Source organism: Miscanthus floridulus, chromosome 7, assembly GCF_019320115.1.
Source record: "Miscanthus floridulus cultivar M001 chromosome 7, ASM1932011v1, whole genome shotgun sequence".
NCBI classification, from domain to species: Eukaryota; Viridiplantae; Streptophyta; class Magnoliopsida; order Poales; family Poaceae; genus Miscanthus; species Miscanthus floridulus.
In genome coordinates, this window is record NC_089586.1 from 95,479,078 (window position 1) to 95,546,936 (window position 67,859).

General features: G+C 46.1%; 2 protein-coding genes and 2 pseudogenes across 2 annotated transcripts; 2 read left to right on the plus strand and 2 right to left on the minus strand.

Moving 5' to 3' along the window:
* The first annotated feature begins 27,145 nt into the window (after positions 1-27,145).
* On the plus strand, positions 27,146-35,872 carry LOC136465891 (uncharacterized; annotated as a pseudogene).
* Positions 35,873-42,593: 6,721 nt separating this feature from the next.
* Positions 42,594-44,122, minus strand: LOC136465892 (protein CANDIDATE G-PROTEIN COUPLED RECEPTOR 7-like; annotated as a pseudogene).
* A 323-nt stretch (positions 44,123-44,445) lies between these two features.
* On the minus strand, positions 44,446-45,271 carry LOC136465893 (early nodulin-like protein 7). Its single transcript, XM_066464454.1, has 3 exons — positions 44,965-45,271; positions 44,555-44,886; positions 44,446-44,460 (listed from the first exon to the last, which is right to left on the minus strand). Exons 1-3 carry the CDS (start codon positions 45,179-45,181, stop codon positions 44,446-44,448), a joined length of 564 nt encoding a protein of 187 aa, XP_066320551.1. The 5' UTR covers positions 45,182-45,271.
* A 10,004-nt stretch (positions 45,272-55,275) lies between these two features.
* On the plus strand, positions 55,276-56,940 carry LOC136463871 (transcription repressor MYB6-like). Its single transcript, XM_066462843.1, has 3 exons — positions 55,276-55,549; positions 55,828-55,957; positions 56,057-56,940. The coding sequence occupies exons 1-3, from the start codon at positions 55,411-55,413 to the stop codon at positions 56,622-56,624; spliced, it is 837 nt and encodes a 278-aa protein (XP_066318940.1). The 5' UTR covers positions 55,276-55,410; the 3' UTR covers positions 56,625-56,940.
* The last annotated feature ends 10,919 nt before the right edge of the window (positions 56,941-67,859 follow it).

Here is a 67,859-nt window from a genome sequence, read left to right on the forward strand (position 1 = left end):
TATTAAAGTGGCTTGAGCACAACTTCTCGTAAAGGATGTGATCATAAACGGGTAAACGTCCTTTGAGGGTATGAGAAGCTAGTTAACCAATATCCAAACTAGTTGTAGCGGTGCAATCACTTAGATGTCAACTGATGGAAAGCTACATAATGTTCCATGTGCGCAGTGCTCTTTCTTTGATAACAATATTGTATGGTCTGAGTCTGCCGAGTGAGTGGTAAACGTAATAGCTGACTCTGTCGGCTCAACGTTCTCGATGATCATTTCTTAGGGAGCCTTGGGATCCAAGTTGCAACAGTGATCTAGGTGAAATCTGATGCAACCTCTTGGGTAAAAACACATATAAGGTACCAAAGGCATGTCAGCATTGGAGAACCATTGATGTAGAAGGATGTTAGCGAGGCTTGGAGGACAAAACAAGTTGCAAGTAATCACAAAACTAGGGACTAGTTCACTACCAAGCAGGTTGAGCACAATTTGCCTTCGTGGTGCAGTTGCACAGCAAGTTGGGTTGACTTGCATCGTAGCAAAACTAGCTTTCTTACTACATTTGTCGTCGAACCTTCCATTCTAAGGCCAATCAATATCTCAAAAACCACAGTCCGAAAATCCACGGTTTGACACCTTTCCAATTACTTTCGAATTGCAAGGGCACAATTTGACTTCTAGAACACTTTGACTGCTTACGCATTGCTGATCTAAGAGGGCAAAAGCAAGGCACATAGGGGTGCAATTAGTCTTCTCAAGGGTATATAAAGGATTATCTAATGGCAAGACAATGATCGTGTTGCCAATCTTGGCATCAATTGTAAACACAACTTTCTCAGGTGAAGGATGATCGCAGTCGCCGCGAAATTGCAGATTCTGTACCCTATTGTTTTCTATTCATATCTCACAAACTACTGCTCCAATATGCACAAATTTTGGTGGGCATGTAGATCCATGGGTCTTCTAACTACTCACCAAAATTCAACTCAAACGGACACCGTTTGTCCATCCAAACAATTCATCTACCAAAACTGTTGTGTTCTGAAATGGCAGCAAACCGAGCCGACAAGATATCTCTCAAATCCGATGTTTTACTCAACCAATACTCAAACCAACTTAAGACATTGAAGGGTCCTAAGCGAGGAATGAGATCACCAAGTTTGGGGTCAATCCAACTTCGTTTGAGTCACTAATCGCCGGCTTGAAGATAACCGGTTTAGTACCATAAAATCTGGACATATTTCGTGTTCCCCCTTTTCTTTGCTTTCACACATTGAGGTGTGTGTTTTGCACTCTCTAACCTTTCTCATAGCAGCAGCAGCCTTTCCCTAGCTAAGGATGGAGGCTAGAGTTTTCCTCACATGCTTCTCTGGTAATACTTCAACCATCGTTCTAGACACCAACTAGACTATGCACAAGCATTGGACTTGTGGGCTGTTTTCGCAGGGCACAAAGCATTAGTCCACCTGTAGGGCATTCCTTCATAGACAAGGAACCATTTCTGAATATTCTCTGGCACTTGGTCCAATAGAACCCGGACACATGTGTTAGTGGCACCTTGGGGCACAAAGATGCTGACTAAAACTAGGGACGTGCTTTCGCTAGCTCCTACCTAGCCGATACAGCGTCTTGTACTATATACGTAATTGTCCAAGATGGAATTGACTTGATATCACATTTGGAGAAGAAGTAACACTTGCATTACGGGGCCAGGTTTGCTGTTTCCTTGATCAACATTGTTCTATGAAATCTGGCCTTCATAGTTACCAAATAGTCGTTACCTAACTGAAGACTAACTTTCCTACTGGTAACAAATCAGTTGTCCCTCAACACTTAAAAAGGTTCCAAATCTTCACTCTTGATAATAAAAATTTTGGTCGAAGCCTACAGATGGTCGCCATTGAAGTCCGCAGAAAGGGGTCACACCCAAGAAGGTCAGTTTGTCTACGTCATCCTTATGCACCTAAAGATTGAGAACTTGGACAGGAATCTCATATATACCAGGTGACCTATTACAGCACATAATCTCCTGGTCCATTTATCATCCGACTGATAACTTGTTCAACCTTAAGTGTGGTGCACCTTTCTGATCCAATGAAAATGACATAAGTTGCTCACTAGATGATCGACGTCATTACAGGGACAGTCACGTCGAGTAGAGTCACTTGTCTACCCTCTTGCAGTCTGTTTATGTTCATGTTAGTGACCTGTTCTTCAAAGGTTAACCGTTGGATTACTCCAGCAAGGGAGTCCTATTGCATCTAGTTCGACATATAGATCGCTTGACATGATAAGGAGGGATAACCAAGGAAGAGCTCACGTGAAAATAACATGTCAGTGTAGTTCTATAATGGATCATGACTAGAAACCTCGATACCAGCGCGTGCCGAGCAGCACAGCCTTGTGTGTGCACCCACAGGAGGCTCTCGGTTTCGTCGCGGCACCATAGATCGCTAATCGTGGCACAATTACTGAACATATAACCTACAAGAAATCTCACATGGCACAAATTGGGTTGCATAGGAGCAAGCACTACGCAAAGGAGGGACAGCAAACAAAGGTAGTCATAAGGTTAGGAGTCAACAAGGAGGCGATCCGAAAATCAAAACACAACGCAAGAGAGCATAGCTTAATTGCCAAGGACAACTGAGCAGGGGACTTCTTGCTAAATTTCCATATACGTCTCGTGTCCACCAAGTGATTACCAAAACTTGGACGTGGTTCTAGGATAGCGCTCTTCAACACTCGTATGCTTACCGATGACAAAAGGGGTGATAACTATGGCACTAATTAGATAACAAGCATACATACCCACCACTTGGCTAAACTAGAGGACATTATAGGTTAAGCATGTAACCACAATTATTTCTAGCAAGGCTAAGCACACACTTTTCTCAAGCACTTCCTATTCAAGCAACATGGAACAAGGCATTCTGGTTTAACTCCACACAAGGAAGATAGTGCAATACATCAATCATAAGTTACTTAGTACTTAGAACAAAGGAAGGGAAGCATATTTATGCACAAGCACAATCATGATGCATGCTCGTCCTATTCGTCCTCACGAAATTGCCAGCCTAAGGTGGCAATCACGTTCTATGTCGGTGGCATAACACGTACTCTCTTGATATATAGCTAGTCGTCAGCTACATTCAATCTATGCATTCGTGGTTAGCGTACCTGCAGGCAAATTCATTGCAGCCCATCCCCACAAAGAGATAAATAAGCACATAATGAAAGCAGTAAACTAAGATACTTTTCATATATACATCCCCAGATATATATACTTCGGTATCCATAGCTACCCGGTAGATATACCCACAATTAAGTACCTTCATATATACATGTGTGTAACATGTAAATATTCCAGTAACCACAGCTAACTCTCCCCTAGACCGACAGTTGGACGGTCATACTCTCACAACTCACACTTACCTGGGCGTAGAGGCAATTGATCCATACAGTACCATTCAAGCGAATGGCATCCATACAATAGCACGCCGTATGGACGACGAAAGAAAAATTGCAATAAAGTACATCCCTTAAAGTTAGTACTTAGATAGCCACCTAATAGTCCTTAACTGGGCATAAAGGAAGATGTCGCTAGCATAGTTTTACAAATAAGTTTTGACAAATTTACCTGTAGCTAAAGTTTTAGTTAAAATAGACTTTTTAAAACCAAAACTTGGCTTTTAAAACTATGTACCTGATAGTATTATGCTTAATCTCGCTCTGATACCAGCTGTGACAGAACCGCCCAATTTATACAAGATCAAGTACGGTTGTCCCCGCTAACACGTTGACACACCCATACTTTCACTCATATAAACCCGGTAGTCCGCCGAGTGTCCCGAAAGACCTCGGTAAATCAACATTACAACCAAGATCGCGTGATTAAGCAAATACACATCACATACATCGGGTTGCAGCGGAAATAATATTACAAAGGAGTTAACAAATAGTAGTACAAGTTTGGGGTTTCAAAACCGATTAGTGAAAACAACATAGCTTTCAAATGATTACATTAATATAAGTTCCAAATATATTGCTAGCATAGTGACATCATCCGACAAAAGTATATAGATGAGAAGTAAGTATAGAATCACCGAGCCCACCGGTGGTTAGCCACCATCATCAATAGGTCGAGAACATCACCTGCAACAAGGTGGGATAAACCCTGAGTACTCGAATGTACTCGGCCAGACTTACCCGTCTTAAACCAAAATAAAGCGACAACAAGGATTATGCAAGGCTTTCTTTAGTGGGCTAGCTGACTTGTTTGCGAAAAGCATAAGCTATCATGAAGAAACCATTTTAAGTACTTTGCATCATCTTTATTATGACCTATCCATCTAGGTAAGCACCTGTACTATAGCAATCACTTGATTAACCAATAACATCCAGTTACCAATTTATATTTAGCATATCCCGTACCATCCAGATAACCATCATTGTTCCATAATAATTACTACGATGCAGTAACTCGAGTCAAGTGCTCACTATCCAGGAGCGATGGTGATTCGAATCGATTCCTAACCAGCTGGTGATTTATTCCTTACACAAACCTCACTCACCCGCTAAAGTGAGATATTGATCACCGAGTCAACTTTCCAGGTATCTCGAGTTTGCTAGGAACCACATGTACCCGGGGGCCGACCGACTGCACTTTGGCCTTATCATCCCGCCCCCGTGTCCTACCACACCTGCTCCGGCACAGTGCGTTGCGGGCAATCTACTCGGCCCGAAAAATCTCCCAGCTTCGCGGTCGGAAGGTACTTTATCCGGCCAGCTAAATGTAAGGCATGCGTTCAACATGACTCGAGGCCCAACAACGGTCGGTCCTTAATCGACACAGACGGAAACTAACAGCACCCCAGAACCCTGTCTGGTTGCCTCCAACTTTTTCCGTCCGGTCTCCAATTATCCATCACACATGGTTAATTCCAGGATATCATTCTTTCCATAGCTAAATTCTTCCAGTAACCACCTATAATGTAGGTGACCAGATATCACCGATCGCTACTGGTCTAAGCAAGGCTAAGCAGTTATTCGATCCTGACCTAACAGGGTAAAAAGGTAATAAGGTAGGCAAGGATAGTAATAAATGCATCAACGGTTTCAATCAACTCCTACAACTTAATGCAATAATATATAACTCATATATAGAAAGAATTGCTTGTATAAAGTAGGAGACTTAGAATGCTCCGGGGCTTGCCTGGGATCCGCCACAAGTCAGTTCAGTTAGCTTGCACCGTCCTGGTGACATCACAGGTCCTAACACTTGCTTAGTCCTTCCATCTTCGGGATAGATCCATCAAACACCGTCTTCGGGTTTGGCTCCAACATCACGTCCTTCACGTGGTGCATCTAGCGTACCTAGATGAGATGCAATATGCAAGTGCATAAATATGAAGAATAGTACCATGAGACGCATCACAAAATAGCAAGCAAGACAAGCATAGTTTACACTAACACACTTAACAATATACAAGCAAACACTATAATTGGAATCTGCCAATTTCTGGACATGCAAACAGCAGCTACAAGATTTAGCTATAACTGGAGTTATACAAATCCAAATGACTTGCAAGAAGACATTATGGAAAGCTTATGAAATTTTCTACAATTCATCTTTAATCATCTTAGCATGATTCTCAACTTAACTAAGACAAATATATTCATTTACAGAAACTGGTCTACAATTGACAGAAAGCAGCCATTTCTGAAACCCAACTTTAAACAGCTATAACTCTTAAAGTACTTGGCCAAATGACTCCAAATTTTAGTAGAAGCTAGATACATGAATTATCTACAACTTTTGTATAAACAAGTTTCACAACAAAGCACATTATCATGAAGAACTTTGCAAAGTTCCCAGATCTGTCCATAAACCACATCGGCAAGAAAATAATTATTAACTCACGTTGCAAACACATAATTGGGCAAGACCAATTTTACCAACATTTCACACATGACTAAAGAACACCAGAAAACCTAGTGTCCATGACCAAATAAATTCTTTTAATGCATTTCTTAATTTATTTTAGATAACAAGGTGACTTAATGAACATATACCAAAAGTGCACAATAACTTCTACAAAAATTACAGTGGCTCACATATCCTCTCAATAGTCTACTGTACAAATTTCACTTCATTTGGATATGTACAGCAACCTCTATGAAAAAGACAAGTTGCTAAAGCAAGAATTCATGTGAGAGCAAGATAAACCAATAACTCACTCATACTTCATCCAATACTCATGAAATTTTTACCACACATCAACTATCACATGAGTAGCATGCCACAAAAATTTCACTTCATTTGGAGCCCTAGATCTACAGTTATGAAAAATAACAAATTCAACTAGCATTACAACCTTACTGCACAAATCTATTTTTACCGCAAAATATTTAAACTAAAACATGCCATATTATAGATCCACTGCATAGACAATTTCACAAGGATTCCAAAAAGTCCTCATTTACTATTTTACGAAGTTCCTATGAATTACTATGAATTTCCAAAGTTCTTGCAAAATAATTACAAACCAGTCCTCATGGTACTATTCACATGAGTCACTGACTTCGCAGTTAGGACCCTGAACTTCGTCAAATTCTAGTAGGAGGTCCCTGACGGGATTTTGAGCAGGGGAGGCCGTCGGAGCTCGCTGCTCCGGCCGTAGGAGGCCATGCCGTCGGCGGCTGAGGGGCGGGGGAGCACCAGGGGTCCCGCGCGCGCCCGTTGGTGGTCACGGATGGCCGAGAGGTGGCCCGAGGTGGACCGGCCATGTGCACCGGCGGTCAGAGGCGACGGCGGTCGGCGACTGCAGTGCTCCCAACGTGGTTTTGGACGACGAGCACGAGCACGAGATGCAGGAGGTGAAGGCGAAGCTACTGGTAGTCCTCAGGAGGAGTGGAGAGGCGCGGAGTAGCGGGAACGCAGTGACCGCGGAGCTCGGCGGCGGCGTCCATGGCAACCGCAGCCATGGCGAGAGCAGAGGAAGTGAGGGCGAGTGGGAGGGCGAGCAAGTGAGAGCAGGGAGGAGTGGGGAGCGTCTGGCGCGCGTTATGGAGGAGCAGAGCACAAGGAGGCGCGCGGCACACGGCGGAGAGCAGGGGCGTAGCTCGGGCATGGCTGCCACGCACGGCCACGCGTCGTTCACAGAGGCATATTCCCGAACAGGTGGCGGGCAGCAACGTGGGCACGGTGGGCGCTGTTATTGGGCCATCTCTGGGCTGATTAAGACCTTGGGCCCAAAACGAAGTTTGAAGCCCGCGAACTGCTCTACATTTTTCATTTAGAGACCAAGGTCATTAGAGCTCTTCAACAGCGGGTAATTAAGCCACAAACTGCTTGTGTCAGCGCCTTGATAACGGTCACGGAAATTCACTTTCGGAGGTCAAAACTCGGTCAAACTCAGTGCAACTTTTTGCATGCTCTTCTCCATAGTATAACCTTCAACTTCTCTTTTTGGACCAACTCAAGTTGCTTAATGAATTTCGGAGAACGCGGAATGCCAACGTCGTTGCTTAGCGAAACTGACTTAGAATAATTCTAAGTGTTGAAATCAGCAGCAGGTTCCAACTTCGAGCCTCTGTTTGACTTATTTCCAAGTTGATCTAGCTCTTGGTCCAAAAACAAAGTTTGTTCTACATGATATGTACTACAACTTTTATTTAAGGTCCAACCTCAAAAATGGTATAGAACCTACTGTTCTACTTTGACCAAAGTAGGATCACGATGATACTTAAATTATCCTTTTTGATCCATTGGAGCATTTTCTTGGTATTTGCTCAACATGAACCCTTCATGACTTTTGTTGTAGAGTTCATCTAGAGTCATTTGGGCAAGGTTGCAAGGTTTGGTGAACAATCTAGAATTCCATTCACTTTATAAAACGATCCAAGCAAGGACATAACTTGTCATTTCATGTGACTTCTTGATTCCAAACTTCACGAAACTTTTCCATGGATCAATATAGATGGTTATTGATGTGAGACACATGAAGATATTCCAATAACACCACCCAAGCATATATCTTGAAAAGGGGTCTATAGGCGAGCAAAGGTGCAATCTCCAAGTTTAGGTTGGGGCTCGTTTCTATAGGTTCGACCTTGACATCTTCATCATCACTTAATATACCATGTTTTAGCTCAAATCCATTGCTTAACTGGTGGCAAACACCTGGGGTGTTACACTTGGTTTGACTTATGAACGTGCCATCCTTGAGTTGCTTGATTTGGAATCCAAGAAAGAACTTTAACTCTCCCATCATGGATATCTCAAACCTATTTGTCATAATCCTATTAAATTCCTCACAAAAAGCCACATTAGTACTACCAAATATTATGTCATTGACATTTATTTAGCAAACAAAGATATCGTTATTGACTTTACGACTAAATAAAGTAGCATCGGCCTTTCCTATCTCAAACCCTTGTTTGAGTACAAAATCCTTCAAGCAATCATACCAAGCTCTAGGGGCTTGTTTGAGCCCATAGAGCATCTTGTCGAGCTTGTAGACATGGTTGGGATACTTACGGTCTTTAAAGCCTGGTGGTTGCTCTACATACACCAACTCGGATAGGGGGGCATTGAGAAATGCACTCTTCATGTCCATTTGATATAGCTTGAAATCATGATAAGCGGCACATGCAAGTAGAATATGAATCAATTCTAGCCAAGCCATCGGTGCATAGGTTTCTCTAAAATCTAAGCCTTCAATTTGAGTGAATCCTTGAGCCACCAACCTTGCCTTGTTCCTTGTCACCACGCCATTCTCATCTTACTTGTTGCGGAAGACCCACTTGGTTCCAATCACATTTTGCTTGGGCCTTTCCACTAAGGACCAGACTTCATTCCAAGTGAAGTTGTTCAACTCCTATTGCATGGCTATCATCCAATCTGAATCATCAAGTGTCTCTTCCACCCTACGAGGTTCCAAAGGAGAAACAAATGAGTAATGTTCACAAAAACTTGCTAAACGAGAATGTGTTGTTACCCCTCATCGGATGCTCCCTAATATGTTGTCAATGGGATGATCCCGTTGAATGGATTGATGCACTCTAGGATATGGCACTTGAGTTGATCTTTGGATGGGGCCATCTTCTTCATCATCATGGTCATGATCGATTGGAGGGTTGTCTTCACTTCTTTCTTTATTGTTGAGTTGAGGTTGAGCTCGCTTATTGTTGGCACCATCTTCATAAGAATGACCTTGTGTTTCATTTGATCTCCCATCATTTCTTGTTGCGGAAGCTTCACCATGTTCATTGGATGAAACATGATGAGTGGTTGGATCAAGATCAACATGCCCAATATTGTCATCATCTTCATCTTTGATGGGCTTTACTTCACCAATTGCAAGCTTCTTGATGGCTTTATGTGGAGCATCTTCATTAACTACAATCTCAACATTGACTTGCTCCTTTTGAGAGCCGTCGATTTCATCAAAAGTCATGTCTACCACGATTTCAATCAAACCGATGGTTTTATTGAAAACACGATATCCATATTCATTAGTACCATAACCAAGCATGAAACCTTCATCAACCTTTGGTGCAAACTTTGAGATTTTGAATTTCTTATTAAGTATGAAACACTTGGATCCAAAAACTCTAAAGTAGTGCACCTTAGGTTTTTTACCGGTTAGAAGTTCATGGGTGGTCTTGTCCCTTTTCTTGTGAAGATATAAGAGGTTGATAGCATGACATGCCATGCTAACCGCTTCTGCCCAATAGTTGGTTGGAGTCTTGTATTCATCCAACTTTGCTCTTGTGGCTTCAATGAGCGTCCGGTTCTTCCTCTCCACAACATCATTTTATTGTGGAGTGTATGGAACCAAGAACTCATGCTTGATTCCTTCTTTATCAAGGAACTCTTCAATGTTGGTTTTCTTGAACTCCATCCCATTGTCACTTCTAACTCTCTTGATCATGACATCAAACTCAGTTTGGGCTCTTTTTGCAAACTTCTTGAAGATGCCATGTACTTCACTCTTGTCATGTAAAAGGAATACCCAAGTGAAACGAGAATAACCATCAACAATTACGAAACCATATTTGTTACCGCCAAGGCTTATATAAGCGATGGGTCAAAATATGTCCATGTGAAGCAATTCCAATGGCCTTTCGGTTGTCACAACATTCTTGATGGGATGCTTAGCTCCAACTTGCTTTCTCGCATGGCATGCGCTACAAATCCTATCTTTCTCAAAAGAAATATTTGTTAGTCCAAGGATGTGTTCACATTTTTGAAGTTTGGCCAAGTTCCTCATCCCAACATGGGCAAGTCGGTGATGCCATAACCAACCCATGCTAGATTTTGCCACTAAATAAGTCTTGGAATTTACTCTATTTGATGTGAAATCAACTAGATAGAGTTTCCCTTTTGAATGACCCGTAAATATAATAGAGGAATTGTAACACCCTAGGTGTTTGTCACCAGTTAAGCAATAGGTTTAAACTCAACCATGGCATGTTAAGTGGTGATGGAGATGTTAGGTCAAACATATGAAAATGAGCCACCACTTAAACTTGGACCATGCACCATTGCTTACATGTTGCCCTTTCTAAAAAGTATGCTTGAGTAATGCTGGATGTACTTGTCTTATGTGTCTCGCATCAATATCCATCTATATTGATCCATGGAAAAGTTTCGTGAAGTTTGGAATCAAGAAGTCACATGAAATGACAAGTTATGTCCTTGCCTAAATTATTTTATAAAGTGAATGGAATTCTAGATCGTCGATGTGGGAGCACCAGAGAGCTCGCAGAGCTCCTCTCCCACTCGCCCTCACTTCCTCTGCCCTCCCTCGGCGCTCTCTCGCTCTTGGTGCCATGCACATGCACACGCTAGAGCATGGCTGCCATGGCCGCTGCCACCGAACTCCCTTGCCGCCACTGCTCCCTCTCCTATAGCCCCTCTAGCGCCGCCACCGTGTATGCCTATGACTCCACGACTGCCTCCCCAAGCCATAGGCAGAGCCAAGACCTACTGCCTACGGCCGCATCCACCACGGACGGCCAGCAGAGCTCGCTACCACCGCCGCGTCCCTGCCACTCCGAGCTCCCTCGCATCCTACCGTGTGTGCCACCACCTTCCCCGTTGTGCGCCGCCCCTCCTGCGCCCTTTTTCCGGTCACCTCTACCGCCGTAGTGCCACCGCCACTGGAGCTATGCCTCTGCGCGCCATGCACGTGTGTGGCCAGGCCACCTTGGGTCGTCTCTGGCCAAGCTAGGCATCTCTGTGGTTGCGCGCGGGCCCCTGGTCCTTCCCCACCACTCCATCGCCGTCGGTGACGACCATGGCCATCGGAGCCGCGAGCCGGCCAGGCTCCCTACTCTGTCGTCGTGAGGTAGGAGATGAAGGACCGTGGGTTTGAATAAGTTAGAAGGGAGGGGGTTAAGTGAAGGACATGTGACTCGTTTGAATAGTGCTAAAAAGGACCAGTCCGCAAGTGTTTAATTTGTGTTTTCCGCAGGGACCCCGATGCAAGATTTACATTCCTTTCTTTTGATTTTTGCAGATTTGGATGATCAAGTTTAAAAATTTGTAGTAGTTAGTAAACAAATCATAAAATGGTAAATGAGGACTTTTGAAATCCTCATGAAATTATATATGCAGTAGATCTATAAATATGGCATGTTTTATTTTAAATATTTTGCTGTAAAAATAGATTTATGCAGGTTAGGGTTTGAATGCTAGTCTTACTTGTCTTTTTCATAACTGCAGTAGTAGTGCTCAATTAAATGTAAAAGTTTTATGGCACCTTACTTATGTGATGGTTGATGTCTGGTAAAAATTTTAGGAGTTTAGGTTTGATGGTTTAAGAGTTATAAAAATAACAAATGTCCTGTGTTGCCTTGCCCCTATTCTGAATAGGTCTGCATGATTGAATTAATTGGCTTAGTTAAGTTATGAATCATGACTTGATGAAAATACATGAGTTGTAGTACTTTTATTAATCTTTTCAAAAAGCTAAATATAATGATTTTTGGTTAAGTAGATCTTGAGTTATACTTGCTTAAATCTCTGTGGCTGTTTCTGCCCAAACCCAGAGAGGGTTTCCTTGTTCTTATTGTGGGGCCTTCTTAATAGTAGAATTAGCTTTAGGTGTTTACAACAAAGTTGCTTAGAATTTGCTAATATTTCTAAAAAGTCTAGAACCACATTTATTGGACATGTATAACTCCATTTATAGCTGTTTAAAGCGACATGTTAGTTTCTATACATGTTTTAGATAGAGATGCATTTATTGGATTAATTGGCCTTGTTATCTGTAGAATCATCTTAAGATGATAATAAGAAAGTTGTAGATACTCACTTAACCATCTTGTGTTACATTTTCATAGCATTTGTCTAAATATTTTATGAGTTATGACTGTTCTAAGTTGGTCATCAGAAATTGTAGTTCTCTGGAATTTCTGGACCAGATTTGATAAATATGACTGTTTGACCCTTTTAACTTGGGAATCATGCTTGGATAATTAAATATTAATTGTAGAAAATTTCATAAGATTTCCAAATTATCTTGTTTCATGTCATTTGGATTTGTAAATATCCAGTTATGGTCAGTTTACTATGCCGCTGTATAGTCCCAGTTTGGCTAAAATATGAATGCTTGTGTGAATGCTTTATAGCATTGTTCTTGTTGATTGTTTAGGTGATAGGTCCTTAACTAAAGATGAGCAATTGTATATTAGGTTGTCTAAACTTGGTAAGTTAAAGTGATTTGAATAGAACTTAAGTAAACTAATATGCCATGCTTGATGTACTTGCTATCTCTATGTTGGACTTGATGTGAATAGCTTGCTCTCTAAGTACTCATGTCATGTGGGTAACCTTGTGCTTGTCTTGAATGTTTTTATGTGATGCATCTTTTATTACCATTCCCCGCATTCATGTACTTGCATCTTGGATCTCATCTAGGTACGCTAGATGAACCACGTGAAGGATGGGATGTTGGAGCCAAACCCGAGGAAGGTGCATGGTGAACCTATCCCAAAGATGGAAGGACTTAGCGAGTGTCATCTAACAAACACTGACCTAGTGTTGGATCACAGGCAAGCCCCGAAGCATTCTAAGTCTCCCATGTTTTTTACAAATATCTTGAGTATCTTTTATTATTGATGATGCATTAAGTATAGGAATTGGTTGGAACCAATTGTTGCATTATATCCTTACCTTGTCCAGATAAAATCCTATGAATCCTAATTAAGTGTAGGACTGAATGATGCTTAGCTATGCTTAGACCATTAGAAGTTGGGTGATTTCCTATCACCTACAAGTTGTAGGATGAGCTCTGGTCATGGTTGGCTATATTTGTTATCGTGGAAAAGAACCATGTGTTAATAATGAAAAGAGATCGAATGGGATGATGGTAGTGCAGCAACAAGGCATGGAGGTCTTGGGTGTGAATCTATCCTCGTCTGTGTCATTTAAGGACTGATACGCTGTACGTCCTCATGTCATGTTGAACGTAGCCTAACATTTAGCTAGACAGATAACTTGTTCTGACCATAAAGCCTAGTAGCTCGATTCAGGCCAGGATGACAAGCAGTGGGTCGCAATTTGGATGGCAGTAAGGATGTGCATAGAGCCATTAGCGTAAGCCCAAGGGCGGGTTAAGTCACCGAGCACTCATGGTAGAGTGGTTCTCTGATTTTGCGGCACTAATCATACCCGTGACTTATGAATTGTACCAAAGGTGACTTGTTACGACCCTAACGTGGGAAGCAAGGTTTGTATTTAGGAATACCCCTCCAGCTGGATAGGAATCGATTTGAATCGCCGTCTCTCCCGGATAGTGAGAACTTGACTGAGCAGTGGCAACGTAGATTCACTAAATTTAAAGATATGGTTAAATGATGATGATGATGATGATGATGATTATAATGATAATGAGCCATGAAATACCTGATATGGTTATTATTGTTTACAACTTAATCAAGTGAATGATTAGTACATGTGCTAATATATATGGTAGGAAATGGCTAAAAGTCACTACTAGTATAGGTTAATAATGCTAATGATTACTCAAGCTTTTATGCAAAGAGGTTGTCCAGCAAGATCCACTGATAAAGCCTTGCATAATCCTTGGTGTCACTTTATTTCTAGTGTATGACGGATAAGTCTAGCTAAGTACATTCGAGTACTCAGGGTTTATCCCACCATGTTGCAGGTGGAGTTCTCGGCCTATTGAAGATGGTGGCTAACCACCGGTGGGCTCAGTGATTCTATATTTAATTCTCATCTATATGCTTTTGTCTGAGGATGTCACTTATGCTAGCAATATATTTGGAACTTATATTAATATAATCATTTGAAAGCTATGTTGTTTTCAATAATCGGTTTTGAAACCCAAACTTTTACTATTATTTGTGAACCCATTTGTAATATTATTTTCACTGCAACTCTACGTATGTGATGTGTATTTGCTTAATCACGCAATCTTGGTTGTGATGTTGATTTACTAAGGTCCTTCGTGACACTCGGTGGACTACCGGGTTTATATGAGTGAAAGTATGTGTGTGTGTCAATGTGTTAGCGGGGACAGCCATACTTGATCTTGTATAAATTGGGTGGTTCTATTATAGGAATCCTCCCTTCTATAGACTTCCACACCCTTATCCATAAAGAGACAATTGTAGCCCATCTCATAAAGTTGCGAAACGGACAACAAATTGTATCTCAACAAATTCACAAGTAAAACATTGGAAATGGAATTATCATTTGAGATAGCAATTTTACCCAAACCGAGAACTTCTCCTTTTCCATTGTCACCAAACACAATGTTCCCACTTTGGTCATGACTAGGTTGGAATGATGTGAACATGTCCTTCTCTCTAGTCATATGATTGGTGCAACCACTATCCACCACCCAACTTATTCCACCAGAGGAATATTCCTACAAAGACAAGTCAAGCTCTTGTTTTAGGTACCCAAACAGATTTGGGACTAGGGGTTAGTCACATAAAACTTGGGCACCCAAACACTCCTCATAATCTCCTTCCTCTATTGGGAACCAACATACTTGATTACAATCTTGCCATCCTTGCCCCAACAACACATAGAGTCACTAGCATAGCACCGTGGAAGTGGTGCTTGTGGCTTGGGGGCCTCGGATTGCTTCGCCTTGATTGTCTTATCACTTGTAGGTTGGATCTTAGGAATGTAGACCTTGTTGTTGGCCTTGCATATAAGCTCATCAAGAGCAACACCCTTGTTAAACTTCACACAAGGCACACCATTGATCATGTTCCTTCCATTGGCCTTTTCATCTTACCTATTGTAGCCAATGCCTTCCTTGATTGATGGGTGCCTTGATGACTTTTATATAGTCTTGTTGGATTGCTCTTAACACTTGCACCCATTCTTCAAGATCATCTTCAACCTATGAATCTCCTTGTCTTTCTTCTCTAGCTCAAAAAGGTTAGTTGCATATGCATTTACATCAATTTTATAGCATCTTTTACAACCATTGCTAGTGGAGACATTAGAGTCTTTGGTTGCCTTAGGAGAAGTTGAAGTGCTAGGCCAAAGAGTATTATAGTTTAGCTCAAGATTTTGGTATTTTTTTCTAAGCTTGTGAGGCTTTCTTGAGCTATACTCTTCTCATTCTTGAGGCTAGCCACTAGATCATTAACCGAGGAATGTTCCTTAGTCAAATTTCCCAATTGAGTCATTGGCTAAAGAAAATTCAACGGTTAACTTTTCAACCTTTATCTTTTCCTCAGCGATAGATGCTTCAAGTGCAAGGTTCTTGTCTCTCTCTTGAGTGATTATGTCTCCTTAAATCTCCAAGCATCTATCCCTCTTCTCTAATTTCTTCATTAGCATTTTTATTTTAGTGTAGGCCTTTTTACCAAATTTCTTTATCATGGTTTGTCGACAGAATATCGTCAGCAGTCCTCCAAGGGGTATCCCACGAAGGTAGATTGATCGGTAGAGGAGCGCGAGATCAAGAACAAGAAAACAACAGAGACACACGAGTTAGAAAGGTTCAGGCCGTCAGTATGACGTAATACCCTACTCCTGTGGTCTGTTGGTTTGTATTAGCTATCATATGATATGCCGTGATTTTGGAGGGGGTCCCTGCCTGCCTTATATAGTCTGGGGGGCAGGGTTACAAATCAGTTAGATCTGAGAGATAACCGGAAAGTAATAACAGATTACAAGAATCATGGGATCGTACATATCCTAACAGATCTCGTAATATCTTCAGGATATCTTCCTTATGTCTTACGAGAGGCGCTGAGCAGAATCGTGCCCCGCAAGGCTTCGTCTTATGGGCTGGGCCACCCCTAGGAGCATAGCCCATGTGGTCTGCCGTGGGTATCTGAGGTTGTACCCCCCATAGCTAGTCCCCAAGCACCTTGTACCCATTGTGCAACGTCGTCTTGAGCTTGTTCGAGCAGGTGCGAACCAAAGCTGAGTAGACCAACTCATGGTCCGACCACCATAATGAGTTGCCAAGCAGTTGTGAGCAGTCACCGAGCAACGTGCACCACCACCGAGCAGCGCGAACTATAGTCGAGCAATGTATCCCAAGTACGGCTTGCCATAAGGGTGTAAGGAGCTCAAGTCCAGAATTGAAAATTTCTTTGCAGCGGACCAAGTGTGCCCACTTAGAGTCCGAACTCGAGAAAAGGAGATAAACTTCTTCGGCTTCAAGATGCATGGAGTCTTCCAGAAAAAACAAACACATTCACCGCAAGGTGAAGTGTGCCCACTTAGTCCCCGAGCCCGACAGTAGATGACATAGTCATGTGGTGCCAGGGTCAAAAGGTAGAAAACTAGCCGAGTAGGTAGCCAGTCCCTAGGCGAAGCCTCAAGATGAGAAAAGCACACATTCACCGTAAGGTGAAGTGTGCCCACTTAGTCCCCAAGCCTGACAGTAGATGACGTGGTCATGTGGTTCCAGGGTCAGAACCAGAGGAATAATGAAAGACCAGCTAAGCAAGCAGCCAGTCCCCGAGCTACAAGCGGAGATACCGGAGCAATCAAACCATGGCAAAAAAATTGGAGTAACGGCTGTACAGTAACGGTTACTGAGCCTCAATAAATGTCAGAGAAATCGGCGATTATTCGGCGAGTAGCAACAAAGGCGGCGATAAATGAGCAACATGGGCTGCGGTGGCACAAAAGCCCAGTTAATAGCCCATGTACCGCGTCGGAGAATTCAGAGCAGCGCAGATCGTGGGAATGGTTTCCCAAAAACCCTTGAATGCAGGAAGGTGGGGAAAGTGCCTTATAATTGTGCCACCACATACCCGGTTCCCACCTTTGCCACTTCATCTTCCTCCCTCATACCTCGCATCCCTGAATCCACAACCCCATTCGCCTCCACCGCCAAACCCTAACCAGATCTAGGAGATGGCGCCGAAGAGAGGAGCCACAAAATAGAAGAAGGCTAGTCCCAAGAAGGCGAGCACCGTAACCCAGCATGATGAAGAGTGGGTGCCATCATGAATAGGAGAGGCAGAGCTGAACAGATTGGTGGAAGTCGGTGTTCTTCCTGACCGTGCCACCGCCGAATGGTGGCCGGCCCTCGGTGAGTCCTTCCCGACACCTCATACTGACGAGGCAGTGGTATTCGAGGATTATTACTGGCGTGGGTTGGGATTTCCCGTTCATCCATTTTTGAGGGATCTATTGGAACTCTAGGTTGTTAGTCTGTGCAACCTCCACCCCAATACCATTTTGCACATCTCCATCTTCATCCATTTCTATGACGCATACCTTGGAATCCTCCCCCACTACAATCTCTTCTGTTGCCTATTCTAGTTGAAGAAAAGAAGCAGCACTGGTTCCAAGGTGGTCGGCGGTGTATACCTTCAACTGCGCGACGAAATGGCGAGCGAGTATCTTACTATGCCGCTGAACACATCGGTGGAAGGGTGGAATGCTAGGTGGTTCTACATGAAACAGAGCCACCCGACAGTCCGTTGTGACGCCGACCACATCCCAGAAAACCAGAAGAGTTGGTCGGAGCTTCCAAGCAACGACGACATGGAGCAAGTAAAGGAGCTCCTTAGCTTAATAAAAGGCGTGAAGACCAATGGAGGGTTAGTAGCGGCGAGTTTCATAGTGCGCCGCGTTTAGCCCTATAAGGAGAGGGCGCACCCAGGCTTTGAATTCAAAGGGGAGACAGATGGCACCCGAGAGAAGCCAGAGATACTGTCCAGAAATGATGTTGAAGAGCGGACCGCTGAGCTGTTTGCTCCATTTTCCTCATTCAGACTGTCAGGGTACACAAAGCCCTTTAACTATAAGAATCTGCCTCCTCAGGTGACTATCCCCGCTGTGTATTTTCCAAGCAGCTTTTTTTTTGTTATTACCGAGCAGTAGGCTGATTCACTTATGTGAAGATTCACTCATAGGACAGAGCCATGTATTTCTCGAGCATGCCGAGAGGTGATTGGCCACCGGCGGTGGATGCCTGACCACCAGCTCAGCTTGAAGGAAGTTCCATCGGCGTTTCTTCAGAATCCAGAAGTATGGATGTTGGTCGGACGGAGAGTCCTCCCTCGGTATCGGAGAAAATCTGGGGGAAGAGGCTGGCGAAAGATGAGCTAGCCCAGAAGAAGAGGAAAGTAGGGGCTACTACTCCCCACAAACTAGGCGGCATATCTCTTGACGACGATCAGACCAATCGACCACGAAGGACCGCGGTGTTCGATTGGTCTGATGACGACAAAGTTCTGATGGCTCCTCCATTGAGCATGACGGAGCCTCCGTGAAGCGTGCACATGAGGGATCAATCAAGGGGAGGCGAAGAAAGCCATGAGCTGCCGATGAGTGGAGTCCCCAAGCAGTGGGTGGAGGAAATTCCTGTATAGCGGACGACTGAAGTCCCTTCGGAGCGAACAACAGCAGTCCCCGAGCAACCAACGGAGGCAGATCCAGGGCCACAAGCACAATAGAGGCCGACCAAGGAGGAACCAAAAGTTCCCCCATAGAACATGAGAGTCAACCCCATGGCTACACCTAGAGGCTCAGGTAGGCATCGGCAGTTCAAGAAATTGAATAGTCAAACCAAACCATGAGTGTCTTTGTGTTGAGGGTACATTACTGTAGTCTATTTACTTCTATGATTACTGACGAACTGGTTTGACACAGTGCCAAGCAAATGACGCTTCTAGCCCTGCCTACCTAGAATAAGAAGCAGCCGGTAGTTGGGCCCAGGGTGGAGGAGATGCCAATGGACTCAAACCTAGAGTCCTCGAGTGCTCGGCAACACGAGGGAGAACCAAACGCTACCCCTGGCGGACTTGGCAGCGGCGATCGATTGACGGAGAACAAGTCGGTGGTAGCGCCTTCGAAGACGTTGGGACTTGGGGTGGAGAAACTTACAATGCCGAGAGAGCAGATGGCGCTCCCTGATGCTTTAGAAAGTGTGGTCAAACCCACCATCCGGCCACCAAGCCCCCGGCTAGTGCCTCCATCCACAGTAGAGGAGGACGAGGTGGAGGAGATCGAGCATGACAAACCTCAGACCCAATCAGTTTGGATCCTCCAAAAGCGCGGCAACGATGTAGTAATTGTCAAAGAGGAGGACACCACCAAGGAATTCAGGAGACTAGAGACCTCCATTTCCGGGGTGATGAAATAGATCAAGGTTAGTACTGTTTCTGAAGGGTCCTGGTTGATTTTTGCAATTGGGTGATGTCATTATCTTTGTGCATTTGCAGGAGATAACTCTGGTTGCCGAGCAGCGCCGCTAGATAATAAAGCAAATGGAGCCCCTTGCTGAAGAGAATGAAAAACTCAAAGAGGCGAAAAAACTCTTGGAGAAAAATATCCTGAGGGCCCGACGCGAAAGAGACCATGCAGAATCCAACACGCGGGACCTGGAATACCAGAAGGGGGTCCTGACCGAAAAACTGGCTGCTGTGTCAGAGCAAGTGCGGGGCTAGTCTAAGCAACTGGCCATTATCTCTAGCCAACTAAAGAATGCTTCCGAGTAGAAAGCAGGTGCAGTATATCGGTGAATGCACCTCTTAATTGCTGAACAGCAACATCTTTAGTGATAACTGTTGCATTTGCAGAGCAAGACTTGGAGCTCGTCCAACTACGCTAGGCCGTCGAACAACTCCGCCAAGACAAATTGAAGGAGTTAGAGCGAGCAGACAAGATGGCTGAAGAGCTGAAAGGTGAATACCACCTGGTCAGAAAGGTTGTTGAGATAGCTTCCTTGTATGATGGAACATTGTAATGCTTGCAGGCTATCGTCATAAAGCCAAGGCATAGTGGGACGTGCTGGCGCAGGAGGCCAAGGTCCAAAAGGAGAACTTCGATGCTGTAGTCATCGCAATTAAACCGGTGCTTGACTGTGTTGACCTAGAAATGGCTACTCAGACTGATGGCAGGTAGCCACGCTCAGACACCATCATCTAGAGGTGCAAGGCGGCATGGGAGAACTTCAAGATCTTCAACCATGATGCCAATATGACCATTGCTACTTATGTCCTTGTGGTTGTTCGGTCCCACTACCCAACCATCGATGTTCAGTCAATAGGGGGTGGATTTGTCGAAGGACTGAGCGATGCGGAGACCCAGAAGCTGGAGGATGAGGTGGAGGACGCAACGAAGAAACTGACCGGCGACATAGATCTGTTCGGAGAGATGGATGGCAGTGGCGTAGCCCAATGATCTGCTTGGCTGATATCATCTGTAATTTCTGCGCAATGCAATTAGAACACGCGAAAGCGCAAGAACACTTATGTATATGATAAATGTTATAAAGTGCATGTGTATGCAGTTAGATTGTATTTCGGTGAAAAAATCTTTGTAGTTATCACCATAAGATATTTATACAGAGTATAGGTAAAGTCCGAGCAGTTGGTTTGCTACTGACCCCCATGGCCTCAGCTAGCCCATAGTCCATGACGTCGAGCGTGGAGCCCGAGCACGTGTAGGGGGAACAGGCGCGACCAAGGAACCACAGCTGACCACCCATAACGCAGAGTGCGGAGCCCATAGCACGTGTAGGGAGAGATTAGAAACTGGGTTTTCTCCATAGAGAAAAGAATGAAACGTATGCTGCTCGGTAGTTATCGAAATGACTGTAGATGGCATAAGCGGTGACCGAGCAATAAATTCTGCTCTGAGCTCTCGGCCTCGGACAGCCCATAATCCATAACATCGAGCGCAGAGCCCGTGCACGCGTAGGAAAAACAGGCATGACCAAGGAACCATAGCCGACCACCCATAACACAGAGCGGGGCCCATGGCACGTGTAGGGAGACATCGGAGACTGGGTCTTCTCCAAAGAGAACAGAAAAGAAAGTAGGATGCTCGCTGATCGGTGAAATATCTTTAAAGGTTTACAGAGAATTGTTCAGCAGTTTGAAGAAAAACATGTGGCGAGACACATTGGCGATTTGGAGGAGACGTGTTTAGAGAAAAAATTATTCGGCGTTTTTTGGCGAAAATGTGTCGGCATTTTGGAGAAAACGTTCGGCGTTTTTTGTAGAGAACCGTTCGGACATTTTGGAGATTTGGAGAACTTTATTCGGTGAAATCGTGGTCGGTGATTTGGAGAAATCGTTCGGCGATTTTGGAGAAAACCGTTCGGTGATTTTGGAAAAAAAATTGTTCGACGATTTTGGAGATCGTTATAGAGTATCGTAATGCTCGGCGATTATACATGGAGATCGAAAGTTAATGGAGAAAAAATGGAGACAAATTATGGAGACCAAAACTTTATTCATCATAAAATGGAGAGTACATATCTAGAGCGTTTCAAGGGTAGAAACGTATAAGGTGCTCGATGTGCCATGAGTTTGGAACATCAATCCCATCTAAGTCACATAGGCGATAAGATCTTGGTCGGGTGACCTCTTTGACAACGTAGGGCCCTTCCCAAGGGGAAGGAAGCTTGTGAAACCCTTCAGTCTTTTGTTTTCTACGGAGAACGAGGTCACCGATGGTGAATGAACGACCTTTTACGTTGTGGTTATAGTACCTTCGCAGACCTTCTAGATACTTGGCTGTGCAGACGCAGGTGATCAGGCGTTCTTCCTCGGCTCGGTCAATGTCCTTTGTCTGAACAGCTGCAACTTGCTCTTCATCATAATTTTCCACCCTGGGTGCTCGGAACGCAACATCTACTGGTAGTATGGTCTCTGAGCCGTAGACCAAAAAATATGGAGACACACCGGTACTACGACTAGCTTGAGTGCGCAGTCCCCAGACCATAGCTGGTAGCTCTTTAAGCCATCTGCCCGAATGCTTTTCTTCTTTCTAATATAGCCTCTTTTTGAGGGCATCAAGGATCATACCATTAGCCTGCTCAACCTGGCCATTAGCTCTAGGATGAGCAACAGAAACGTATTTAACAGAGATGCACCGATCTTCACAGAAGTCCCAAAAATGATGGCCGGTAAACGTGGTTCCAAGGTCGGTGATAATGCTGTTCGGAAGACCGAACCTGTGTATGATATCTTCAAAGAGGTCGACTGCTTTCTTTGCAGTAGCTAAAACGAGCGGTTTGTACTCGATCCACTTGGAGAACTTATCAATGGCGACGTATACATACCGGAAACCTCCTGGCATGGGCTTGAAAGGCCCAATCATGTCTAGTCCCCAGCATGCGAAAGGCCAAGAAGCTAGGGTGGTCTATAGTTCCTATGTTGGTACGTGTATTTGCTTGGCAAAAACTGACATCCTTCACAGTGTCGGACGAGGTCTTCTGCGTCGGAGATGGCCGTGGGCCAGTAGAAGCCGGCTCGGAAAGTTTTGCCAACCAGGTTTCTCGAGGCCACGTGATTGCCATAGGAACTAGAATGAATTTTGTGAAGCAACTTCACTCCTTCATCTTAAGGGTACTTCAGAGTTGGTGAGGTACTTGATGAACTGCTCCCTCCAATCGGCGACCAGCGAAGGCACCGCAAGTACCAACTGCTCGGCAGGGGGAACCTCCTCAACTTTATTTTCTTCTTTAATGGATGGCACTAGGAGATCTTGCATGAAGATCCCCAGCGGAATTGTGGTGCGAGATGAACCTATTTTTGAGAGCTGGTTGGCAGGTTGATTTTGATCTCGTACCACATGGTGGCACTTGATACCGTAGAACTTCCCTTCAAGCTTCCTGATTTCGGCGCAGTATGCGTCCATCTTCTCACTGGAACAAGACCAGTCTTTGTTGAGCTGGTTGATAACTAGCGCGGAGTCCCCATACACCATAAGTCGTTTGACGCCGAGCTCGACAGCTATTCATAGACCATGGAGACATGCTTTGTATTCTGTGGTGTTATTGGAGGCCGGAAAGTGTAACCGGAGGACATAGCGAAGCTTATCTTTGGTCGGCATAATGAATAGAATGCCCACGCCGGCACCACTGATGTTAAGGGCACCATCAAAATACATCACCCAGTGCTCGGGGCAAGTGGTGGCAATGGGTTCTTGGATCTCGGTCCACTCAGCGACGAAATCAGCAAGCGCCTGTGACTTAATGGTAGGTCTGCTTCTGAATTCAATGGAGTAAGTGCCGAGCTCAATAGCCCACTTAATGATGTGGCTGTTAGCCTCTTTGTTGTGGAGAATGTCCCCCAGAGGGAACTTAGTAACCACGGCGATCTTGTAATACTTGAAGTAGTGTCGGAGCTTTCACGACGTAATCAGAATTGCGTATAACAGCTTTTGTACCTAAGGATAATGAGTTTTAGGCTCATTAAGCACCTCGCTGATGAAGTATACTGGACATTGCACCTTGTAGGCATGCCCGGACTCCTCGCGTTCGACGACAATAGCCGTGCTGACGACACGAGAAGTGGCGGCGATGTAGATCAACAGAGTTTCATCTGGCCGTGGCGCTGTCATGATCGGAGGTTTTGTTAAGAACAACTTGAGCTGCTCGAAAGCTGTGTCTGCCTCCTCCGACCAGGAAAAACGCTTGAAGGCCTTAAGGAGCTTGAAGAAAGGTAGCTCTTTTTCGTCGAGGCGCGAGATGAAGCGACTTAACGCAGCCATGCATCCTGTAAGCTTCTGTATATCCTTGATGCATGTCGGTCGTTTCATGTTGGTGATGGCGGAGACCTTGTCAGGGTTTGGTTCGATGCCTCGAGTGCTGACGATGTAGCCCAGCAGTATACCAGATGGAACTCCAAAGATGCACTTTGAAGGGTTCAGCTTCCTTCGGTATTTGTTCAAGTTGGAGAAAGTTTCTTCAAGGTTGGTGATAAGATTATCGGCGATTTTGGTCTTGATGACCATGTCATCGATGTAGGCTTCGATGTTGTGGCCAATCTGTTGGTCGAGGCACATCTAGATAGCCCTTTGATAGGTCGCCCCAGTGTTTTTGAGTCTGAAGGACATAGTGGTGTAGCAGTATGCACCAAAAGGCATGATGAATGACATCTTGATCTGGTCTTCTTCCTTGAGGGAGATCTAGTGATAGCCAGAGTAACAGTCAAGAAAGGAGAGTAGTTTGCAGCCAGTGGTGGAGTCTACAACCTTGTCTATCTGAGGTAGGCCGAAGGGGTCTTTAGGGCAGTGTTTGTTAAGATTAGTATAATCAACACACATTCTCCATTCTTTATTCTTTTTTCGAACGAGAATAGGATTAGCTAACCAATATGGATGATACACTTCTTTTATAAATCTGACAGCTAGGAGCCGTTTTATTTCTACCCTAATAGCCTCCTTCTTATCTGGCATGAATCGGTGGAGTTTCTGCTTGATTGGTTTGGCGGTCGGCGAGACATTCAAGGAGTGCTCGATCTTCTCCCTCAGTACCCTCGGCATGTCTGTAGGTTTCCAAGCAAACACGTTGGCGTTGGTATGTAGGAAGGAGATGAGCGCGCTTTCCTATTTGGGGTCAAGGTGAGTCCCGATCTTCACAGTCTTGGAGGGGTCATCGAGGCCGAGGCTGACCTCCTTGACTTCCTTGGACTTGGCGAAAGAACGAGGAAGCTCCAGCTCTAGGATCTCCATGTCATCGGTAGGCACCATCTTGGCTTCAGCGACTACGCTAGCCATCTGGATGGAGAGGTCGGTGGCTTCGGTGAGGGCGAGACTCTCTGTCTCGCAAGCATAGGCAACGGAGAGGTTGGTGCATAGAGATAGGACTCCTATAGGCGAAGGCATCATTAACACCAGATACGCATAGTGCGGTATGGCCATGAACTAGGCCAGAGTCGACCGACCAAGTATGGTGTGGTAGGTGGTGTCAAAGTCAGCGACGTAGAAGTTGATATGCTCAACGTGGAAGTTGTTTGCCGTGCCGAACTGTACTGGTAGGGTAATCTCTCCAAGTGGTCTGGATGCCCTGCCAGGTACCATGCCCCAGAAGGAGGAATCTGAGAGCATGAGATCTGTTGTCCCGAGACCCAACTCCCTTAGGGACCCGGTGAAGAGTAGGTTCAAAGCGCTCCAACCATCGACGAGGACTTTTCTAAAGAGTACCTTCTGGATAGTCACGTCGAGGACGAGGGGAAAATGCCCTGTGTAGGGTATGTCCACCCACTAGTTGGCCCTACTTAAGGTGATGGGGACCTCAGACCATGGGCGGTAGCTAGGGTTGGCAGTGGTTTCTTCTAAAGCGACAGTGAGCACTCGTTGGGCGGCGAGCTTTCGTTCTCTTCTGCTCTCATTGGAGGCAAGGCCTCCAAAGATGGCGGTGACCACCTTGTCATGATCCTAGAAGGCATTGTTATTGCCCCCAGGTGGTCGGCGGCCTCTGTTTCCGTTGGCGTCGTCATCTAGCTTCTTGTCTTGGAACTCCTTGGCCAAGCCAAGGCAGTCTTTCATCTTATGTTTTGCGTTCTTGTGGAGAGGGCAAGGACCATCGAGGATCCTCTTATATTGCTCATCATAGTTCCACTTGGCGTGAGGCTCATTGACAGTACCAACGAAGTGTTCTGATCGGCGGCGATGATTTTGACCGGGCTTGAACCCTTCTAGCCAATCATGGCTGCTATCCTAGTTGAAACCACGGTCGTCGTAGCAGCGGTCGTTGTGGCATCGGTTATTAGGGCGGTCATCGTAGTGGTGAGGTGGGCGATTTGTGCCCATATCTTCATTGAAACGCACCTCTGCTTCCTCGGCGTCAGTGTACTGGTTGGCGGTCATGATCATCTCGCTGATGCCTGTAGGTGGCTTACGGTTGAACTTGGACCGAAGCTCGTGGTGGTGAAGTCCTCGGACAAAGGCGGTGATGACCTCAGCTTCTGTGATGTTGGGAATAGAATTCCTCATCTTAGAGAAGCGTCTGATATAGCTGTGGAGGAGCTCAGATAGCTTTTGGGTGATGCGGTTGAGATCATGCTTGGTGCCTGGACACGTACATGTAGCCATGTAGTTGTCGGTGAAAACTTTCTTTAGCTCTTCCCAAGATGCGATGGAGTCTGGGGCGAGGATTGTGAACCAATTCATGGCGGCTAGCATGAGCATGATAGGGAGGTAATTTGCCATGACGTTGGTGTTGCCTCCGGCGGCGTGAACGGCCGTGGCGTAAGCCTACAGCCACTGGGTTGGGTTCATCCTTCCTTCATAGGGCTCGACACTAGTGATTTTAAAACCACATGGCCACTAGAGTGTTTGGAGCGCCCTAGTGAATGCTAGAGGTCCTTCGGGATTGCCGGCTCCATCATCTGCAACGTTGCCAGTGGCGATCGGCTCTAGAGCTGAGTCCGGGTTACCGTACTCTCACTCATACTCCTAGCGGTGGCGTACTTCATCTTCATGGCGACCGTCATGCATCCTAGAGATTGCTGAGGTGCACTCGAGCGTCCTGTTCGACCTCCTGGTTGTGCTGGTGATGGTGCTCGGCGTGGTGGCCCCAACTCTACCATGGAGGGTTAGTGACTAGTTGGTGTAACAGCTTTGGTTGGGGCAGCGATTAGATCTTGGCATAGCTAATCGATGAATCATGCTTGTCGAGCATGAAGGTCTTTGGGCCTGGCAGATCTCATTGACCTGACAGTGAGCTGCTTTTAGCATGGCAGCGACCTTGGCGACCTCAGAAGTTTGTGGGAGTCGAGCGAGCTCATTGGCGGCTATGGCCAAGTTAGCGCTTGGAGTTTTGTAGACATCATGACCATCGACACAGAGAAAATCTTCATCAAGGTTGTGATGGAGTGACCTCCCTTGCGAGTTGAATTGGTTGTCACAAGCGGCCTCAGCCATCGCGAGGGCGCGCTTGTTTTCACGATGCTGTGCGCGATTGATGTTCTTGTTTTCACGAGCAGTGCATTCCTCATCGGTTTTGCTGTTCCAAGGGGGGCTGTCGATGCTGATGTTGAAGATGGCACCACCCCGAAAAGGTGGGAGAGGAGGTTACTCGGTGAAGGTTTCGGCGAGGGTCTCCATGGAGCCCAGAGATTCAGAGTTCAGACTTTCCTCCAAGATGGTTTGGAGGGATGCTCCGGGGCATCGGCTGGCATGCAGCATGTTGACCGTCGGCGGGAGCTAGTCGGCGATCTGGTCGGCAAGAGGACGAACATCCCCCACTTGGTTAGTGAATCTGGCCCTCAAGGCGTCATGGTACGTGGCGGCGGTGTTGGCGAGCCCAAAGGGTAGGGCCGTAACCCCTGGAGTTTGCCAAGCAGCTTCTGATAGATCTGGATTGGAGAGTGGTCAGCGCCGAACAAAAGTGTTCAGAGCTGATTCGGCGATGAAGAGGCAATCGGTGAGCTTTAGGCTGACCCGATCGATGGATTCGATCAGATCGTCATTGTTGATGTGCCTCCTCTGGTAATGAGGAAGCGAATGGTGAGTCGTTGATGAAGGCGACCTTAGAAGTGGATCCAAGATCGGATCTGTAGTTGCAGGTGCAAGGGTGGTCGGCACAGAGGAGATCTGCACCGGCTCGAGGAGCTCTCCGACTCCGTCGGTGTTGATGACCCACGAGATGGATCCGACCATGAAGATTTGGCCGAGCTATGGGAGGGATGAAAAGCCTACGGAAAAAGCCATCTTGTTCGATGAGGAAACATCACGCTAGCCCCTACCTGGCGCGCCAACTATCGACAGAATATCATCGGCAATCCTCCGAGGGGTATCCCACGAAGGTAGATTGATTGGTAGAGGAGCGCGAGATCAAGAACAAGAAAGCAATAGAGACACATGAGTTAGACAGGTTCAGGCCATCAGTATGACGTAATACCCTACTCCTGTGGCCTGTTGGTTTGTATTAGCTATCGTATGATATGCCGTGATTTTGGAGGGGGTCCCTGCCCACCTTATATAGTCTAGGGGGCAGGGTTACAAATCGATTAGATCTGAGAGATAACCGGAAAGTAATAACAGATTACAAAAATCATGGGATCATACATATCCTAACAGATCTCGTAATATCTTCAGGATATCTTCCTTATGTCTTGCGAGAGGCACCGAGTAGAATCGTGCCCCACAAGGCTTCGTCTTGTGGGCTGGGCTGCCCCTGGGAGCGCAGCCCATGTGGTCTGCCGTGGGTGTCTGGGGTCATACCCCCCACATGATTGCTTCAAGTTCTTCTATGTTCTCATCACAACTATCATACTCATCACTAGAGGGATCGGATGAGACATGTACCTTCTCTCCCTTAGCCATGAGGCAAGTTGGAGTGTAGTAGTCATCGATGAGGTTGGAGAAGAGCCTTGGTGATGAAGATAAGTTGGGGAAGAGTTTTGGTGATGAAGTCAAGTCGGGGAAGATCATGGTGGGTGACGAAGAGTGGTGGAGGGCGATGTTTGTGGCTCCCTTCATCTTCTTCTCATCATCACTTGAGTCACTATCATTTGACTCCCACTCTTAACCAAGATGAGCTTCACCTCTCTTCTTGCCTTTGTTCTTTTTGTCTTCATCCTTGTCGTGCTTGTGCTTCTTCTTCTCATTAGGACAATCGGCTATAAAATGATCGGTTTGGCCACAACCATAGCAAAACCTCTTCTTGTTCCTTCTCTTCCCATCATCATAAGACTTCTGGTCACTCTTCTTCTTTATAAACTTTCTAAAGTTTCTAATGATGAGTGCAACTTCTTCATCAGACTCTTCTTCTTCACTTGAGGAATCATCCTTCACTTTCTTCTTCTTCTCTTGACTAGAAGATTTGCCTTCATGAGCTTGAGTTGCCTTTAGGGCTGCATTTTTGTTGTATCCCATTGCATTAGGATTTGATTATGAGCATTGATTGCATCTTCATCTAGACACTCGTGATGCTTGAGCTTTGAAAGAACTTCTTAGGGTGTCATCTCATCATAACTGGGCCTTTCCATAATCACGAACGCTAGCATATTGTTCTTGGTTCTATAGGTTCTCAACATCTTTCTAGCAACCTTATTGTCATCCTATTCGGTGCTTCCAAGACCTCTTATGCGGTTGACCAATGCCATAAGCCTATCAAACATGGATTGTGTTGTTTCATTTTGCAAGAACACAAATCTTTTCAATTCACCATGAAGTAACTCAATGTTGCCTTTTCTCACACTTTTATCTCCTTCAAATGACACTTTCAAAGTATCCCAAATTTGCTTTGCACTTTTCATTCCATTTACCTTTCTAAACTCATTCGGACTTAGACTTGACACAAGCAATGCTACGGCTTGTGCATTTTGATGGAGATTGTGCACTTCTTCTAGAGTTATCTCTCTATCTTCATTGGTAGGAATCATCACACCAATATCCATAACTTTCCAAAGTCTTATGGCAATAAGATACATCTCATCTTGTATGACCAATCGGTGTATCTTGTTCCATCAAAGTGAGGTGGCTTGCCAATGTTGATAGAAGGGGTATGTAGAGGTGAACCTTCGATGAGTTGCCCATAGTCAAAGTTCATGTTTGAATATGTTCCCTTTCCATGAGCATGCTCACCGGCTCCAATATCACTAGCGGCATCTTTGTTTGCTTTATTCTTGCCACTTGTTGCATCATTCTTGCCACTTATTGTCTCATCAACCTTCTTGCTCAATTCTTCCTTCATCTTGTTCATCTCATCTTGCATCTTTTTCATTTCATCTTGGAAGAACTTGACTTGAGCAGCCATCAACTCTTTAGCTATCTTCTTGGCCATCTTGGTGGCATCGATTTACATCTTGTCGGTCTCTGATATTGTTTCTTCTCACGCGGTGAAGCGCTAAAAGAAGACCTTGCTCTGATACAAATTGAAAGGATCTAAACAATGCCTAGAGAGGGGTGAATAGGTGTATCTAAAAATTTCTACGTAATCTCAAAGTCAAATGTCAATGATAGTCAGAAGTCCCGACAGTTTGGGCTAGAACCTTCGGCACCCAGAAGTTTTGACGCAAACAGCCAGGAGTTCCAGCACCTATGAGAATTGCACTACAAGTGCTAAAACAAACTTTGAGTGAAAGATATCTTACAACCCCACTCCCTAGTGGTAAGGTGAAGTGTTGGGGTTGCTTCTTTGACTTCAGAGGGTCACCACTTCTTAGATCGAGTCCAAACCCTAAGAGGAGAGTTGGGGAGGAAGACAAACCAACTAGAAAAAATATGATAGCACAAATCACAACAACAACAAGCACATGGGACACAAGAATTTATACCAAGGTTCGGCAACCACACAAAGGAGCTCCTATGTCCTCGTTGTAGAGGTGACCACAAAGGTCGGAGTCTCTTCCACCTCCTTGCCTCTCTCAAAGCAACCACAAAGGTCACTCGAGCTTTCCACTAAGAAATCAAGGGTAATACAAACTTCCCAAGGCTCTTCTATAAGATGGAAGTTCTTGGGCGATGCCTAGCCAGTTAGGGTTCTAAGAACCCAAGAGTAATAGATGCAAATCCAACTAGGTTGACGAAGAAATCAAGTGCTCAAGCTTTCCAAAGTGATTCTCTCACTCAATTCACTCTCCTTTCACTCAAGACCCTAGGGAAATCAAAGATTGGACAAAAGGGAAGAGGAGAGGGGTGTCTTGAATGCTTGGGAGCTGTTTTGGAGTAAGATTGGTGAGCAATGAATGAGTGGTTCTCGGTTAGAAGAGAGGAGAGGGCTATTTATACTCAAAGGCAAATCTAATCGTTCAGATCTAAGTCGGAAGTTTTGACACAGATCGCCAGAACTTCTAGCTCAACGCAAAAAAACACTATTCACATAGACAGTCCACTGGGCTTGCACGCATATCGTTGGAACTCCCAGTGGTCGTCGGGACTTTCGGCAGTCAGGACTTCTAGCTTCCATCAGGACTCTCGACAGACATGACAAGCCAGGCGACTAAGTCCCAAGGCATCAGGACTTCCGATGGGAGCTAGAACTTTCAGCACTCGAAACTCCCGACTTCCATTGGGACTTTCGATAGGTGAAGATGCATAGACGGCTAAGTCATGAAGTGTTGGGACTTCTAGAGGGAACCAGAACTTTCGTTACCCAAAACTCCCGACTCCCATTGGGACTTTCGACGGACGAAGATGCGCAGGTGGGCTTCGGCTAAGTCAGCAAGCATCGGGACTTCTGACACCAAACATTGGGACTTTCGACTACCAAAAGTCCATAAACTATGTCCAAGTGTTCATGAGGTAATTTTGTGTCTCTCTTTTGATTTTATTTTTATGCTTCAGCACTCTATCTTCCTTAGACCACCTAAACTTGCTTCCCTCTTTATAGTATGACATACCTAAACCCAAATCAAAATAAAAAAGCTTTGGAGAGCGCTTTGGGTTCGTCCGCTTTTTGTACTTAAAGAATTGAGGGATACCATTTCATCTTAGATCAACTCTTTTAAAGCTTTCAAGGGACTAAACCTGCAATATATCTCATTAAGATCTCATTAGTCCCTAATTTGGATGTCATCAATATACCAAAGCCCACATAGGGGGCAAATACACCTTCACTATTGCCGGTAGGTGAGCGTGCAATGGTCTGCTCTAACATAGGGGGTGTAGAGGAGATCACTCCCGTCGAAGCCACAACTTGGTCGAGGAAGGATCAATCCCAGTACTTGGTCAATTTGTCGACCCTGAGCTTGAGGTCGTCGACCATGCCCTATGACTCATGGCGCTAGGCTTCGAGTGCTTCAGCTGACTTGGTGACATCGGCGATGAGCACAGACTAGCGAAGCTTGGAGTCAGTGATGCGCCGCTCCCAGTTCAGATCAGAGTCGGTGAGGCATTTGGTGATGGTGTTGTCGAACTCGACGATGCGGTTGGTGATGCTGTCGTCAATCTCGGTGAAGCGGATGTTGAGCTTGCGGCTGTTGTCGGTGAACCGCTCATTGATCTACGTCTTCTGCTCCTTGAAGAGGCGATGCATCTCATCCAGGAGCAACTTCGAATCAGGATTCATCGCGCCCCTGCTATGAGCAAAACGTGTGTAATGAGGGTGCGACAGCGGTGACAGTGGGGATTGGTGAGCCATGATCGAATCGGACCACTCACATGCTAGGGAATTACGTGAATCCAAATTGAATTGCCTTCAACCGGACTACAGCAACCCGAAGCGATTGCAAGAGATCAACAAAATCGGCAGAGATTAAGGAAGCAGGAGGAGGAATCAACAGATATCTGATACCAAATGTAAGCAGGATCTAGAGTAGAGCAGGGATCGGGTAGCAAGCAAGAGAGATAGGATAGTTCGGATGAATCTCACTTAGAACAGGATGTGCTTAGAAGCAAGTTTACAATTCTGTTCATTCATGAATCTCCTCTCCCCTCCGAACAGCACAAATACTACTCGGACACGCCACTCCTGGCCATAGTGGTGGAGGGAGGGGGCATGAGGGGGCCTGGCACCCCCTGACCCTCTACGGCATCTACAGTGGCCCCTGGTGGCCTAGGCCTCTGTGGCTCTGCCTGGCACCCCCTGGCGGCCTTGGCGCCTGTCATCCTACCCCTGGTGGCCTAGCCCAATAAAAAATTAAGAAGCCTCTGAGGCTCTGAAGTCTGAACTCTGGCCCTGGAATCATTACGTAGCATGGATGCACGGTAGCAGTCGCCAGTCGCCCCTTCGTTCATGTCACTTCGTATTCCGCCATCGTGAGTCAAAAAGGACAAGGATGATGCCATGATGGAGCCATACGCAGCAGCATCTCTGTGGACTATGGTTCGTTTAGTGATTATGTGTTATTCTCTAGCTTGTTTTCTCTTATCTTCATTTTTCTAGGCTATAGATCTTGGGAATTTTTTGTTTATGTGTTTCATGATGCATGTACATATGATTTTCTTTCTAATCCAATTGAATGTCTCAAAAGCGAATGGATTCTTGCTCCAAACTTATCTATCGCTGCTGAGTTCTGTTCCTTTCTTTCTCTAGTGATATTCTCTTATCTAATTAATAGTCACTAGTGATTCTAAATTTTCCTTTCTAATTTTAGACAACATGAAGAAGAGAAAGACCATCAATAGCTTTTTAAGCCGATTGGTTCAAGTGCTAATTGTATTGAAGCCATTGCAAGCCGAGGCGGTCAGAGTAACGTGCAAGTGGAAGCTCCTAATATGGAAGGGGAAACTCATAATGATCATGTATAAAATCTTAATAATCAGAGTAATGTTACTGCTACTGCTGAACCAATCAAAGCCGATGTTTCCGAGCATCCACTAGTTGTTGCTACTAGATTTGAGAGAGACCCTAGTAAACGTGTTCAAATATTGGAACTGCCAGCTGATCAACAAGATGAAGCTCGGAGATTTTATATTTTGGCAGAGTACCCACTCAGTGAATTAGCTCATCATCGTCGATTTCAGAGCAACTGGTTCAAGCAATTTACTTGGCTAGAATATTCACCTCATACAAATCGTGCTTACTGTCTGCCATGTTTTTTATTTTCCAAGAAGCCAATTGGGAAAGTTGGATCATATACATTCATAGTAAAGGGATTTTAGAACTGGATAATTGCGGAAATGAATGTTCTTTTCTAAAACACATGGGAGATGCCACCTCAACCCACAGTTATTCTGTTCGGTGTTTTAATAATCTTAAGAACACAATGGCTCAAATTGACAATGTGATTGTTAAGCAAAAAGAGACAATGGTTGCAAAAGGAAGACGAAGGCGTGCAACTACGATTGATTGTATTAGGTAATAAGATCAATTTCTCATGTCTTTCTGTAGTATTTAAATTTAACTTGCTTTCTTTATGTACTTATAGGTGGTTGACATTCTAAGGTTGTCCCTTTAGAGGCCATGATGAATCTCCAGATTCCTTAAACAGGGGTAATTTTCTTGAAATGGTCAAGCTTTTGGCTTCCTATAACACGGAGGTTAATGAGGTTGTGTTGGAAAATGCTCCCAAAAATGCAAAATACACTTCACCTGATGTCCAAAAGGAAATTCTAAGCATACTTGCTCGAAAAGTGCAGAAATCAATTAGAGAAAAAATTGGCAATAGCAAATTTTGCATAATGGTTGTTGAAACTCGAGATGAGTCCAAAAAAGAGCAAATGGAGATAGTCCTCCAATTTGTCAACAAGGAAGACCTTATAAAGGAGTGTTTCCTTGATCTGATCCATGTTAGTGATACTACAGCTTTGACACTTAAATAGTCAATTTGTGTTGTCCTCTCAGCTAATGGCCTAAGCACACAAGATATAAGAGGTCAAGGTTACGATGGGGCCAGTAACATGAGAGGAGAGTGGAACGGATTAGAAGCTCTAGTTCTCAATGAGTGCCCATATGCATATTATATTCATTGCATGGCTCATCAGCTTCAGTTGTTAGTGCTCATCAAGGGAGGTACATGAGGTACACAATTTTTTTCAGCATTCAAATTTCATCATAAATGTTGTTAGTGCTTCTCCTAAGCGCAATGATGAGTTGCTAGCAAAACAAGTAGAGGAAATTGCTCATGAAATTGAATTAGGAGAGCTTGACACAGGGCGAGGGGCAAATCATAATTTCCTCCCTACAAAGGTCAAGGGACACTAGATGGAGTTCCCACTATAGGTCTATTCTAAGCTTAAAGAAGATGTTTGGTGTCACAATTTCAGTCCTACGCAGCATTGCTAATGATCGTTCAGTTTCGAAGTATTCTCGGGAAGATGCTAGTGGTGCCTTACGAATCATTGTCACATTTGATTTTGTGTTTATTCTACTCCTAATGGAAAAGATTATGAAGATCACTGATGTGTTGTGCCAGACACTCCAAAAGAAGAGCATTGATATCTTAAATGCGGTGGATTCTGTTTCTACCACAAAAGTGTTGCTTGGTGAGTTGCGAAAATAATGGCTGGGAACCTCTTCTTGAGGAGGTCAAATTGTTTTGTGGAAAGCACGAGATTAATATTCCGGATCTGAGTAAGAAGTATGTTTTTCTCTAAATTATTTATTCTTTTGTAAAATTATATGTGTTCATCAATCAATCCATATCTTCCCATTTGTAGGTATGTTAATGTGACTAAATCTCGAAACAAGAATGACAACACCACAGCCCTTCACTATTACAAAGTAGATGTGTTTAATGTTGCAATTGATCAACAACTAGTAGAGTTAGAAGATCTATTCAGTTCTCAAGCGACAGAGCTTTTGTCCCTTTGTGCTTCTTTGGATCCTAGGCTGGACACATTCAACATAGACAATATCTGCACTCTAGTGGAAAAATATTATCATGCTGATTTCTGAAGTCAAGAAAGAGCTCAATTGGGATGTCAGCTGCCACATTTTTAAATTGATGTATGCAACAGTATAGAACTAAAGGAATTATCAACACTTGCTGCTCTAACAAGTGGACTATTTAAAATAGGAAAATATTCATCTTATTCTATGGTGGACAGGTTATTAAGATTAGTATTAACTCTTCCGGTATCAATTGCAACCACCGAAAGATGCTTTTCAGCTATGAAACTTGCGAAGAACGCATCAGATGTACAATGGGAGATGGATTTGTGCGAGATTGTTTGGTAATTTATATTGAGAAGGAATTGGCTGCATCAATCAGTACTGATGATATTATTACAGTGTACGATCTTGCTGCTAGTCGAAGAGCTAAATTTAAGTTGATAGATATGTAATTTTATTTTGGTTAAGACTTGTGAAACATGTTAGTATTATATGTGACTAAAACCAGCTTACGTGGCTATCATTTCTATGTTGCTTTGTCCCCCCCCCCCCCCCCCCCCCCCCCCCGCCCCTGCATACGCTGGGCCGCCGTTCACGTGCACCTCGTCTTACCCTAAGAGCGGTGTTGTCGGCGTCTACTTCCTCTCCGTCTGAAGGCAATGGCAATCAGCCTGTTCGGCTAGTGTTGATACGATTGTGGATTATTACTGCTGGCCGGTTTAGTGTGAGAGAAAAATACTGACTGGAAATTTACGATCGTTTACGACCGAACGTGTTGCTGACGGGGCTCTTTGTTGCATACAAAGTCTGGTACGTACGTGACAGCAAGCTAGTCCTCTAGCAATACACGCGCGCATGCAGTCCACGGACTATATATAACAAGCCCACACGCGGCCATGTCCATCATCCCCTTCGAATCGAAGAAGAATAAGCCATAGAGACAAATCGTCTATCGAAAGTCAAAAACCCAGGACAAAACAGAGTTAACCATGGGCGCGTCCAGTGAATCCGGCGGCAGCAAGAGCAAGAGATGCCAGGACTTCTTCATCTGCGTCGGCATCGCCGCCGCGGTGGCCGGTATCCTGGTGGGATTTACCTACATGTTCGACTCCTTCAAGACGCCGATCTACACCGCCACGATCACCGCCGTCTCGGGCCTTGACCCGGAGACGGACCTGCGGCAGCAGAGCCGGGGGCCGGCGGGCACGCTCATCAGCCCGGTGTTCAACCTCACCGTCGGTGTCGCCTCGCACAGCCGGATGGAGGGCGCGCGCATCGGCCCCGGCACCTCCGTCAAGGTGTCCTACTCGCACCTACGTCTCCCCATGGCCAGCGGCCACGTGCCGGACGTGCGCGTGGGGCCCCGGGAGTCGAGGGAGCTGCCGTCCGTCGTCGCGAGCGGCCGCGACGTCGCCGTGCCGGGGTTCCTGATGGACAGCCTCGCCGAGGAGATGAGGAGCGGGCAGGCCATGTTCGAGGTCGAGCTCATCGAGAGCGATGAGTACGGAAGGCGGGACGTGGCCAAGGGCTGGGGGATGGTGGGGGACACCATTAGATTGACATGAGGAGGAACTCAGTTTCAATTTTTTTCTCAAGTAATTTAGGATTGCTTGAGATGATAAGTACTCGTGCTTTTAAACTTTTGTTTCTCAGAATTTTATTAAGAGGCAGTTCGTAAAACTAATATATAGTTTGGGACCCGTTCGGCTTACCTTAAATCCGGCTTGTTTGACTTCTTTTTTTCAGTCGGAACACTATTTTTCTCTCACAACATTTCAGCCAGAACGGTGTTTTTCAGCCAATTTTAGCCAAGTTTCAGCAAGCTGAATAGGGCCTTATTTGAATGATTCTCGTACAAGGAACAACCGCTTCGTCCTTTACATGGGAGTATGGGATGCAATTTTTCCGAAAGAATGTCGGAGCAAATGATTTTCGCATATCTTTCGTAACAAGAAGATTTTCTCACATAAAAAAAGAAAGAGAAAAGACCAATTCACCTCCTCAACTATCGTGTTCAATTTTCCTTCCTCAACTAAAAAAATAGTTTTTTACCATCCTCAACGTTTGTTTTTATGGCTTGGGTGGTTTTGACGGTGGTTTTGTCGCATTAGAAGAGAGCAAGTCGGATGAAACTGAAAATTCAAAATCAGAAAAAATAAATTCTCAAAAAGTTATCCAAATATTTTTCTCATGAAAAATAATGCAGTTAAAAAACTTAAAATCTGATTTAATCTTTGAAAATTTGTTTTACATTGAAAAATCAAGAAACTAGTTTTAGATTTTTTTTTTCTAAAATCATGCTCTACTTATGGTGCCTAGCTTCAAATTGTTTAAATTTTGATGCACTCATTTTAGTGCTTATTATTTGCTAGTAGAAGGTCTCGTTGATCGTTCAACTATGTAGAAGCATCAATGGAGTATCATCAGGACTATGTATGTGTGGTAGGGTGCATGCAACCACGCAGGCTAACACAACTACTTTGAAAATTTATCGAGGGCAGAGGACCAACGCCCACCCTATCTTATATGCTGATTTACCTCCCTAAAATTTTAGTTTGGTCTGATTTACCCCCTTTGATGTGGCACCACATCAGCAAAACTACCCAAGGTGCAAAAACCAACGGTTGTAAAAGTTGAGAATGATAAAAAAAAAAACTGGTTTTGTAGTTTAAGGAGGAAAATCGAACGACCACAATAGTTGAGGAAGATAAATTGGATTTTTTCCTTAAAAAAGCTAGGGCTCGTAATATGTTCTCAGGGCCTCCTTAGGACAAGTACATTGCTATAGGTCAGTTGTCTCATACTCTGTCTCATACCACTACATAGGATTTCGCTGATGTGGACAAAAGAGAGAAAGAGTCGTTTCGCGAAACAACCCTCTTATAAGCTAAAATATAGGACTATAAGACAACTATTTCTTTTTAAAATGAATTATTAAGACAACTTTTGTACTATTGTATGAGTTGTTGTTATGCAGCTCATAACTTTAATTTTATTCTATATGTATAAGACAATATTTATATATTGTCTATTATGTCATCTTAAAATTACAAAGTATTAATCTGAAATAAATAAATTACGTGATATTGTACGAGACTGTCTACGAGATACGAGACAACAACTAATGTACTCACTCTTGTGTGTAGGAGGGCCTTGCCAAATCCGAGAATGGCGGTGTATGTGTTCCTACTGAGATCAACTTGATTATGTCTGTTGTTTTGTTTGTTCTCGAAACATTCTCGTAAACGTTCAGTTATTAACCGTAACTGAATGCGACACGTCCAAAGTTTTGCCTTCTATCTCCATGTAACGGAATGTTGCTCCAATCTTCCAAGGAGTTTAAAATCCAGAATAATGACAACAGCTTACCCCGAATCCTAAAAACCTAGTATAAAATCTGCATCCACTAGAGAATCGTAAAACCCCCAGCACCCGGCCCTCCTTCCGCACCGAACACGTACGATGACTGCGTGCGATTCCGCCGCCGGAGCTTCCTACTCACTCAGTGCGCGTGCGATTCCGCCGCCGGAGCTTCCTACTCACTCAGTGCCGTGTTTGATGCATATGTATTTATCGCAATTCACATATGTTAAAAGTAAATTGGAGTAAAATTAAATTAAATTCTATTCCATTCCACTCCAACACATATGGATTGAGGTGGATACATATGCATCTAAACAAGACCTCAAACCATGTTGGTTTATCTCGAGATGGGAGGGATTGAAGTGGCTAGACTGAGATTTTGATTTGTAGGGGATTGAATCCCTCTCAATCTCCTTGGATTTAGGGTCAAACGAACATGCCCACGGTGGTGCCTCCGGCCAACAACGGCAACGAGTATGTAAAACCCCAGACGACGTCCGTTACCTCGTAGGGGGGCGCCGTCCTCACTGGATTGGGCGGTCTTGTGTATGCTATCTAGAGCGCCGCGGACGAGGCAAAGCAGCCGCGTCACCACGTCGCGGTCGACAGCGTCGCCGGCCTCGACCCGTCGGCGGTGCTGAGCGAGCGGCGGCCCACGCTCGACCCGGAGTTCAACCTAACGGTCGGCGTCGCCTCGCGGAGCTTCACCAGGGGCTGCTGCTTCCATGACGGGTCGGCGGTGCGCGCGGGTACACTACGACGGCGTCCAGCTCACCGGCGAGGCATCGTTGCCTAGCCTCTGCGTGGGCCCGCGGCGGTCCACGGAGCGACGAGCGTCCATGGTCGCCTGGGGCAGCGGTGTGCGCGCGCAGCGGCCCGTGAGGGCCGCGCTCGCCCAGGACCTGCGGCGCGGCATGGCCGAGTTCGAGGTCGCGCTCACTGTCATGAAGCAGCCCAGTGAGGTCGGGTGGGAGGTGGTGACATGCAAGGTCAAGGTGGGCCATGCCGCCGCAGCGTCGCGGGCTCCCTGCGCCGTGTCTGTAGTGGATGCCTGCAGTGGCGGAACCAGCAACTGTGATTAGGGTGGCGGACAAATATAATGACACATTGTATGTGTGATAAATATGTACATAAGTGTATATTTCAACATATTTTTTCTATGCTTCTATATATATGTAGTTAATGTTTATAAAAAAATCACAACATTATAATAAAATGTGAGTTAAAATGAGCTTTGTATTGTATTATTAATAAGGGTATTAATGCCTGGTTCCGCCTCTGGATGCCCTGCCGCCGCTGACGCACGCCAGAGAACGGCGGAGCGGATTGATCACAACTTTTAATTGGCTGGAACAAGGTGATCATGGTCGCTCCGGCCCGCGTGTGCATATATATACGTCTATGAGACATCGATGGAGAAATTTATTTGTTTGATTTGGTGAACTTCTGCTCGTGTCAAACTGTCAATAATATTCTACTTGTGTTTTGTTTTGCATAAACTTGATGCCTGTTTCTTGAAAATCACGGTATTGAAAGAGGAGGACTTTACAAGGTTGTTATGTTTCAAAAATTAACAAAAACGTCCTGACAATCTAGCTGAGAGAAAGCATTGCAAGACATCCAGCCGCACACCAAAATTTGACTCCCTCTTTGATCTTTAAATCAACTGATGAAGCATGGAGTGTTTGCGCCCAAAGGTGCACACATTTCTTTTTCTTTTCCATAGCACTTCAAGTGTAAATGATCATCGTTTGTGTTTTTATATTGCGTAGTAATCATATATCTTACGTATTTAATTAAGTTTTAGCAGCATTATTGCATAATTTCATATCACTCTGTGCAACTATATGTCCATCGAATTAACAAAGACATGATATGTTTTGTTTTGTTTGCAAGTGTGTATGCAGATGTAACGACTCGTCCTCTGCTGTCAAGCCACCAAAAGCCAAGTACGGTCACGCTCCCCCTTTGTCATGCTATCGTGCTGGCACCCCACCACAAAACAAAGTATTGCCTCCGTTTCAAATTATATTTTGCTTTACTTTTGTTGTAAACCAAAATTCTCTAAATTTAACCAAGTTATAAAAAATACATCAACGTCCTTGACAAATTAGTTTTATTAAAGTTTTCGTAAAATATATTCTGATAGTACATTTATTTGAACTTCTAGATAATAGTAGATTTCTGAAAACTTGCTTAAAGTTCATGAGATTAGACTTAGGGCAAGACCAGATTATTGATCTCTTGTACTTGTTAGTATATATATCTTTTGCATGCACAATCAACTAAGTTCTAAAGAATAATATGTACCTTATGCATGCACAATCAACTAAGTTCGAATAATTTTAGTTGTTGTTAGTTGTTCTTGTTTTGATTTTTGAGCAAGGTGCATAGTAAAAGAAAATCAATAGGGTCTACTTGTTGAACCAGAAAACCCCTAAAATTGTCGACAAGTTTATATAAACTAACCCGATATGAACCAACAAGACACAAAATCACTAAGGGCTTGTTCGGTTGATTCGGAATAGGGCTCTGGAATAATTCCTAGGAGAAATAATTCAATAATTTGTACTAATCTTAAGAAGCTGGAATTGTTCCCGGTGCAATCTTAGGAAACCGAACGGGCCCTAAGGGGTGTGGAGGGGAATCAAACTTTGGTCTACTATAGTTTGGACATTGGAGTTGTATCTGGTGATCATCTCACTTGATTTGTTGCTTTTCGGCCTGTTCGGTTGGCTGGTTCGTATCGTTGCTGGTTCGTGAAAAAGTACTGCTGGCTGGTTTGTGTGAGAGAAAAATACTGTTCCGGCTAGAAATTTACGATCATTTACGACAAGCCACAGCCAAACGAACAAGCTGTTATCGACAATGGCAATTGGTAAACCCAGTTCAACAGATTGAACCACGTGACAACCACCAAATAGGGAACCAATAGGATACGAACGGTTCAATAACCAGTCTAGCCTTTTGTTCATTGTAATTAGGCCTTCCACAATGTCGAGTGAAGCTAGAAAAAATGAAGGTCCACATGTGAGAATCCAGTATCACTCCTGCTAGGCCAGAACTTCGGTATCACTCCTGCTTACGCGAATTCAATCCTAGCTGGGGGTGTTGGGTTTCTGGACTAAATTTTAGTGCATGTCATATCGGACGTTCGGATGCTATTTAGGAGAACTAAATATGAGTTAATTATAAAACTAATTACATAGATGGAGGCTAATTTACGAGACGAATTTATTAAGCCTAATTAATCCGCCATTAGCACATATTTACTGTAGCACAACATTGTCAAATCATGGCCTAATTAGGCTTAAAAAATTCGTCTCGCAAATTAGCCACAATCTGTGCAATTAGTTATTTTTTCATCTATATTTAATACTTCATGCATGTGTCCAAACATCCGATGGGACAGGGACTAAAATTTTTCTGTAGAAACCAAACGTTTCATGGACTAAATTTTAGTCCATGTCATATCGGACGTTCGGATGCTATTTAGGAGAACTAAATATGAGTTAATTATAAAACTAATTACATAGATGGAGACTAATTTACGAGACGAATTTATTAAGCCTAATTAATCCGCCATTAGCACATATTTACTGTAGCACTACATTATCAAATCATAGACTAATTAGGCTTAAAAAATTCATCTCGCAAATTAGCCACAATCTATGCAATTAGTTATTTTTTTCGTCTATATTTAATACTTTATGTGTCCAAACATCCGATGGGACAGGGACTAAAATTTTCCTGTAGGAACCAAACACTCCCTTAGTAACACGTACGGAGTACATCATACGTACAAGACTTTTAGGCAGGAGACGGCTCTGCATCCCATGAATCAGAGCCCAGAAAGCCCCATCGTCCGTCTCGATGTTCCCACCTTCGACCTCCTCCTCCTCCTCGTCGCCGATGTACAAGTACGGGTTCTTCTCCTCCGGCTTGAAGGTGTAGAAGACGAACAGGTAGAAGGCGAAGCTCGCGGCCTCGACTGCGACATCGACTCCCCACCGGCACCTGTAGTTGAGCAGCGCGAGGAACGCTGACACGATGATCCGGGTGAAGTAGAGGTAGCCGACGACGACCAGGTAGAAGCGCTTGAAGAGCGTGAGCTTCTTGAGGTTGCGCGCCGCCTTGCCGTCGGTCCTGGAGGCCTCGAGCAGGCCCCGGATGGACTAGAGGATGGGGAAGATGACGGCGCAGCAGCAGATCACGACGACGAGCAGGAAGACCCGGGTCCACGCGATCCAGCCCCGCCGCGTCGGGCCCGTCTCGCCGATCACCACCAGCAACAGGTTCTCCATCACTTGCAGCGGGATCACGATCATCAGCACGCTCTTTTCGCGCTCCTGGAGGTAGGGTGTGAGGAAGGACCAGCCGGTGCCGATGAGGACGATGACGGTGAAGAGCAGGACGCCCTTGAAGAAGCCGAAAACGTAGAACGCGACGTCCCAGCTGTGCGACGTGCCGGTGCGCTCGATGAACCACGTGTCCTCGGCCGCGCACGCCGACTTGAGCGCCTTGAACAGCAGCAGCGCGCCCATCACGGCGTGGATCCGCTCCGTCGTGGCGTGCTGCTGGACGCACGTCCACACCCACCCGGCCAGGAACGCCAGGTACACCGCCGCCACGCCCGCGTAGATGCCCGGCAGCGGCTGCAGCCCGACGGGGAGGTAGTCCCTGATGACCCCGCCGCTGGAGGCGTCGCGGCGCACGTTGTACATCTCGGTGCGCACGTCCATGGTGACCTCCACGCCGCCCTGGCAGTTGCTGAAGACGACGGCGTACGCGTCGGGGTAGTCGATGGTCACGGTGGTGGTCACCCCGCCTGGCGAGACGTCGCTGAGCCGGAGCATCGGGAGCGCGTAGTCGCTCGTCAGCAAGCAGAACCTGCCGCCTCCTTCCGGATAGGCGGCGTAGTACTGTGTCTGGTTGTTGATCCCCGGGAACTGGGCGCCGGCGATGAGCACGAACCACATGAGGCTGGAGTCAACGCTGGTGAGGCGTGACGACCCCGGACGGAGCTGCCACGTCGCGCGGCGTATGGAGACCGCCGCCCTACCGCCGCTCGCGAAGCCGAACCCTCGAAGAAGATGATCGGCCTGGCGTCGGACACGATGGGCGTTATCTTGATGTCGGCATGGGCAACCCGCACAAGGAGAGCGGCGGCGGCGACAGCCACCGCGACGGCGACGGCGGTGGTGTCCATGGAGTTTGCCCGCGAATGTAAGTGCATATCGTCATGCAACTCTAGCTGTAGATCGATCGTCGTGCATGCATCAATATCTCAGACTGTTCGTTCGAGAACAGGAACCATTCACCATTGTGGCACGTGCATGGCACTCGCTCGGGGAACAGCGGCAATGGCCAATGGAGATGGACAAGCGGCTCATCGATGAGCATGGCGCGTTTTAGGGAGGGCCACGGAGGAAAGGCATACTCGCCGTAGGCGAATGTCGTCGTTCAGAAATTAATTAGCGACTATAAGTAGGAGAATGTCGTACCCTCCGGTCACAAAATGAAAAGGAGGCAAAATACATTACATGTCGTATAGTACAAGAGCAGAAGACAACGAACAACATTACATATATAGGTACTATAAACAGCACATGATTACTCAGTAAAACAAATTGTCTGACACGACATTACCAGTACCAATACTTCATGAGTCATTAACCTAAAACAATATGGAAACCGAAAACTAGGCAAGGGATATAGTACTACTATTATCTAACAAGGGAGTACGTAGTAGTATGTGAGTTTGCACACACATCAAGCAAACTGATCACTGGAGCATCAAGACGAGACCAACAACCGTAGCCATTGCCGCCGCGATGGCGACGCCGGCGGCGGCGGAGACGGCTGTGCCAACACCGGAGGAGGCGTCGGAGCACGAGCACCCCGACGGCCTGGGTCGCCCGCCGCCGCCTCTGGCCTTCCTCGCAGTGCCCCGCCTCGCCGCTGATGAAGCAGAAGAAGCCCGGGCGGTCGAGGCGGAACTTGGTGGCGCCGTCGGCGAACGCGGCGAGCAGCTCGCTGGCGTTGCACGCGTCGAAGGCCAGGCGGTCCACCACCAGCACCGAGTCGTTGGCGTACTGGAAATCTGCAAGAGGATCGGATCAACCATATATACGCAGCCGTTATCACACACTTGCATCGCATCAATGCAAGAGGATCGGACCAACGTGGAAGCGGTTGTTCATGGCCCACCAGTCGTAGCTGGTGTTGGCGTCCGGGACGCGCCACCCGCGCGGCCCGCCCACGCGGAACTCCAGCCCCGCGGGCGGCGCGGCTGCTGCCCCCGCAGCAACGCTGCCGGGAGCAACGAGGAGGAAGAAGACTCCGGTGAGGATCATCAGCGCGGGGAGAACGCGGGAGCTTCCGGCGGCCGCCGCCATGGATCTAGCTTGCACTTGCAGCAGCGGTATGCTGTCACGGTGAGAGCGACGAGGTCGAGAAGCATTGAGCCTCTGGTTCGGGGGAGTGGCTTGGTGCTCTCGCGCGCTTGGTGTTGCGTGGGGTGGAAGTGGAATGGAATGGAAATGCAGGTGCGGCCGCGTTTTAGAGGGCTTGCAGGCTCTGTGGCGAGGGGGAGCGCGGAACCGAGGACGTGGGCAACGAGCCAGGGGCGGCGGCAGTTAACGCTCTTCGTGGCACCATCGCTGGCTTGCCAACCTCGATGATCCACGCGCGCAATCGTGCAATGCATGGCGCCATGGCGGTGAGTGGTGTCCTCCGAGCTGGAAAGGCCTGTCCATGGGAAAGTTATTTTTGCCCAGACTATTTCCGACAACAATGACATCTAAAATACAAGACTCATTCGATATTTAGTTAGCGCTACAGACAAATAGTTCAATACTTATTTTTTACGTTCTCCAACAACAGAATCCAAAAGAGAACTCTTTCTACAAAATGGGTTTCCAGGAGAGATGATGCTCATATTTTGGTTAGGCCTCTCCTGCTACCAAAAAATAGGTTTCCCGTATAGATACTCTGTTAGAGACAAATATAGTACCACTGAAGACCCATTTTGGGTTTAGGCGCTCTTATAGATACGCCCCATGGGATTCTCTCTCGTGTTGCACACACATCCCAATATACATCTAACGATGATGCACATGAGAGCATATGCCCTTAAGGGCAAGTTTTCTGGGTTCATCTGTCTATAGGGAGCTACAGGGTATCTAGCACTATATTTAAATCATGTGTTCATAAGTAATTATCTAACGTCGAGAGAACATAACATAACTTCTCCTAAATTTATACAGTAGTCTCCTAAATTTATAAATGTCGCCGTGAATCAACAGGTGTCGATAGCTACTTTATAAATAAGGATTGGACATTGTTCCCACTAAATTTCTTTTCCACATCTCACAACTTTGAGCGTCCGACGGTGCTTAGCATCGAATCCGAGATACGACGAATGCATAGGGGGTCCTCCTAGGTGCAGTGATAGGTGAGCAATATTTTAACTCTAGATAGTTTTTTACGAATTATATAGTACACACACAGGCATTCACACGCACGTATATTCACTCGTATAAACACACGAACGCAATGGGAAGAAGACTGATATGATATTATACATCTCAAGGTTGACGAAGTTGTTATAACCACCTTGCTGTCGACAGACATGCCTCTATGATTATCGTAAAATAAATAGTAGTGCTATTAGTGACATGAGACATTGTTGGATGAAAAAAGGATTCTAATATAGATTAAATGATCTTTTTATTAATGTTTGACCGAGAAATAAAAAAACAAAATTTGATTTTTTTAAGTCAGCGCATATATTGACAATTGAAGACTATAGATGTGTAGAATTTGTTGAATGTATTCTATTTAATTACTTAAGTTTGGATAAAGAAAAGTTATGCTTGCCGCGATGGGGAGAAATGAAATCTCTACACTAACTCGGGCTACTGTAGCCGACTAATTTGTGACACTAACTTTTTCTCCGATGAGCCTAATAGATAGTGTGTTTCGTGGGCCCAAATTACGTTTCCTAGGGCAACTAATTTAGTGACGCAAGGTTACATGTCACTTCTGTGTTATATCACCAAGGAAATCAGATCTGTGTGGTTCGTGCGCCCAAAGTTAACGTTTCCACTCACAAAGGGCCATGGCCTCATGGATCTAATGGACTGGGCTAGGCAGATTTGGGCTTCATCAGAACATTAAAAAATATGTACCTTGTTTATTTGCCGTTCAACCTAGATCAGGAATATATATGGACTTTTGCTATTTATCTGTTGACAGGTTTTTTTTACTAAATTTCTCAGATTTCTATACGTTTAATTGTGCTTTAGAATTTGTGCTACAATTGTCTATTGGGTCGCATGTATAAAGAATCTGACAAATTTGATCACAAAAAATTTGTGGACAGATAACTATATATATATATATATATATATATATATATATATATATATATATATATATATATATATATATATATATATATATATATATATATAACCATACGTGGTAGATGCTCCTGGCGGCCCTACACAATTTGTTTCGAGCATTTAGTACGTATATAGTAACATTTATTTAATCACGAAGTTGTTCATCACCTACACTTACAGGGTCCCTTTCTAAGTCGCTATCGTTAATTGGCACCTAGAGCATTATCATTGTTATTCTTTGTTAACAAAATCTTCTCTGTACCCAAGACGGGGCACACGATCTGTGTCTGCGTCCGGATTCTAGCTTCTAATTTTAAGCAAAACAAGATCTACGGATTCTTGGATGGAGACTACTCTATGAAATTCCTTTTTTTTAATGCTTTCATACGCTCCTAGCTGGAATCCCTTGTTTGTGCTGTTTCCCACTGCATTCCAACGTAAGTTGATCGGAATATTTGTTATGTGTATATAGGTCTCTGATATGCCTGATTAGGCTGCTAACAGTTTGCTATAGGTGTCAAGATTCGTTCATCCTGAAGGCTCTCGGAGATGTGTATATAGACCATTTTTCCAAATCGATATGAGCTCTGTTGACGAGAATTTTGCGTCTCTTCACTTCAGCAACCAGAATGTCAACCCTCGGAGCTCTACTCCTCCTCAGCTTCAGATTCCTTGAAAACGTCTTGTCCGCCGATTCTCGGCTGCCATGCATCAAAGGTCCTAGGAAAGAGCTTTACTGTTTACGTTTGTGTTCCATGGGGCCTGCCAATTGTTCAGGGCATACATGTTTCCAGAGCAGCTCGCTTTGCAGCTGCGCCCCTGATTTGCTAAAGAAAAGGCGGTACTGCTTCTGATGATTCACTGATACAGTTCCATAACGGTGCGTGTATGTACCCGGTGTTGGACTTGGAGGCTGCAGAGAGAGATGCGAGCCTGCGTCGTCGTCCCGGCCTCTCGCCGTTTCGTGCATGGAATTTCGCTTGCAGGTGCAGCACGGACGACAAAATCATTCGTAAACGCTTTCTCAGTGATAAGTAAGATCAGATGCTTCTAGCCTAGTACTCCTAGATAGCAAAGCTTATTATACTCTGCACGAATGCTTGCTGGAGTAGCAACACATTTATCAAACGGACAGCGCGGCGCATTCGACCTTCCCCTTGATCCGGTGCGGATCGGATCTATCGGAGGCCGGCCGGCTTTTGTGCGCCTCGCCATTTAACAATCCCCCGTTGCCGGACACCTGTCGCCGACTGTCCGGCCGCGCGCGTAAGCCCCCCGGTCCGTTGCCCGAAACGGCAGCCACGACCACGAACGCGCTGCGCTAGTTTATACTCCGCTTTGCTTTGCTTTGCTAGCGCGCACCGCTGAGCGGCCGGCCGAGATCCCAATCCCAAGTGAGCGAGCGAGCGAGTAAAAGCGACGGCAGCGGCGGCGTGTGGTGGGATGGATAGGTGTGCTCCTCCGGCCTCCGGCGCCGTCGTACGGCCGTGTGTGGCGGGGGGGGCCGCCGGCAGGTGGGCGCGCGCACGGGGGAGCACAGCGCATCGCGGCGCCGGTCGCCGGGACAAAACAATATCATTCGACGTACGTTGCTCGGAACGTACGTGACACTTAGTGCGGTTTCGCTATTAGCCTATAAGCAGCAACACGTGGTCGCTATAGCAGGAGGCGATCTGCAATGTCATGGAGGGATGATCGATCCGTCGGCAGAAGACTCCACGCACGGCAAGACCGTGCCGTGTACCGAAGTCACCCTCCTCCGTTAATAAAAGCGAAGTCTAGACTCCAGATAGTAAAAAATAACAAACTCTATCGAGTCGATCTGTTCTCCCACGATGATCTAGTGGTGGTCCACCAGTCTGCGACGACCTGCCAACATAAGATCCCATCGGACATACCACGTTCCGGTCCACCATGTACTTTAGCAAATATTACTACTCTCTCCTATAATATAGTGTATTCTAAAAATAATTTTAGGATAAATTAAAAGACACATGTGCCCTCACTTTATTTCCTAATAAAATGCTAGCATCAACATGATTAGTGGTGATTGGTAGATAAATATAATGCATTTAATACAAAATTAGTTTCTGTCTTTTAGAATGTATTATATTTGAGGACAAATTTTGAATCCTTGAATGCAGTATATTATAGGACGGCGAGGGAGCATGTAGCAATCAGATTTCACACGTCTGCTAACAAATCAACTACCATGCCAAATATTCCATTGTCTTGAAAAATATCTTGTCACCCGATCAATGCGCGCAACGACACACGTGTTATATATTACCAACAACTGCACTAATAATGTACTATAGTCGTTGTTGGTCCTTCCACTCCCAAGTCGACGCCCGGCGGCGGTCCTAAAATTAAAGCGCGTCACTGCTCAAACCGTGTGAGGAGATCAGATCAGATCAGGGTGTATCCACAAAAGCAATGTGTATCCCAGCGAGTTGGCCATTATACGCTCTGATCCCTCTAATCACTGTTCAAACAGTGTGAGGAGATCAGATCAGATCAGATCACTCCATTTGACTATATATGACCGTACTAGACGGCGTACTTCCACCAACATCAAACTCGATCATGCGTCGTTCCGGCACGCAGGCATCAAATGTTAATTGTATAGGCAGCCTACAAATTAAAAGGATTTATGTTGCCGATAACCGCGTACGATTTCCGCCGGGCCAACGTAACTTTATATAACGAAGTACGTTGATCCAGGGCATCGACTCGTCTTTAACCGCGACTACGCTACGTGCATTGGCAGAATGGCAGTCTTCCCATGAGTGCTCTGCTTGTTCCTCTGAAATCACTGTCTTCCATGGAAGATATTAGTGAACTTTTTATTGGTCCCTCTCTTTCATTCTCTCTGATGAGAAAGTCTGCTTGTCGGTCCTGAGACGTCAACTGGTGGATTGCATGACCCCAAAGTCTTTTTAGCTATTCCAACAACAGTGTCACAACTCACACGTGTGCCACACAATCACACAGCACACAAGTTAATTACTGCTGACAGCGTTTGTTCGTTCCTTCCTATCCTCCTTGAGAAAAACTTACTTCCCTTTTTCATATCATTACGAAAAGGCAACGCACGTTCATGATCAATGTTTGGTTGTGTGCCACTTGCTTCTTTAATTACCTTCTTTCCATGGTTTTAATTGCCACGTTTCGAAGAAGTGATAAGTTCTTTGGGTCGTCCTAATTGTGTTGAAAACGACTTTTTAGTTACTTGTCTATCATACTTCAGCAAGTTCGCGACTAAAACATAGAGCACAGGAGTAGCCATGTCCATTCCAGTACTTAATTAATGGAAAACTTTGGTCAGGAACATCGAAGAAACACGATATACGTTGATGGACACCATCAACTTGTAAATTTGTCTAGTACCATTATGAAAACGTGTTTTGCCGAACACACCGTACCGATTTATTTTATTTCCTATATTTCAAGAGAGAAGATGGAAGAAATATTTTTTTTCTACCCTTGTCAACCTCTGACCCTTTAGAATGGTTGTATCGAGCTTTGGTCGCCATGCATCTGCCATGCAACTCACGCTGTACAAGGGGACGCACCTTCATATGTGACTGTGGCCAGCTCTAGCTAGCGTGTGAAATGGCTCATCCAAGAGAGCAACTGCTATACTGGCTAGAGAGAGATGGAGAAGAGGAGTGGTAGAGATGTAGTTTTTTCTTCTTCTTTTGTTTCTCCTTGTTGCTTCTATAATCGTTACTTGCGAGTCATCCCTTAGATTTCTCGTCTTGATCAGTAATCCTTGCCGAGCAAGTCTTGAATCGTATTGCGCCTCTTGTGTGTGCATCTGCTCCCTTCTTTATTTATTAATATAAGTTAGTTTTATCGGATCTTTCGATTTTTGTATTTTCTTCAGATGGTCTTGGTGGAAATATAAGAGTAGCTGTTAAACATTCGATTGAAGTACCACCCGTCCGCCGCCATGATCTTTCTTCGTTTGACTTGATGAGGTCGTTAGCCTCCTCATTGAACAGTGGCGGAGCCATGTGTAGTTCAATAGTGGGTCATGCACAATCTATCTAATGATTCTAATTATGTACTATAAATATTAATATTTTTTTATAAATATTTAATTAAAGTTGAAAACGCTTGACTCTTCGGAAAATAAGAACAGCACTTATTCTGAGACATGGGTATATATATGAATGTAGCTAAGAATTTTTTTAACAGAGGGGTTCATAGGTCCAGCCTACAACTAGTAGGGGCCTCGTGCCTCAGCTATGTCCTAGTTTAGTTATTCCCCTAAAGTTTACTCCTTATTACATCGAATATTTGGACACGTGTATGAATTATTAAATATAGACTAACAAATAACTAATTGTACAGATTGCGACTAATTTGCGAGACGAATTTTTTAAGCCTAATTAGCCCATGATTTGACAACGGTGCTACAGTGACATATGCTAATGGCGGATTAATTAGGCTTAATAAATTCACCAAGCAGATTACTGATGACTTCCGTAATTTGTTTTATTATTACTATCCTAACACTTCGATGTGACATCCTAAACTTTACTCCCTGGATTTAAACACGCGGCCATGCATGCCTGCGAGCTTAGCCAAGGACAAGATCACTGAAGCAGTTGAGATTACTTAAGGATGGCACTTAGCAAGTACTGGAGATTTCCACATTAGAGAAAAGTTTGACACTATTAGCCCCCTCTTGAATTCCCTTCACGCTCCGCCACAGTCTGTAAAGTTTGGTCAATCCTAGGAACATTAGGATGCACGGGTTGGCGGGCTTGGAGGACCTATCTACCGTAGAACAAGATTCAACGAGAAATAGTACTGTAGAGCGCTACGTCCAACGTGCAACACGTTGTTCCATGATGCTACTAGCTCGGGTGTTTTCAGACGTCACTGGCCCATCATGTCCAACTAGCAAACAAACGCCAAACGCACAGGTGGCTCTCACTCTCGTGACCCGGCGAGAGCTAGCTAATTTCTCCTCTGGCATCATGCCCCCCACGACCCCAGAAACCGATCGAACACATACGGCCGTGCGTGCCTCGAGGGCCGACGGAACCCCTCCGATTCGTCCTTGCGCTCTTTTCCTCCCGTGCTAATCCTCGGCCCCTCCGATGGATGATCGATCCTGATTCCAGAGTAAAGCGCAGATCGTGACGTCAGCGGCCACTCACGGTCACGGTCTCCGCACACGCAAGCGCTCTCTCGCGTTCTTCCCCCTCCTCCAGTCTGGCTGTGGGCACGAACGGACGGCCGGCCCAAGCCGAGTGAGCGCGCGCCGCACTGATCGGTCTCGGTCGAGTCCAGCGGGCAAGCGCGTCGTGCTCGTGCTCGTGCGTGCCCGCAGCGGCGTGGCGGAGCGCGGACTCACTGGCTGACCCCGGGTCAGAGCTCGTTTTGCGCTGTTGCGGCGCGGGGTGGGGTTAGGCCGATCGGCCCCCCAGCCGTGTTGACGGCGATCGAGGCGACCCACCCGACTCGCCGAGTCGCCGTGCAGGGAGGGCGCGCCCCGGGGGGACCAACCAGCCACCAGGTGACGCGCGGCCGGGCGCGTGGAGGACCGGACGTGGCGACCGCCGAGCGGGCGCGCGCGCCGGGGATCGGACGACGTGGCGCGGTCAAAAGGGTGGTCGTGCACCGCCCGGAGCTATAGCCGGGCGGGCCGTGGCCCTTTTCCTCGATGGCGACGGCGGCGCTAGCGGATTAGCGAGGCGAGGGCGAGGCGCGCTTTTTCCGGCGAACCGCGTCCCGGCCGCCGCCCCGGATATAATTATATCGATCTGGCTTGAAGCCACCGGGATCGGACGCGCGCAGCGGCGGCCAGGTGTTTAACGAGTTAGGCGCGCGCTCGGGCTAAACCTCGCGATCGCAGGGCAGATTTAGGATTATTTTACCTCATCTTGATCGATCGATCGACCTGCTGCTTGGTGAGCTTCAACTTTCTACTCTATCTACCATTTACATTTTAGCAGTGGAATTACGATTGACTCCTGGATTTGCCGGCCGGTGCCTCCACGTTAATTGCCAGCCTGGATCGGAGGGGATTTATTGCAGTTGAAGAAACTTTCGGTTCATCAGTTTTAAGATTCACCCTCTCTGGTTTCTTTTGCACAAGTTGCTTTTTTAGTTATTTACGAACTCAGCAGTTCGGTAGGCATTAGTCATGACCGCAAGGAGAACGTCATTTTGAATTCAGATGTGGACTATCAAATCCTGAAAAATAGCGTCTCACGTGACTCCCGTCCGGACGAGCTCTAAAAAAAACTCACCGCGGCACCTCCATCCTGTGCCATCCCACATGGTGCCTCCACCGCCGACCGCTGCGCTCGCCGCCGGCCGGCTAGAGCTCGCCGGCAGCCGCCTGCGGCCGGCCCCTTCCTCCCCGGCCAGAGCCCGACGGCGGCATGCAACGGTTCTTGGCCAGTCCCCGCCTCCCTCTCCACCCGCCTGCGACGGCGGTAGCCCGCAGCGCGGCCAAAGCTCGCCGGCAGCTTGTCCCCGCCGCCCCCTCCGCTCATCTCCAAAAGGGGCCACAACGGCGCTGCCCTCTGCCTGCCCACCCCTCACTCTGCACTGCGTCGTAGGGAAAAATAAGTGTGAAAAACGCATATTACAAGCGTATGTTTCAAGTGTTTAGATGTTTCAGATCTATGTTTCAAGTGCTTCGTGCGGATATTACAAAAGTAGATCGAGATATTGAATATGTTGTAATGGTTGTACACGTATGCTGCAAGCTTCTGTTCCAATGTTTCATCTGTTTTTCCAGACGTATGTTACAAGTGTGTGAAGCTGCAAATGTTTCGTACATATGTTACAAGTGTTTTCTTTAGATGTAGCGTATGTTTAACAATGGTTTTCAAGTGTTTTTCAGGTGTTTTTGCAAGTGTTTCTGATGTATGTTCTAAGCGTTTTATCTGTCTTTAAACGCTGGATGTTTCAAAAGTAGATCAGGTATTGCATCTTTCTCCTCGCTTTTTCTACTGCCTTGCCTCAGTCTCTTCCTCCTCTTCTCGATATTGATGACGTTCGGGACAGCACGGACCCCACGTGGACGTGCAAAATGGCATGAGAAACAAACTGCAAGCACCGTCCCGTCCGTTCGGACGCTTCCGACGCTAGCGAGCCCGCCTATAAAAAGTAAAAAGGGCGTGCACGTGAAAACGGACATGGCTGATGTCTACTAGACTCGAGCCACATGTATGAGCTATGAAACCGTATGTACTCCGTGTATGGGTATGGTAGGCCATAACGCATGTTGGGAGCCCAAGTCAACTGCCAAACTACGAGAGCGATACGGTGCATATCGAAACGAGCTAATTAAGCATGCTGACCAACTGTGCTCGGTCCAGAGTCAAGCACAATGAGCACCTGGGATGGGACCAAGCTAGCAAGTGCTTTGCCTGCTCGCCCAACTCCGTTAGGGCTCTCCTGTACGGACCTATGTTGATTTCTTGTAAAGTTCATTACGTGAGATTACCTCAGAAGAATGGACCGGTACTACTATTCACATGCCCTATATATTTCTGTTCTCCTGTTCAGCTTCTAGAGCAGCAGTAACTGAAGCGACACACCACCAGAATAGACTGTATGATTATCTGACGACCGATTCACAGAGATCACTTCATACGATCCATAATGACTCCATCAATCGCGAGCAAAAAAAACGGTTGCGATCTAACTAGGATTTGCCGGTTGCTCGCTGCCGCACCAGATCAAGATAGATGGCGTTGGCCGCTGGCTGGCCTGGCTACGAGCTAGGAAACACGGATTGTCTTTGTCCCTGTCGTGGCTACTCCACGCAGCACCGAAAAAAACAACGCAGGTGCTAAGCTAGCTGCGCTTTCGGCAGGAAAATGCTACGGTAAGTCGGTAATCCGTCATCATATCCATCGAGAAAAAAAGAAGCGAATAGTAGTACCGGTCGCCGGGGGGGGGGCATTTCAGGCATCCTCCGGCGCCCTCCCGTGGTAGTGGCAGTGGGATGCCCCTGACAGCGACACGGCCTCGGCAAAGCCCGTGCTGGATATATATGTGGCAATAGCTCACTCCTTTGCCGCATCACCTTAGCTTACTCACTCACTACACATCGCTGGGGAGACAACTCGGGAGGATTAAGGATTGATTAGCTCGCTAAGATCACTGAGGTTGACAGACTAACGAGCTCGATCTCTCTTGACTTGAGGTTCACAGAGAGAGAGAGAAGAGGGGACGAGACAGGAATGGAAGGGCACTTTGGTTGGGGAAGAGAGGAGGGAGGGTGGAGGAAAGGGCCATGGACGGCGCAGGAAGATAAGCTCCTGGTCGAGTACGTCAGGCAGCATGGAGAAGGGAGGTGGAATTCTGTCGCCAAGCTTACTGGTAATGAACACTGTTACTGATTATTCTCGTTTGTTCTGACAGTCTCTTGTCTCTTTAGTTTTTTTTTTTCCTTTCTTTACCAACTCACCATAGCCAAACCTACCTGAAGCTGCAAGTTGCATTTGCTTATTCAGCAAGTTGATTCTGTCCAACCTCCAATTACATGGGAATTTTGATTCTATTGATACTCCTGCACACGATTGCCAACTTGCTAGAGGTTCATGATTCTATTTTTATACTCCTAGTCTTACCCTGGTCGTCGATCGGGCATGATGCAGGTCTGAAGCGAAGCGGCAAGAGCTGCCGGCTTCGGTGGGTGAACTACCTGAGGCCCGACCTAAAGAGAGGCAAGATCACGCCGCAGGAGGAGAGCGTCATACTCGAGCTCCACGCTCTGTGGGGAAACAGGTAATAAATCCCTTCTTGCTCCCACCGATCAGCTGGTACCTGTTCAGTTCACCGATGATGATCAGCTGATCACGTTCTACTCTGATCATGTATACACAGATGGTCGACGATCGCGCGCAGCCTGCCGGGGCGAACGGACAACGAGATCAAGAACTACTGGCGGACGCACTTCAAGAAGGGCAAGCCGTCCAAGAACATCGAGCGCGCCAGGGCGCGGTTCCTCAAGCAGCGCCGCGAGATGCAGAGCCAGCTGCTGCTGCAGGGACAAGACCAACAGCAGCAGGAGAAACAGCCCGATCACGACGACGACGATGATGGCGACGCCAGCAGGGAGGCAGCGCCAGCGGCCGTTTCACTGGCGCAGCAGCACGAGGAGGACCTGCGGATTCTGCAGCAGGACATGGACGACCTGCTGTTCCAGTTCTGCCCAATGGCCTCCTGCACCTCCTCCTCCTGCCTCCTCCCCGGTGGCAGCTGCACCTCCGGCGTCAGCGCGTCGGCGAGCGAGGAGGGGTCCAGCGGGGATCACCAGCTCGACGGCGGCGCCACGTGGGGGTGGGGCAGCTTGTGGAACCTTGACGACGTGGTGGATGACGTCGATGGCGGCGCCTGCGGCTGGGACAGCAGCTTCCCTTTGCTGCAGGATCAAGGGCTCGCTTTCTACTAGCAGCTGCTAGCTGTACCCTACACCTTTATATAGCCCTGCTACAATTAGATGTTCTTTTCGTCTTCGACTGCTTGCTGCTGCGGCCTATGTGTGGAGGGTGAGAGCGAGAGGTCACTCTGATTGTTGCGTTGGATAAGGATGCAACACCAACCAAAGCCCACTTCGAGCGAGCAGCATGTCTTCATGACTTGTTTAGCTCGTCTTTAACCACCTTTTTTCCCAGAGGGATGAGAGAGAGTTTTTTTCACTTTTTTTAAAAAAAAGGAGATATAAGATCATGGTGTGTTGAAAGTGCAACTTAGCTCATGTACTTCCATTTTACAACCCTCCCCCCCCCCCCCCCCCCCCCCACCCCCCCCACACCCAAAAAAACTCAACATATGCTGCCATGAGTTCTCTTAGAGCATCTTCAAGAGTTTGTTAATGTATCTCCAATAATTCCTAATAGTGGAACTATAGTGGCGACGTGGACAAGAGACCGAAGAGTCAAGGGAGCAGGGTTCTAAATAGCCTGAAATAGCACACAATACTGGATTCAGGTTCTTTGCCGAGTGCCTGAGACACTCGGCAAAGGCCAAATTGCACTCGACAAAGAACACACGGCAAAAAATTGATCGGCAAAGCCCTTTTTGCCGACTGTTTTTTATCGGGCACTCGGCAAAGATTTTTTATTTTTTTTTAAAAAAATCTTTGCCGAGTGCCCTCTATCCGGCCCTTGGCAAAGATGTTTTATTTTTTTTCTAAAAATTCTTTGTCGAGTGCCCCCTGATCGGCGCTCGACAAAGTTTGAATTTTTTTAAAAAAAAAATCTTTGCCGAGTGCCCTCTGGCCGGCACTTGGCAAAGTTTGAATTTTTTTTTAAAAAAAATTCTTTGCCGAGTGCCATGGTCATGTCACTCGGTAAAGCTGGAAAAATGGTTTTCTGAGCGCCCATTTTTCCAGCTTTGCCGAGTGCTGTGACCATGGCACTCGGCAACGGGGTCCTTTGCCGAGTGCAACACTCGGCAAAGTGACCCAAAACGGCAATTTTTAATTTTTTTACATTCCATCATGACAAATAAATTCATACAAACATATATCACATATATATCTCATCCATCGCATATATATCTCATTCATCACATATATATCTCATCCATCCACACATCCATCCGCACATATCACATCCATCACAATATATATCACATATATAATAATAATAAGTGCTCAAGTCCATCCAAATAAATCCACAAGTCCATCAAAGTCCACAAGTACATCACAAGTCCATCACCAAGTGAACAACAAATGAAAAAAAAATACAACGTGCACTCATCTCGGCCACTGCGACTGTGGTGAAGGCCCAGCTCCATCATTCGGAGGTGCATGAGGTGGATTATTCGAACCACCGTCAGATGGAGACTGCACAAAGGAGAAAAGATTGCATATGAGACAAGATTATTTGGATAGCTAATCTAGGAAGGTAGAGGCCATACAAACAAAGCACAAGTGAAAGTAAAAAAACTTTCATACTTATAGGAGTAGCTGTAGCTGTAGGATGCGGAGGCGGAGGTGGAACCAATAGCCCAGCTGGCAGAGAGAAGCACACACGTTGCCCAAGCTCTTGTAGGAACTCCGTAATGTCCGTCAGCCTCTGCGCCTAAGCCTGCCGCTTGGCTCGCTCGGCCTTCAGCTAGGCCGCCATCCTCTGCTGCCCAGCCTCCAGCTCCTGACGTTGCCTCATTTCTTGTTTCAGCCGGACCTACAATATTTCACTCCAATGTTTTAGTAATGCAAAGCTAATTAAGGTGTGTAAAGATCAATGTATGATGAGTAAAACAGGAATAACCTCGAGTGCGTCGACCCGGTGCTGTGCAGCGGTTGGCCGTGTGCGAATGGCCGGGCTCTCACTCGTGCTCCGTGCTCGAATCTGGGAGAGAGAGAGGGAGTAGAGGTCGTGTCGATGACGCCGTCGCCAAGCCAGAACCGCCCATGCTTCTTGCCTTGCTCCGCCCTCATGACAGCCTCTCCATCGAAACCCTGGGTGCTCGGATCGTGGTCTGGCCCATGGAGCGACCTCGCCACCTCAGTGTACTCACTGATGCGGGAGTGGACGCTCGGGTTTGTGTATGCCTTGGGCGGGTCCTCTAGGTTGAAGGAGACGTCGGATGTCGCCTTGCCCTTGTGGGCCATACACCATGCCTGGAAGTCCGAGCAAGCCTGACCATTATGTGACGCCGACTGCAAGAAAAACAGCACGGTGATTAGAAATCAGGCAGAACTGAGCATCACAATAGATAAATGAATTCGCGTACCCATGCTTGTTTGTATCCGGTGAGGCTACGGCTGCCTTGATGGTGTGCTGGACCTTGCATCTGCAAACGACGATCCCGGGCATCCCAGTGCATCTTGAGGTACTCCTCTGTGAACCACCTCTCCACCATCATCGCCCAGCACCCGGAATACGCTTGGCACCACCAGGGAATCGTCTACACGTCATCAAGTATTGGACATATAAGGAGATCAAATTAAACCAACTTAATCTCAAAACGAATTAATATTGATGTTCTTCATTTATCTCAAGGTACTGCTCCCGGGTCAGCTACATCTCTCTTGCGTCTTTCTTGGTTTACCTCTCTCCAAGCTTCGAACCGTAGTAGGTTACGATGACCTAGATGCGCACCTCGTGATGCATGTCGGTGACGAGTTTTTTATAGGGGGCAGTTTGGATGCCAAAATTTTTGGCAAAACGCTACTGTAGCGTTTTCGTTATTATTTGACAATTAGTATCCAATTATAAACTAATTAGGCTTAAAAGATCCGTCTTGTGGATTTTGTCTAAACTGTGTAATTAGTTTTATTTTTTATTTATATTTAATGTTTCATGCATGCGTCCAAAGATTCGATGTGACGGGGAATCTTGAAAAAATTGGCGTTTTGGAGGAGAACTAAACAGGCCCTAGGTTTCATGTAGAGATGTCTTAGTTTGTAAGCATCGTACGTGACAACGTGCACGAAATCTTCTGAAATTTTTATCATAACCTCCACATATGATATCACGACATCTCAACAAGTTTTATGATTTTCAGACTTCGTTTTCTTTTTATAGAATTTAAAAACACTTCGCACGCAAGTTCGCGGTCATGTTTCGTGAACAAGATGTCCGAAATTTCGGGTCCATTCCTATATACGGCCTCACACTACACTCAGTAATATGACTATCATTTTTTTAATCATTAAATTCCATTATTCGTACCACGTGCAGTTCAAACTTATATTTTTTGAAAAAATTCAAGTAAACGAAATAAAGTAACTAAATATATCAAAAAGCCAAAAAAAATCCCCAAATTCTAACGAGGAGTTCCTGGTACTTTAAAAGGGCTGCACAAAAAATTTGGAGGCCAAAAAAAACTTTGTCGAGCGCCGGGGCATGGCACTCGGCAAATGGGGTCTTTGCCAAGTGCCAAGAATAAGGCGCTCGACAAAGAGGATTTTTAAAAAAATTAGAAATTTTCTCTTTGCCGAGTGCCTTCACAGGGGCACTGGTATTTCAAAAAAATGTAATTTTTTTAATTCCTCCCTTTGCCGAGCGCCTAAGTTGTTAGGCACTCGGCAAAGATATTTCAAAAAACAATATTGAATCTTTGTTGAGTGCCGTATCAGGGGCACTCGATAAAGTATTTTCCAAAAAAAATTGCCGAGTGCCTAGGACGTGGCCGAACACCGTTACGCGGGGCAGCCTATGCCGAATGCAACGCTTTTGCCGAGAGCCTGACACTCAGCAAAGAAGTCCTTTGCCGAGTGCCCTTTTTACCGAGTGCAATTCTTTGCCGAGTGCCCGATTTTTGACACTCGGCAAAGCAGTTTGCACTCGGCAAAGGCCCTGTTTCCAGTAGTGACAGCTATAGTTTCGTTATAGCTTTTTCATAGGATCTACTATTATGATATTGCTAATTGTTCAGCTATTTTCACTAATGACACTTCATCTTGCTAAATATTGTCATTTGACTTAGTTGCGAAATATAGTTTTAGCACCGCTAATCCGGATCGAGCCATATATTCATTCGTTAGTCTAAGTCTCTGTCGGGTTCATAAACCTGGGGTCCCTTATGAACTGGCTTCCTAACCAAAGCTCGGCCCAGCAGACGACGTTGCGAACGACGCGCAACTTATGGGCCAGCCCAAAAACCTAACGATAGGCCAGGAGGAAGGCCTCGCATCCGACTCCGGCCTCCTCTCCGACCGAAAGGCCTGGACGAGGAGGAACAGCGCTCACTTCCAACCCTGGCCCGCCTCTCCGACCAGAAGACCTGGCCAAGGAAGAACGCCGCTCGCTTCCGACTCTGACCCGCTTCTCCGATCGGAAGGTATGGCCAACAGCTCTTCTCTGACTAACACAGTCGGAGCCAACTGGGACCAACCGACCGGGGACGTCCGCTCGGTGAGAACCCAGGAAACAGGCAGAGCAAGTAAGGCAGGGCACTCAAGTCAAACCACAATACCAAGGATCGTACCCTATGCACCTACAGGATAGTACCAACAGGACATGTCAGAAGGGTGCCCTGCAACCTTCTAGGCATGTTAGAACCCAAACAGTATTGTCGACGTCGATGTTTTGCCCTACAGTGTTATGGGCGCCATCAATCCCCATACCAGGCAAACACAGTAAGACCCCCATATGCCTATGGGCATCAACAGTGTTATGGGCGCCATCATTTGCCATACATAGTGAATGCGGTAAAAATATCACACATACGTCTGACATAAATAGTATTGTGTGAAACAACCCCGATTTCCGCGAAGGGAAATCCACAGAGTCGAAGTGTAATAAGACCATTGTAGATCATATTACCCAAATTCCAGTCGAATATCACATCCATACAACGATAATATCAGAGTACAAATAGTGTAGAATTACATAGATTATTACATCGCCGCATTGGCGGAATCAAAAGTAGCATTCATTCAGAACAGCTTGAAGATAAGATCGCCAAACTCGAGCGTAGGAACGAACCCCTCAACCGTCAAACTCAGAGCTATACTCCTTAGCAGAACCTATGTGCCAAAATTTATCAGTATGATTTGTACTGGCCACTCCCAACCCTATGAGCATTGCTTTGTGGAAATTGGATGCAAGTTGGATATAATCAAAAGGAACCTATAAGGCTGGGGTTTCCTATGTATTAGCATATCAGTATTTATTAACAGTTGGTCAAGTTGTAACACCATTCACACACCCATCCCACCCCATTTCCATTCCAGAGCCAGGTTTTGATCCTCGGATCGATACACCACCATCTCCACATCATCTCCATACCACACCCATACCACCGCTCAGTCGACAGGCCAACTCCCTCTCGGCGCTATCTCAAGGCCCGTAGCCCCTGGCTACGTCCGAACACTCGCTCCCAGGGGAAGAAGAGAAGGACTCATCTCGCTATCTAGTTTAAGCGAAACCCAGGAAAGGTCCATTGCCGACGAGTCGGCATATGTATCGATCAATCAACCATACACTCTGCAGAGGTTTTACACAACCACAAGATCCGCCTTCCTCGCTGACCATCGTCAACTAGGCTGATTCCGGCTGCTTGCTAGCCTAGGATAATGCCACTCTATCATTCAGCCCTAGTACACCCCAAGTCTGGTCTGGGGTGGCTGAAACTGTGAGTCATGAGCCGGGTCCACAAGGTCTCCATGAAGTCTCAGAAGGGTGGGGGGAAATCCTCCGAACCCGTACCTCCCTCACACTGTCCGCTATCAACCTAGTAGTAGTGGCAATATCCTACCAAGTAGTCCGGCCGTCCCGCACCATATAGGGCGAGTGGTACTTTAGGCTTCCCGGTGAATCTGAGTACTAGTAAGTCCTTAGGGATGACCAAGCCAGAATGTCTCCATCAGGGTTTCCATTTACCGTGCCACCACAGCACCTCCACCCTGGGCTCCTCCCATCATAGGTTCACACCTAGGGCCACCTCATATACCATTTACCCACCATAGGTATCCATTCCAGGGGTGCCTAGGTAGCACCCCACGGCAAGACTTGCCCCAGGCTCGTTGTATACTCCAACTTGGTCGACACAACCCTCACCCTCCACGCACCCAAGTCACACACGCAACACTCTCCCCATAGTTCAATTATCACCAGTTTCCAACACGCATCAATGTAGTGTAAGCGTAGTAGATGTAATAAGCATTGAAATATAATAGCAAGCGTGTGACTAGCCTAACAGCAGAGTGAGCAGGGGTAAGGTTGCGTCAAGGTAAAGGCCATTAAGAAAGCATACTACCATGCAAGTCCTACCATAGTGTGATCATAACAACAAAGTAAAGCACTAGCATTTCTATTTTAGCCATGCGTAATAGGTGCTACGAGATTGGGTGGGATGTGGCACCTTTAGTGTAGTCATCTCCGTACTCCTCATGGTACTCATGATCCTCGTCGGTATGGTGCTCCTCCGAGTCTATAAACGATCGCATTATAGTCGCGTTAGCGACGTCTATAGAATAGCACAAAGGAGCAATGGAAATTCAAAAGAGCCAAATGCACTCAAACATGGGTTCATTGCGTAGAGCTCGATTTTAGATGAATTTTGGTCCTGGTTTCGTATTTTTCTGAGGTCATATGAATTAGTTATGAATTTCTAAAGTTTAAATCATTTCTAAAAATGGAAAAAGGGCTGAATTAATCATGGGCTGACACGTGTCATGCTGTGGTTGGTCCACGTGGCTTGCTGATGTTAGCATGATGTCAGCATCACGGTTCCAAGCTGACAGGTGGGTCCAGCTGACGTCAGCATGACATCATCAACGTCATCCACACCGATAGGTGGGCCAAAGGCTATTGGGTCACTGACAGGTGGGTCCGGTCAAAGTCAACGTCGGTCAATGGCGAGTCAACGGTCAACGGTCAACAGTCAGGGTCACTGACATGTGGGGCCTGGGCTGCTGATGTCAGCAACTGATGTCAGCGTGACGTCAGCATGATGTCACCTCGGCTGTGCTGGCTTCTAACATGTGGGTCCCGCGTGACGTCATCATGATGTTAGCATCTGACGTGTGGGTCCAGAGTGTCTGTGCTACTAACAGGTGGGTCCGGTCAATGGTCAACATTGACCGGTCAACGGTCAATACGGGCCGGGTTTAAGCAGGGCCTGGACAGGGCTTGGGTTGGGCCGGTCTGGGCCGGACTGACCCGGACACGTGGCACGCTGTGCTACAGCCACGTCATGTGGTCGGTAGGGGCTTCCCGGCGGCCACGGCGGTCAAGAAGATGACGGCGAGGCACACGGGTGAACCATGGGGTGATCATGGTGCGGTCACGGACATGTGCGTGGGTGCGTGTGTTCCCAGCGGCCAAAGACGGCCCTAGCCTATGCGCTCCCGGTGTGGAGCGCCATGGCTGGTGTGACAGAGTCTGGCGGTGAGCAGGGGAAGAACTAGGTGCTCACCGATGGTGTTGTGGAAGAGGGGATGGTGATGCAATGGTGAGTCACGGTAGTGTAGCTCTAGAATCCATGCAGTGCAGTGTTGCCCGCGTCAGTGATGAAGACGACGGCGTCGTCTTCGGCTCCGATGACCTCCTCCTCCACGGCGGCTTCGGTGTTTTCTCCCCTTCCCTTTCTTCCCCTTCTCCCCCTTCTCTCTTGGTTTGGATGCGCTGTGGATGGCCACCAGGTGGCGGTGGGCGATGGGACGAGCGCTAGGGCTCTGGGGCTGGGGCTTTTATAGCTGAGCTCGGCCATGGGGCTCAGTGATCAGCAGATGGAGGCCGAGAGGTGATCAGAGGCGCACGCTTGCATCCAACGGCGCGTGTGTGGTTGTGTGGGTGTGGCGCAAAGGAGACAGGGGCATGCCCCGGGCATGACCCCCTAGCCCGCCCCCTGCCAGTGCTGTCGGCGTTTGGTCGCGCGGTGGTTGAGCACAGTGTGGGGAAGAAGAACAGTAGGGCTGACATGCGGGGTCCAGCGGGTAGCAGCTGCAAGCGGAGGTGGGGAGACGTGTGGGCGTGGGCGACGTGCAGCTGACACATGGGGTCAAGTGGCAGCGGCAGCTGGCGAAGGCAGCAGGGCGCGCGGGCGACGCGCTGGGCCACGAGCTGGGCTGTTGCGCGCGAGTTGGGGTCGGCCTGCTACTGCGCGCACGTGGGCCAGCGGAGAGGAGATGTGAAGGGCTAGGCCGGTCGGTTGGGCTTGGTTGGCGCAGGCCGAGCCTGTGAGACCTTCTTCTTCTTTTCTTCTTTCTTTTTTTCATTTCTTCTCCGTTGTTTGATTTCAAATTTGGTTTAGAATTTGAATTCAAAACTGAGGTAACTTATTCGTTGGAGTTTAGGGAATTTTGTTTAATAATAACTTTATGGTTTATTACTTTAATGGATTTGTTAAGCATAACATAAAGCAAATGGAAGTCCAAATCACAACTTGAATTAACAATGTATGTAACACTTTATTTGTTAGAAATTAAATAACATAATCAACAAATGGCATGCCATGCTTATGTGTTGTCTTGGTTGGGTCAGACCTAATGCATCTCTTAGGTTGGGTTTCTATACATGACACTCATCATCACATGGGAGTTCTTGAGAAAAAAATTTTGTAGTTGGTATTTTTGGTGTGTGGATTTTTAGGTTGTTACAGTCCTACCCCCTTAATAGAATCTCATCCCCGAGATTAAAGCGTAACGTACTCTTCAAAGAGGTAGGAATATCATAGCCGGAGGTCAGACTCTTTTTCCCATGTTGCTTCTCTCTCTATGTGATTACTCCATTGGATCTTGCACATAGGAATAGTCTTGCTTTGGGTCTCTTTGGTATCTCTACCCAGAATTCTGATAGGGTGTTCTTTATACTCAAGTGTATCTTGAATGTCAAGTGTATCAGTTGGAACTACTTCATCGGGCACTCTCAAACACTTGCGTAGCTGTGAGACATGGAATACGGGATGTACACCCGCCAGTTCCTCAGGTAGCTCAAGTTTGTAAGCAAACTTTCCAATCCTCTTGCAAATCTTGTATGGGCCAACAAATCTAGGGGCAAGCTTTCCTTTCACATGGAATCTGACAGTCTCACGTAGCGGGGATACCTTGAGATAGACGAAGTCCCCCACATTGAACTCAAGTTCTCTTCTCCTTTTATCAGCATAGCTCTTGTATTGACTTTGAGCAATTCTCAAATTCTCCTTTACTTGAGCAACTCCTTCTTCTGCATCTTAAATCTTAGCGGAATTAAAGAATGATCTTTCTCCCGGTTGAGACCACATCAAAGGTGTCTTACAAGGTCTGCCATACAGAGCTTCAAACGGCGACATCTTGATACTAGCTTGGTAGTAGTTGTTGTAAGAGAACTCTGTATAGGGTAAGCACTTCTCCCAATCAGAGCCATAATTCAGTACACTAGTGCGAAGCATGTCTTCTAAGATCTGATTTACCCGTTCTATCTGTCCATCTATCTGTGGGTGGTAAGCGGCACTAAAATCAAGTTTAGTTCTAATAGACTTGTGCAGAGCTTCCCAGAATCGGGACACAAACTGAGGACCACGATCAGATACAATACTAGAGGGACCTCCATGCAGTCTGAGAATATGCTCAATATATAGATCCGCTAATTTTTCTGCATTGGTCTTGGTCTTCACTGGTATAAAATGAGCAATCTTGGTCAAATGATCAACAATCACCCAAATGGAATTGTTGCCTTTCTGTGAACGGGGCAATCCAACTATGAAATCCATGGATATGCTCTCCTATTTTCACTCAAGAACGTCAAGAGGCTTTAGCAAACCTGCAGGCCTTTGATGTTTAGCCTTGACTCTATTATAGGTGTCACATAGTGCCACATGTCCTGCAATGTCTATCTTCATGCCTTTCCACCAAAAGTGTTTCTTCAAATCTTGATACATTTTTGAACCTCTAGGGTGGATACAGTACTTAGAATCGTGGGCTTCTGACAGAATTTCCTCTCATAGCACTGGGTCAGATGGAACACAGATTCTATTCCTGAACTAGATGGTTCCTCGTTTATCTTCATGGTGGTTGGTTTTATAGCCTAGTTTCATTAGACCACGAAGATATTCAATCTCCTCACAATTTGTCTGAGCTTGACGGATGCGATTTGTGAGATCATACTGTATGCGGAGCTCATTCAGCAAGCCAGGCGGTAGTATCTCAAGTTGGAAGTCATCAATCTCTTCCTTGAGCTCAGGTGGTACGGATTCAGTGATCAAAGTGTGATAGTAACTCTTACGGCTGAGGGCATCTGCGACTACATTAGCTTTTCCTAGATGATAGTGAATTTCCAGGTCGTAGTCCTTGATCAACTCTAGCCATTGGCGTTGCCTCATATTCAGATCTTCTTGAGTGAAAAAAGTACTTCAAGCTCTTGTGATCGGTGTAGATATCACACTTGTTGCCTATCAAGTAGTGCCTCTAGATTTTCAAGGCATGCACAACTGCTGCTAACTCAAGACCATGAGTAGGGTAATAGTTCTCATGTTCTTTCAACTGTCGAGAAGCATACGCTATCACTCTTCCATCTTGCATCAATACACAACCAAGTCCTTGATAGGATGCATCACAATAGACCACGAAATCTTTGCAGATATCAGGCAATGCTAACACAGGAGTTGTGGTAAGCTTCTGTTTCAATTCCTGGAAGCTTTGTTCGCACTCGGGCGTCCATTCAAACTCCTTGGTCTTCTTTAGAAGGTTGGTCATTGGACGGGCTATCTTGGAAAAGTTCTCAATGAATCGGCGATAATATCCAGCCAATCCCAAGAAACTTCTGACTTCTGTCACATTACGGGGTTGTTCCCATTCTTCCACAGCCTCAATCTCAGCCGAGTCAACTGCAACACCTTTAGCTGATAGTACATGGCCTAGGAAGACAACTTCTTGTAACCAAAACTCACATTTGCTGAACTTTGCGTAGAGCTGATGTTGGGCTAGTTTCTCAAGTACAGTTCTCAGGTGATGTTCATGTTCTTCAGCGGTGGACGAATAGACAAGAATGTCATCAATGAATACCACCACGAACTTATCCAGCTCATCCATAAAAACCTTATTCATCATGTTCATGAAGTATGCGGGAGCATTCGTGAGTCCAAAGGACACCACAGTGAACTCAAACTGCCCATACCTAGTCACAAAAGCTGTCTTCGGAATATCACTTTCTCGAATCTTCATCTGATGATAGCCAGATCTGAGATCAATCTTGGAGAAATACTTGGCACCTTGAAGCTGATCAAGCAGATCATCAATTCTTGGTAGGGG

What these genes read in the sequence shown, in the direction of transcription:
- LOC136465893 (XM_066464454.1), bottom strand. Translation starts at nt 45,181, where the DNA reads ATGGCGGCGGCCGCCGGAAGCTCCCGCGTTCTCCCCGCGCTGATGATC. An exon ending in GAACAACCGCTTCCACGTTG is followed by an intron (nt 44,887 to 44,964) that starts GTCCGATCCTCT and finishes ATCCTCTTGCAG; the next exon opens with ATTTCCAGTACGCCAACGAC.
- LOC136463871 (XM_066462843.1), top strand. Translation starts at nt 55,411, where the DNA reads ATGGAAGGGCACTTTGGTTGGGGAAGAGAGGAGGGAGGGTGGAGGAAA. An exon ending in TTCTGTCGCCAAGCTTACTG is followed by an intron (nt 55,550 to 55,827) that starts GTAATGAACACT and finishes GGCATGATGCAG; the next exon opens with GTCTGAAGCGAAGCGGCAAG. An exon ending in CACGCTCTGTGGGGAAACAG is followed by an intron (nt 55,958 to 56,056) that starts GTAATAAATCCC and finishes ATGTATACACAG; the next exon opens with ATGGTCGACGATCGCGCGCA.